Below are 60,259 nucleotides of genomic sequence, written 5' to 3' on the forward strand. Positions count from 1 at the left end.
CCAGGAAGTGTACTCCCCCGATGGTTCCCACTTTCAAGAAAGAGAATCCGGTTGATCAGTGGGTTGCTTCAAAGATCTCAGGATGGTCCGGAGGTTGAGGTACTCAAGAATAGCTTGCATTCATAGCACCCCAGAACAATTCGTTGAGTTTAATGACAAAAAGCGTGGACATTTATATCAACAACTAATATGCACACAATTGTGGTGAAAAGTTGGAAATAACAGTAAAGGTCACTTACTGTAGCAATGATCATCAGACACACAGTCTTTTATTATTATTATTATAAGGCTACAAAGCTAGAGAAGTATTAGTAGCAACAACATAAAAGAGTCCAGCAACAACACTAACACCAACAAACATGACAATTGAAAAATAAAAACAAGGAGATGCAACAAACTAAAGACAAACCACACGAATTTCAGACATTGTTGTCCCCCGGGACAGTTGCTTTGGAAGCATGTGTAGTCGTCGCCGTTTCTTCATCATCTTGAATTTCCAATGTGACTGCTCCTGCTTCCTCATCTTCAACATTTGATCTAACGGCCACACCTATGTTTCCCTCCTGAAACAATGGCACAACTGCTCCTTCCTCCTCTTGAATCTCGGTTCCTGAGAGCTCTCAGTTTCGGTACACGGTAGTTGTCTGCTGGCTACTCTTTCTACGTGACTCCTGAAATCTGATCTCTGCTGCCTCTCTGCCACGCTCTCCAAGCCCATGTACCACAAGAGGAGCCACACGTAGGAGAGGTACTCCCCTCCCTGGCCTAAGCTCTTGGCGTGCAAGTACCCTCTGCATCTGCTCGCGGAGAAGCACAACATCTCCACCCACACACCTTGCATCACCTTCCACCTCTTGTCGCCATCCATGGCCAACAACTGGCTCGCAAGCTTGGATGCACGGGGAATCAGTTCTTCGGTTGCAGCAGCGTCGACATTCGAGCTTTGGGCCCTTCTGTGTATCTCCCTTGTAAGGTCACTTTCATCAGACGGTGGCTTCTCATCCTCAAACATGCTACGAAGCTCCTTGCATGTATTGGAGAGGATGTTCGCTCTGGTGCCCGACATTAGTATATCCGGGTTAACCACCAACAGGTACAACATGTAGTTGGAGATCTCTCTGCATCGAGTGGCAGCCTTGAGATGATGATGATTAGCTGCAGGGGCACCCTCATAGAAGCATATGTCAGTTGCAATGTGCCAAACAATGATACTCTCATCGAATGGCACATCTAAGCTCTTGCACAGCTCTTCATCGCAAAGCTCATGCTGAATGGTTAGTTGGCCTCTGCGATCGTTGAACATCCAGTAGGTGGAGGTATCTTCTATGTAGTTCTTCCATCCGGCTTTAACCTGTTCAATTACAAGCTCTGTGATGGCGAAAGACGATGAGCATTGGTTGACATACCAGTGCTGGTCCACATAGTCCTTGCACCAAAAACAACTGGCCAACTTGAGCAACCTGGTGGGCGTTTGGTCCCGGGCGAAGAATCCTACGAGATTGTATTGGGCAACATTCTTACACCAGGTGAAAAATTTGTACTTGGGACCGAAAAGTGCGTACACCTCTAGAGCAGCGGTACACCATAGCAAGGTATATGTCACCTTGACATCACTATTATTGTAGCCTTGTTTATGGCTCTGGTGGAATAGTGCGACAGCTGAAATAGTCAGGCATACTGCTAAGAGCCTGTTCAGGTGGGAATAAGTAGATATGAGAGCATTCCTTTTATCTTTTGCCCAAAAATAACTGAGGAGCATGCTTTTCTTTGTGTAAAGACGAACAAAGGAACCACACAGTGCCGTCTGTAGCAGTGAATCCGCGCTCTTGTTGTCAAGAACCAAGAAGAAACGCAAGACTCTAAGACGATGACACAAGGTAGATGCGAGGTCTACGAATAACCAAAACGGCATAACCCGTAGGTCTTTGTTTTGGGCAGCTGCTACCAACTCAGTATAAACATCATTGATCTTTAGGTTGGAAAAATAACCCTTGGCTTCTTGTATGTAGGCTTCAAGTGATCTATTCTCGCCTTGGTCATTATTTTGTGACTTTTGGTCATGGAAAGGAGATGAGGTTACTAGGCCATATATGCTAGCGCTCTTGAGAGCCATTGGCTTATCAATGCATTTGAGGGTTCCAGCAATGAACAACAGAACAGCTGCTCTAAGAAGCTTGTTCTCACCCGACCAAGACTTGCAAAACACATAGAGGGATACTGTCACCTGGGAAATCACAGTCAGGACATGCCTCCTCCATAGCTCATTGTCCTCGATGTTGTAGGAAGTGATGGAGTCCGGGCCAGCGAGGTGGAGAAGTAGGACAGGAGCCCAGAAGACTTCAAGGCCAGTGTCATCGCCACCGCCCTTCCCCTGAGGGCTGACCAGGGTGGCGAGGACATGGCTGCCGCCTTGATTATCGGTCTTGTGCCGGTTGAATAGTGTGGCGAGAGCGTATATCGCTAGAGCATCGCTTCCAAGGTAAGCTAACCAAATAAAGAATCTCAAGGATGCTGGGATGGAGCGCCTACGGTGAACTGCAGCAAATGCAAGGAAGCACTGCAGGAAGAGGCTGCCGAGGACGAGGATACGGAGCTGCCACTCTTCCCACCATAGCACAACACTTGAAGATCCCATCTCCTTCCTTTAGAAAACTCTTCTCTGCTTGCTCACACTGACTCGCTTCACCCTCTGTAGGTGATATACAGGTTGGAGTATATAGTATGATTTACAGGTTGAGGCTGTCCTCGCCCATCATTTTTTATGACCAAGTGAAGTCCTCTTCATTATTAGTACAAGCAAAGGGACCCAAGGTCTCAGATCCTTGCACTGGCTATTGCTACTGCACAGCTACATCTGTGCACAGATACCACCCATGACTTAGCTAAGATAATTGAGTTGTCCTTTCCGTTGAGTAAGGCATTGAGGAAGTAGCTAGAGGAGAGCAAACAGGAGTGTCAGTGTGCTAACCAAATGCTCTACAAAGTACAAATGCGTGTGCCCGCTTCTTTTTGTTTTTATTTTCTGTGCGTAAAATAACAAAAAAAAATTATACTGGAAAAGACCCAATGTTGAATTTATTAAGAAAGAGGGTGAGTACGTTCAGCCAGATTTGAACGCAGGTCGCGAAGAGCACAACGTATGGCTGCAGTGCTGCACCATGCCATCTACGCTACACCGCAGTCTTAAAAGTATTTCCTATATTGATTTCATTTTGTGGCAGTGTTTCTTTAAACCGTATGCATTGATTTAATTTGATTTGTGCATGTGGTGAATTCCTCTATGCAATCGAAGGGACTAAATCAGATTCATACGTACATTGATTATCATTGTTTATGACGCAGTGAAGTCCTCATTATCAATCAAGTAGAGGTCCTCATTATGACTAACAAGTGGTATCTTCTTGCCTTTAATTTCTTTCAAAAAAAAAAAAGAAAAAGACAAACAAGTGGTATGCGCACTAGATACAATGACCATATTCCCTCCGGTTCCATTTTAATTGACGTTTTGGACAATGACACGGTATACAAGATGCATCTGTGATCTTTTTTTTTATTATAATATATATATAATAAATAAATGCATGTTGTTCTAGTTCCTTTAAACTAAATATTTTTAAAGTTATTGATGGTTAAAGTTATAAAAGTTTAACCTCAACCTTATCTAAAACGTCAATTAATATGGAAACGGATAGGGTATTCTTTATGACTCGGCGAAGTCTTCTTGCATCCATGATCCATCTTAATGGGATTCACATAGGTTGTCGTGTTAGGCCGTGTTTAGTTCAGAGCTAAAAATTTTTTTAACGTATACGGACACACATTTAAAGTATTAAACGTAGACTAATAGCAAAATAAATTATAGATTTGGACCGTAAACTACGAGACGAATCTTTTGAACCTAATTAATCTGTTATTAGCAAATATGGGTTACTGTAGCACTTATGATTAATCATGACGTAATTAGACTCAAAAGATTCGTCTCGCAATTTACATGCAAACTGTACATTTGGTTTTTTTTCTTCTACATTTAATGCTCCATGCATATGTCTAAATATTTGATGTGGTGGAAAAGTTGAAAGTTTGAAGAAAAAAAAGTTAAAATCTAAACATAGCCTTGCTAGTGGCTTTATTATGCGATCAGTCTGATTCAGTTAGCTAGATATATTATTGACTGACTCTCGTCCAAGTCCAGTTTCTTTAATGTTGCATGCAAGTTGACTAGTAGTAGTAGTAAATTTTTGTAGTAGAAGTAAAATTTGGGTATATTTTATAATCTACAAACATGAGTGTTTCCCTTAAATATGATCACCCTAATATCCATTTGAATGTAAATTCAAATATCAATCGAATAATAATATTTTCAGCAAATATAATTCAATCCATGTTATATTAAGGGCCTAGTTAGTTCGCGAAAAGGAAATTTTTGGGTGTCACATCGGATGTTTGACCGGATGTTGGAAGGGGTTTTCGGATACGAAATGAAAAAACTAATTTGATAACTCGCCTGAAAACCACGAGACAAATCTTTTGAGCCTAATTAATCTATCATTAGCACATGTGGGTTACTGTAACACTTATGGCTAATGACTAATTAGGCTCGAAAGATTCATCTCGCGATTTCCCCCCTAACTGTATAATTAGTTTTTAAATTTATCTATATTTAATACTCCATGCATATATCCAAAGATTCGATTTGATGTTTTTGAGAAAAAGTTTTTGGGAACTAAACAGGGCCTAATTCATCCACACCGATTGTTACAACTCCCGCTGCTACTCGCTTTCGCGCTTCTCCATTGACCTTGAAGATGGGTCGCTCTCTCGCTCCGCCTCGAGCCCATCGATGGCAACGAGTGCATACCAATCGGGTTCCCTTGCCCCATACCCACACCCGTGCGGGTAACGGGTATCCAACGGGTACCCATACCCATATAGTTAACTTGTAGCATTTATAGTTTTGTACTATAATTAGCCATATTAGAGTTGTAAACCATCAATATTTTCTCTAGCAACAATCTATTAACATTAGCGTTTAAAGGCAAGTAAAAAAATTATACAACCACATTACATAATCAAGAAATCGAATAATAATTTCATATAACTAGAATGTAACAATGCTTAAGATGTGAAAGGAGTTTCATACTGATTTAGTAGTCGTTGAGACTTATATTGCTTATAGTTTTAGGCTCAATCAACGGGTTTTTTCACTCACGGGTTGGTGGGTATGGGTGGGTAAAGAATAGATCCATACCCGCGTACCCAATGGGTAAGAGTTTTGCCCATTAGTAGACCCATGGGTATAAGAGTTAGAACACAATTAGCTTCTAATAGAGTAAAAACCCGTCGAGTCACGGGTTAGAGGTCCCCATTGCCATCTCCGTCCTATGTTGGGCCAATTCTGTTATGTGGACGTGCTGCGGATAGGAAGTAGGAACAGATGGCCAGAACTGAGGTTGGAGTACTATTGTTTATTTTTGTTGTATGAATTGTGATGTTAATGTCATGTGTTCAGTAAACTGGATAGAAACATTATTTGTTACTGCGGCTATGTCATCAAACGCTTCACTATTGTAGTAAATCAAACAGTTGCCAGTTCAAAAAAAAAAACAGTTGCAGAGAACTGTTGATGGAGTTTCGGCTCATGATGCACCATATGATAGTGCCTGTTCAGAACAAAAAAAATGTAGACGAAAGCTAATGAAATCTTCAAGAGTTACGAGCCATGCCAACTGTCACACCCCAATCCGGTACCGTCGTACAACGGCGCCTGACAGCAGCGTGTCGTAAGAAAAACGGCGTGAACCGCTTCCTACGAAACCGCGATCTCAGTACCAGTCCCAGGACATAGCGCTGGTACCAACAGTGACAAATATGAATCATTGCAATCCTTAAATTAAATAGAGTACTTATTTATCTTAACTTAGGTTGCAGCTCAGAACAGCCAGAGAATGCAACCGACGACGCGGACGAGGAAACACCAACAACAGCAGCAGCAGCGGAACCAACGGTCTAACACCCAACACCACAGGCGAAGGCTGGGAACTAGGACGAAACCCTAATCTTTGCTTCAACTTCATCTTCAGAGCTGGCAGAACTATGTATATATAGAGAGCAAGGGTGAGTACTTACGTACTCAGCAAGCCAAGGGAACTTAGGTGGTTAATGCAAGCTTCAAGGGAAGGCTGTTATTTTTCAATCAGTTTTATTTGCAAGCATTTTGACAATCTAAGTGTGTGCATTCCGCGACCAGAGCGAGACAAGTCTCAGCTCGGCCGGGGGTGAGGAGTGAACAATATTATTTTATCAAGATTTGCACAACTCCCAGAGTTGGCCTCAAAGCTGGTTTCCCAAACCAAACCAATTTTTCCAGACTTTCAGAGTTTTGGTTGTCTCCAAACAACCAGTCACTTTTAGGGACTCCCTGTTCCGCTGTCTCCCTGACAGCCACTTGCCTTCCAAATATCGGGTTTCCCAAACCTCATCACTTTTTCATAAAACAGGGTAAAAATGAAAACTACGCTAAGGAATCACCTCACATCCGCTCATGACCGTGGGCACGGCTGTTCGAACAGTTTGTTAACCTCTGCAGAGGGGGTACACTTTACCCACACGACATTACTAACCCGGATCACCCAGCTCGTGGGGATCAGCCACGTCGGGAGACCTCCAAGCTTTCATGACAAGGCATTTCCAAAGCCGACACAGGTTTACCATATGCTGACGAGAGGGGTCCCAGACCAACAACAGGTTAGGTCCCAGACCATACTGTGCCAGGAAGCCCAGGGGTCCTCCCCGACACCACCCCGGCGAATCCACTTGTCTCTCAGCATCAAGGCTCCCCTGATTAGCTAATTACTCAGCCAGGGGTGTCCCATTCCACCCATGTGGTTGCACTATCATATGCTTGGATATAATTCCGAAGGAATCGGTCCTTAAATGCGACCGCACAAGCATCCCGCCTAGGAATGGCCTTGTGTCACGAGTTTTATTTTTAAAGCTCATTTTCTTTCACAAGGCACCGACCCAGGCGTCTGGTTTTCCAATCGTTTTGTAAACCAAGTTTTACCCAAGATGTTTACCATATTTTAAGTTTGACGGCGACCGTCGATACTCGCACCGAGTGCAAGAATACTGAGGCGCGACCAGGTGGTTACAAGGAAACATGACATAACAATTTAACAACGGAAGGATCAAATGCAACAAGTTAGGTATGCCCACTAATATGCCTCGCAGACGGGGCAAACATATTATGTGCAATCCTATCAATGCATAATATTTTGCAAGTAATATAATTAAGTTCAATTATAGGCTCAAGATGTTCAAAGGTGGCTTGCCTTGCTCAGGGTCTTGATCTTCACGAATCTTCGAGAAATCCCTGATCGACGAAAATCCGCAACCGCAACTAGGCACAAACAATGAAAACCTAAACAAAAGACCAAATAAAAGATCCTATTTAGGCTAATTAATAGTGCCATTAGATAGATCACAATTTTACGGAATTATTGGAAGTGGAACGGAGTCAAACGGAGTTACGGATCGCGAGATATGAATTTTGGAAGTTTATTTGAATTAAGGGAAATATTTGTGGAACAAGGGAAATTGATTTATGAAATTTATAGAAATAATATTCTCAAGAATATTATTGACAATCACTTGACATGCGGGACCAAGGGAATGAATTATTGAAATCCTGGGATTAAGAGAAAGGATTTATGGAATTTGGAATATAGGAAATGATTTATGGAGCAAGGGGAAATGATTTTTTTGAACTTATGGAAAAGAATATTCCCGAGAATATTCTGTTTAGTCACTCATTGACGTGTGGAGCCAACAAGGGAGATAGGTGGACTTTTGTGTAAGGGAGCTGATTTGGTGGAGGGACGAAATATGAACTTTGATTCAAGAGTGTGTTCACTGGGCTCGGACGGAGGGAGTAAGAGTGGACTTTGTTCCTTTTGGCCGAGGAGGGGGGTTGGCCGATGGGCCTGGACCAAGAGCGGGGAGGAGAGAGGGGGAGACGGCTGACTGGGCAGGGGCGGGCCCGGTCAACGCCCACGTGGGCAGCCACGTCGGATGGGGAGAGAGGGGGGGCCGGAACCTCATCGGATGGCCGGCGACGCTCGGCGCGCTCCGGCGAACGGCGGCGAGCCAGAGGAAGTGGCTAGCACTGGCGGCGAGAGGAGGACAAGGGGAATGAATTCAACGGTTTGGATTTGAGAGAGGAGGTACGACGGCGGCCGGCGGCGGAGGCGAAGCTCGCCGGATGTCCGACGTGGTCGCGCGCGAGGAAAGCGAAGGGCGCGCGGGCTCGGGCTCGGCTGACGTGGAAAGGTATTGCGACGCACACGCCGTGGCGCAGAACCCAATGGTCGCCGGCGACGCGCGCGCGGCGGCGCTATGCGGCGGCGGAAGGGGCGGCACGGCGCGGGAGCGATTGGGGAGGCCGGCGGTCTGGGAAGGGCCAAGGGGGCTCCAGGAGGGCGGAGGCGAGAGGATACGGCGAGGGGATGGCCGACGGCGGCGCACATCCATGCGCTGCGGCTGCCAGTCGGGCGGCACGGCGCGAGAGCAAAAGGGGAGGTCGGCGGCCAGGGGAATGGATTGGGGAGGTCGAGGGGGCCCCGAGGAAGGTGATGGCGAGCGGGTTCGAAGAGAGGGAGACCGACGGCGGCGCACAGCCGGGTGCGGCATCGACGAAGCTCGCCGCGGCTGCTCGCGCGAGCAGCGCCAAGCGGCGGTGGCGAGAGCTACACGATGCGGAAAAGGAAAGGGGGTGCCAAGGGGAGGGAGGAGCCGAGGAGCTCACCGTCGAGCGGGGAACGGCGTCGCCGGACTTCGGTGATGGGAAGGGGAGGAAGGCCGATGGCGGCGCATGGACGAGCAGCGGCGCACGGCGACGAACACGACGCCGAGGTGGCATGGTGCCGCCGCGGGCGCGCCGGGGAAGGGGACGGAGGCGTGCGGGAACGGCGTCCTTGGTCGCGGCGGTGGCGTTCTTGGCCGTGACGACGAAGGAGGCGGCGGTGCTCTGGGTTGGCCGCGCGACGGCGACCGGGGTCGAGGGAGGAGGCGGCAGTACTCCGTTCCAAGGAGCACGGGGTGAAGGGGGAAAGGATTGTGGGCATGGGGTTGGGATTTTATAGGCGAAGAGGCGCTCGGCTGGCGACAGCGGCGGTTTCGTGGGCGGTGCGAAAGCGGCGACGGCGTGGATGCATTGGGCAGCGAAGGCGGTGGATCGTGCGGTGGGAATCGGACCGCGAGCGCGGGCTAGCGCGGTCAAGGTGGGGGCGGCGAGCTGGCATGGTCGCGGTGGTGGCGTGGGCGCGACAGGGCGCAAAGGCGGCGTCAGCGGCACCCTGTGTCCGCTCCCGCACCAGGACAAGGGAGAGAGCGAGGCGGCCTTGCCCGCAAGGGAAAAAGCGAAAGGAGGAGGAGGAAAGGGAGCCTTGCTCCTTCCGTTTTTGGGCGGCGAGGCTGGGGAGGCGCGTGGGATTGGCGTCGCCGCGTTGGCGGCTTGTGGCATGCGGAGGCGGGGCCATGGTGACGCAGCGGATGACAGCGAAAAGGGAGGAGGGCTGGTTTGGCGGCGAGCGCGGACCAAGGCGGTCGACGCGGCAGGGGTGACGGTGGCGCGGCCACAGCGGTCGGCCATGAGCGGCGCCGCGCGCGGGAGCGGCAATGGCGGTGACGAAATTCAAATCGCCGACGGGCGGCGGAAATCAAAAGCGGCGAGCGGAGAGCGAGACGGGGAGGCACGCGTGCGCGAGAGAGAAGAAAGGGGGCGGTGTCCTCGGTGCGTATCACGTGCGGCGCACGTGGAGGGTGTGAGCCGAAGGGAGTGTTGGGCTGGGGAGGGAGAAATCAGCCCAAAACCGCAAGGGGGGCGAGTAGACTTTCTCCAGGAAATTTCTTTAAGGAGTATTTTGAGAATTTGAGTTGGGATTTGAATTCAAATCGGATGTTTTGAACTCGGAAAAATATGGAGGGGTCGAGGAAAGGCTTCAAAGGCGGGAATTATATATTTCTGGAATATATCTGTATTAGGCGGCTCAAGAGTTATTTTAGAGGGATTCAAAAGGAACCTCGTATTCTTGGAGTTGGGACAATTGTTTGGGAAAGAGTTCAACGATAGATATGCAGACGGGCAGATCGATGGATAAGCTAGATTGATAGATAGGTGGACAGAGAGATAGGTCGATAGGTAGAGGGACGGATAGACAGATGGATTGACGGATGGATAGATAAACATATAGGTAGGTATAGTAGATAGATAAAAGGATCGATCGATAGATAGATAGATAGATAGATAGATAGATAGATCGCTAGGTAGATCAATGTAGAGAGAGGGACGAAATAAATAGGTAGATTTGATAGGTCTAGACTTTAGAGGGAGAGAGATATGGGCCGGAAGAGCAGGAAGAGGTGGACCTGGGAGGAAATGAAAGAAGGGAATCCACCACCATGGGCGGGTAAATTAGACTTTCACAGAGAGGTTTAATTGGAGAGGTTTAGAGTTGGAGTCTAGGTTTTAATGTCGAAGTTGATACTCGGACTCGGGAGAATAGGGAGGAGTCAAAGGAAGGAAACAATATTCGGAGACGAGTTAAAGGGAGATGGATAATTTAGAGGAAGAGAGTGTAACTTGGGAGTTTGAGTTTGACTACTCGACGAGATATGCAGGTAAGGATTTTGAAGAGAAATATGAATAGAAAGGTTCATACGAGATTATTTGGAACGGGTATTATCCCGAGGATAGATCTATACCTTGGGATTTGGAACAAATACTCGGAGATGATTTCAAAGGGTGATTGAGCGATAGGTAGGGAGATATTATAAATATAGGAGTTGAGATTGATTAATCGGAAAGAAACTTAGGGTAGGTAGACAGACATATAAGGAGGAGGAGGTAGATGAATCGAGGTTGAATTCGAATTTGAGAATTGTTTTTTGAAGGAACCCAAGGGAGAGTTTAGGATGCAGAGGTGAATCATTGGACTGAGTTAGGGTTTGAGCATTCGACGAAGTTCACGGATGGGGTTTTAGGAGGGAATTCTGAATAGAAGGAATCGAGCTTCGAGATTACATTGGGATGGAAATTTAAGGAGACGATTTTTGATAGCAGGAAGATGGACTAAAGGAGGGATTCAAATTGAGATCTTTGGCACAACTTAGACTCAGCACTCAAGGAATCAAAATTTTCGCAATTAGGGTTTTTTGTAAATTAGCTTTTAACGCCACGCAGAAATCGGGGCGTTACACCAACCAAATATAGTTAAGATTAGCATTTATTCTCTTCTGAAATTTTAACTCTTTCTTGTCACCACTCACCCCTTGGTACTACATATAAATAATTAGTATTTACCTATCGCTTTGAAAAATATGGACTGCATCAATCAAACGCATTGTCTTGAATAGAGGTGTTAATAGGAGAGTAGGAGGTACTCCCTCCGTCCCAAAAAAAAAAAGGCAAACCCTGGTTTCCGTGTCCAATTTTAACTGTCTGTCTTATATGAAATTTTTTTATAATTCGTATTTTCATTGTTGTTAGATGATAAAACATGATTAATATTTTATGCGTGACTTGTCTTTTTATTTTTTTTCATAATTTTTTCAAACAAGACGGACGGTCAAACATTGGGCATGGAAACCAGGATTTGTCTTTTTTTTTTTGGGACGGAGGGAATAGCAAAGAGACAAAGCTGCAAATGGACAAAGGAAAGGAAAGGGCCACGCACAGCACCCTTAGGGATTGCAAAATCCACCCAATCAACGAATTTTTTAAAAATAATATTATTTTAATAGAGAATTGTAAAAATAGAGGTTGATAGACTAAAATTGCAAGTTTAGTACACCATATAACCATATAACAGCCAAAATTCAACAGGGTACATATCGAACAACTGTAGTTTGACATGGTATTTTTTATCCCCTGTCGATACCCTGTCGAACTGTGGTTGTTCGATATGGGATAAAACATAATAAAAAAAAGAGAACAATCACTATGCACACTGTACACTATTGTGCAGCACTGTGCATGAAGGACCTATCGAACTCTGCATGCTATCAAACATTGTTCCATAGGCCCCCTGCTATGCTCTAGTTCGACAAGTATCTGTTGAACTGTGGTTGTTCGACAGAGTATTAAACTTGCAATTTAGCCGATCAGCTTTTATTTTTGTATTTTTCACTAAAATAATTATTTTTCTAAAAAAAATTCCCCAATCAACTTCTTCAATGTCACAGCTGCTATCAAATTAATTCCAATTAATTCCAGTGCCTATTCAGAGTTATTTAAGTAATTAATGTCAATAACAATTTTTATGTAAAAAAGCTTAAAGACGTCCAGCAGCTGCTTCGTTCGCTACTTTCCCTAGCCTTTTTTTCCCTTACCTATATGAAAATGTTAACCACTGAAAAAAAATCTTAAGCTCTCTTGAGATAGCTACAACTTAAAATATGATAGTGCAATTGAGATTGTACAGTTTGATTGGTGATGTTTGCTAAAAGTGTGCTTAAATAGAGATAAACAAAAAGTCAATTGACAACTAGAAAATATAGCACAGGATAGATAACTAAGTTTTTTTTTGTCTGTTACAAACTCAGTAGGACGTATAGAAACCCGTGGCGGCTACATGCCCACCCTTAAACAGAGTTCCATCTTTTGGGTGCTTAAGCCTATCGTCACAAGCATAGCAGTGATCGTTGTCGACAGGAGGATTCAGAAGATCTGGGCACCCTACAAATCCAACACCAAGAAGTCCTCCTGTTGTAATGACATAGGTAATTAGGATTGAAAAAAGAAATACTTCGGTAAAAGAACGGCTAAAACTAGCTAGTGGCAATGTTGCAGGACTAACCAATTCTGTTGTTTTCTTCCAAAGATACCATGCATGTTGGTACCAATCCATTGCTCTTGGGATCATAACAAACTTCAGCAAAAAAGAACTCTTCTTTTGAATCTGATGAAGATGCTACAAAGTTCACATGCCCATAGGATTCGTTGGTTTGGATAGCGCAACTTTTCAGGGCCTTGATGAACCTGTATTGAATCTAATACATTGCAGACAAAAAAAAGATATAAATAAATAAAATAGTTGATGAAACAATTAAGACATTTCAGTATAAAGTTAAATGAAAAGCATGTATACACCATCTAAAACCAGTATAGGGATTATATAATGCGTATTGCAGAACTTAAAAAAAGCATTAGCAGAACTTTACCTTGTTGTTTTCATCCTTGTTGTAGTGCTCCAAAGCAACTTTTGCATAGTTATTAGCCTGACGTCGTGCAGCTGCTGTGCAGTCGATATTCTGCTGTGGTGGACCTGTTTTTTCTGCTGCAGCGATGAAGGAATCCACTTCTTCATTTTTAGCCTGCACCACTTCTTCATCTTCCTTTTCTTTGTCTGATCCATGTGTTGCCCAGCTCTCAGATTGCCTGATTTAAACAAAAGTTTAAAGCGTTAGATATAAAAACAAATGCAAAAGTTGTAATAATCCATACTTAGTAAAACTATATTCACTCTAGAGGTGCAAAAAAGAAAGATAAGGAGAATTAGCCCCCAGCAACATCATTACTCGCAAAACATTCTAGGTAACATTTGACACAAAATAAGGCAAAAGACAGTCTAATTTTTCCAATGCAAAAAACAATTTACTATTACTGATTTAACTCTCTAAATCAAACACTTCTCCTTATCACAGTTCTACCATTGTATCTGGTGAGTCATGTCCATCCATACAGGTCTCTCTCTCTCCCGTCCCGTGTTGAGAAAAGATGAGTATTGTGGCTGGGACACATGGCTCAAGGAAGAAATGCAGTACTGTGACTGGAACACAGGGTTCAAGAAAAGAAACACAGAGGAGCACTAATGGTTCAATGCCAACCAATTCTGCACGAGTGCATTACCAGGGCACAAATCTCTGAGCCAAAAAGACCAACTGTGATCGGGAGGAACATACATTGCCACAAATATAAAGAAATCATTAACTTTATTTATTTTTGAAAACCTCTTGATTAATTGAATTAGGATGACTGAGTGCGAGATGCATGCATTTTTGGTCTAAGCACCATATCACGCAGGGAGTGTAAATTGCAAGGAGGAGAAGAAATCATACTCTTTGTTTTCCCTATTAGACCAATCAAATCACTATCCCTCTTATTAATCTACTCTTCTTATCCTAGTTCATCTGATGGCAAGAGAAGAGGGGACAGAGGTATGCTTTGGATACCTGTGGAGATGAGAGGAAGGCAGTCTTCCTGAATCCTGATCTTTGTGGGATATATCGGTCGCTGCTCCTGAGATATCAGCAGGGGTCGCAAGAACAGGGCCAGTACCACGGTCGATGGAATAATTTTCTAGTACCAGTAATTCGATTGGGATTACCCCCACAATCCATCGTCGTCGTCCCCACCGATCGGAACGCCGCCGCCGCCGCCGGAGCCAACAGCGCCTCTCCGCCCCACCGGAACGCCACCCTCCTCTCCATCGGGGGCGCGGAACTAGGGCTGGTTTGCCCCTTCCCCTCTCAACCTCTCCACTCTCGGTTCCCATCGGAACGCCGGCCGCCGCATTCCTCGCCGCCGGTGTCGGAGCCAAACACCGCCCCCACCCCAACGCCAACCCTCCTGCTGGCCGGCGCGCGCCACCGCGACAAGAACAAAAGAAGAAAGGAAATAGCGTCGCTGTTTTTTTTTTACCGTGTGCTCGTGGTTACCGCAGGTGAAGTCGGCGACGGCCGCATCCTTTTCTGTAGGTGATGACGACGACGACGACGGCTTGTGCATACCGGCCTCACAAGAGAGATCAGCTATTCGTGAATAAATAAATAAATAAATACACTAGTAACTCAACACATAAAACTATATATACGGGAGTGGATTCTAATCCCTCGAGGGATATCCCCTCGTATACCTTTTTCTTCCAAATTCGATGCAAATAGTTATGAAAATTTCTTTAAAAAAATCGACAATGTAGAGTATAATGATACATACTAGTCCACCAAAATTTGTGTTCAAATTCAATCTACACATCGAGAAAAAAAAGACAAATTTAGATATAAACAGTACATTACTATTCATACGCTGAATTTGTCTTTTTTATATCTCGACGTGTGAGTTGAGTTTGGATTTAAGATTTTGTGGAGTTGTATATATATGTTGTATGAATGTTGTCAAATTTTTCTAGAATTTTTCATAACCGTTAAGATGGTTTTTTAGCAAACGAGGAAACATTCCCTCGAGGAATTAAAATAGTTTTCCCTATATATATACGACTAAACGGGTATATATACGACATAAGTAATTATAAGTACATGAAATTAAAGATAATGAAGAATACGATACGAGTCGGTTGTTAACTAGCTACCGTATATTTGTGTTAGTTTCACTATATATCTACTAGTATTCGACTTCCTCGTGTTTTACGTTAGTTTTTACTTTCATTAAGAAAACAATCGGAACTCCAGTTTTTGTAGTTCACAGGGATGCGAATCCAATCTGACCCCATAATTGAGGGACACAAAGTGGACTTTGTCCTTAACAAAATGGGAGAAGAGTCTAGGGCCACGCGTGGGCCGCCTGATGCGTGGACGTGGCCCAGGAGTCCGAGCGACTAGTGGCCCACCGCATCCTGCCGTTGATTCTCGCCGCCGGCGACCTGCCACCAGCATCCGGCGTACGGATTCGTCGCCACCGCCGAGGACATATAGGGCATGAGGATATGTGTCCATATTTGATTTGCTTCCGTTATTATGGTTATAATTCTGTAGGTGGTCGATCAAGCTTCTGATGCATATGCATATTCAGGGATCAACGCCTGAATGCAGAGAACTCACATCATCAGATAAAGATCGCTGCACATCTGTCCATGGACTGTTGCATGTTCATACTCACTTTCTTCAAAATAAACAAATCTAATACGAAATATAATACATCCTAGATACGAATTTGAACAGGAGATAGGATATGTTATGTCGTATATTAAGTGTATGTTCACTTTAATGCCATTTTCAAATATATCATTTTTTAGTAAAGTTGTCAAAAAAAATATTTACATTTAGTTTGTTGTCAAATTTGGTCAATGCATAAGAAATCCTGCCAAAATTTTGACAATATTATCATCTTACCAAATTTTTGGTTTATTTTGGCTACAATCTAAACAGGCCCTAAGTTTGTTTATTTTAGAATGAAAATAGCACAGGCCATGATGGGGCATGTAAACGACGAGACTGTTGCTGAATGGTGAATAGTAGTAGCATTTTCAATGGCAAAGTTCAACACATGGTGCAAGCTTTGCCAAGCATCAATCTATACTACCACATGTCTGAATTATCATTCACCTGATTAAAGTGAACCAGGGGAATAGTCATCTGTCCTCAGTTACAGGGCTTTTTTGCTGACCCACTCCCATCCCTGAGATTGCAAGGTCAGAAGCAGTACCCATGTCACTCCTGTCAGTATCAGGCATTTACATTTGCACTTCAGCAAAGAAAGATTCAGCAACTGCTCGAACAGGGACAACCTAACTGAATCAAGAGTAAACAGAATGTTTAATAAGAAATTATACTGTTCTCTGATGAGGCCATTTTCTTATACTAGTTCCATTTTCGAAGTGGAGTATGTATGTAATCCCACTACAAATATTTATGGCGAACAAATGCAGGTGTGAGTCGGTGAGTATTGCCTACCCATCATTGAAAAATTCCTGGTCTTCTTGCTTGTGTATTTGCAATGGGCCATAAGACAGACAGCGGATTATTCTTTTACATTTGAAAATGATAGTGTGGAATCCATCGTGTTTATATAATTATGTGTCACTTTGTTAATGACAATTAGCAATGGATTTGGCTGGTTAATGACAGACGTGTGAATATATTCTATTATGCTATCAAGAGATGACTTGTCATTGTAGCATATTTCCTCCATTATTGTACCATTGCGTGGATCAAACAGGTTGACTGGTTGGATGTGATAGAGCAAATAAAATTGCCATATGTACATCACATTGAAGAAGATTGGAACATTAGTTTTGTCGTTTATGTCTCCATCATTAGGAAAAAAACAATGAGACTACTCAAGATATTTTATATGAGAGTTTGATATTTCATTATCTAATATTTCCCTATGTTTCCACCCCTTTTCCACGTTTTATATTATTATTATTCTAAAGTTTTTAAACACATACATAAGTCTGCCAGATTAGGTGATATATCACAAGGCATATATATGTCTTGCTTGGTCATTGAACTCACGAAACACTCTCCTATCTAATAAAGCATATGTTTCTTTCTATACTCGTGTGCTTTGGACTTTTTGATCATCTAACACCAGAGACTCGCTTTAATTTTTTTTTTTTGGCCTAACGACCCTGTTCCCCTTGTGATGAAATCCAAAAAGCTTAACCGCAGTTCACGGATATGATTGCAATCAGTGTAACAACTAAGCATAAGCTAATAAACATAGACAAAGTATATCAATGTAACAACAAATCAAGGGATAGACACGGACAAAAAGTGTCCTTGATGATGATGCCCACTTCATTGGCCTGCCTGCCCATTTTGTTTTGTCACTGTGTTAATTGATGCAAAAGTTGCAAACATAAATTTATTTTTTCAAGGATAGTGTGAGACCCTGTGAGTGCTTGAATAGATTCTTGGACCCTAGCTTCTTGTTCTTTTCTGGATAGAAGAATCAGAGGCTACTAATTAGTGTACCTTCTGGTTGAGTAGCATTTACAGTGCTAATTAAGTAGTGTTCAGCTCAACAAGAATTAGCTCCTGGTATTATAACAGGGGTTTTAGCTGGTAAAATTTAATGGAATGGTCCAGCTTGTGTCCATTTAGGGTTCAAGACTGTTGTGCCTGGTTTGATGCATGACAAAATTACCAGGGTGAAACAATCTATGAACAAACTGCCAACCAAGTATCTATCCTAGGTGACTAACATAGTCAATCAAACACACTTTGTTTTGTTCATGAGGAGGAGGGCCACTAAATTAGGGTAAACTAGTACTATATATATCCAGCAGAATTAGGCTGCGCTCATTACTCCACATTCCCAACACAGCTGCTGCGCACGGAAAACGGAGCTGTTCATTAGCATGTGATTAATTAAGTATTAGCTATTTGTTAAAAATAGATCAATATAATTTTTTTAAACAACTTTTGTATAGAAATTTTTTTTGCAAAAGATACACTGTTTAATAGTTTGAAAAACGTGCGCGCGGAAAAAGAAAGGGGGAGTTGGTAACTCCTGGTAACAACGTAGCCTTAGTTCACATTTTTATAATTTTAAACATTTAAGCTAAAAAATTTAGACGAAAAGACATCCCTTCAACATTCTTAGAAAGAAATCGTAAGTGTGTTGAAGATTGAACATCTCTGAGCAAGTACATCTCTAAGCATTTAAGCAGCTTTAAACCATGAGTACCAAACAATAATAAAATAAAGTTATTTTATCCAATCAGTTGTGCTTAGACATTTCCTCCAACTAATAATCTTGTTGATCCATCAATTTTTGTCTTAGCATAAAAAAGGAGTGGAGGAGGAGTTGCCCAACTCCTCTAACCAACCAAAGTCTGACCTGGCCAGCCAAACCCCTCCACGCGTCACATAAACCAACACATCTCCCTGGACACGGTCCATGAACCAGAACCCATCACAGCCGTCCGTTTCTCCCATAAAAGCTACTATAATCGCTCGAATCGACGGCTGGTAACGCACGCAAGGTGGGCCCAGGCAATCGTACCCAGGGGCGGCTATCGATGGACCCGTGCACCGGGTCCATGAACCCAGCACGTGCGCGCGGCACAGGTCAACCGCTTCGAGTCTATGGACCGGGTCCATGCACCGAGAGTGATAGAATCCTTTTCGTCTCGTCTCGTCTCCCTCGCGAGAGCTTCCCACCATTAAAGCCCATAGCGGCAGCAGCAGGAGCTTCCCTCTCTTTTTGGTCCAAAATCATCGCCCAAAATCCGAGGTAAATGAAATTCGAGATATTATCCAAATAGTTTGTTTGAATACTTATCGGTTTCCCAAATATCTTCGTTGAGGAAAAAAACAATTTTAAAAAAGTATTTTGCCATGCAATTTTATCGTTCGGAGATGATGGATTAGTTCCTTTTTCCCTTTCTTGGCATGATAGTTCTTGTGGATTTTTAGGTTGGAGCTTTTGCTCGGGCGATTGATTTTGGAATCGGAGGAGGGGATGTCAGGACCACTCGATCGATTTGCCAGGCCATGTGAGTACGAATTACTAGGAAATAGAGTATTTCTTTGCATTTAAGACCAGGATGAATCGATTTATTGGGCTTAAATTAGTGGGTTATCTTGTGATTACCTGTGTATGTGGTATTGTACGATTCAAATATATTCATATTTGAATTCTTGGATCAATTCTTAATGGAGGATATGGCAAAAGAGTTCGTGAGAGTATGCGATTGCACTGTTTATAGGATTTGGGGATTTCCCCATTCAGTTAACACCAACGGTTACCTATCAAAATCGAATGTTTGTAAAAAAAAAATCATGCAGAAGTCCATTCACTCTCCGTTTTTTAAGTTTCTTGCTCATCTTCGATTTTTTTTTCCTTTTGTTGGTCTCACTAGAGGGCATAATAGCTTATGCTTCAAGTTTTTTCAAAAAAAAAAAAATTACGGGGAAGCTGATGCTTCAAGCTAATTATGCATTCAAGAATAACCACAAAAAGGAAAGCTACAAACCAACACAAAGAATCAGCACATTTTGATGTTGATGTCACATGTATAAAGCATTAAATTCCATTTAATAATTCATGTGCTGTTGGTATTGCCTTGCACAAAGGCACTGGATTAATTGATCAAATGGGTCCTCTTTTTATAAAGTTTATCTTCTTAATCTTCAAATGAACACCTATACTCACATTACTGTTGGTTCTGAAACTAAGTTAATTTTACGTTCTAGGTTTAGTTCCCTGTAAAGCTCTATTATTTGTCATTCTCCCTAAGCGGCTAAGCCACCTATCAGTTGCCGGTAAGAAAAAAAGTTCATACCGTCATAACATGAGATGCTATTGCTGGTGCAGGTTTTGAAGGTTTTACGCATAATGATGAAAAGAAAGAGATCAGATCTGACGCAGACAACTCCGAAGGAGAGAAGAAGACTAAAATTGGTTCTTTCAAGAAAAAGGCGATTAATGCCGGGAACAAATTCAGGCATTCCCTGAGGAGAAGAAGCAAAAAGAAAAATGAACCTCGGGGTTCCATTGAGGACATAAGGGATGTTCAAGATCTTCAAGCTGTTGATGCATTTCGACAATGTTTAGTTGATGAGGACCTGTTGCCGCAACAGCATGATGATTATCACACAATGCTTAGGTACAAGCTTGGCTTCTCTCATATTTTACTTTTGGCCTTAGGCTGTGTGTATCTGTTTTGCCTCCTTCCCGGAAATGTGGCTTCACTATAAATCACCTATAGTTGGGAAATCCAGGATATGCCATTTCATTGAGGTGAATTCTAGATTTGCAACTTGATGTCTGTCTTGTGGGTCCTAAGGCCCCCATGCTAGCTAGATATCGAGTGGAAAAAATCTAGAGTGGCAATCTTTGGAGCAGCAAATCATTAAGAGGCTACCCTGAAGAAAATGATTGGCTGGTCGTGTGAAATTTTCATTTTATCTCCTTCACATATAGGTTCCTCAAAGCACGGAAATTTGATGTTGAGAAAGCAAAGAGTATGTGGTCAGATATGCTTAAATGGAGAAAGGAATTTGGGGCTGACAATATAGAGGTAAAAGGTTGCGTTGAAGAAACATATCTAATATAAATATGCCATTCTATCATGACACTTGTTTATCCTTTCTCTCAGGAGTTTGACTACACCGAGGCGGATGAGGTTATGAAATATTATCCACAATTTTACCATGGAGTGGATAAAGAAGGAAGGCCTATCTACATAGAGTTAATAGGAAAAGTTGATGCGAATAAGCTAATGCAAGTAACTACTATAGAGCGATATGTGAAATATCATGTGAAGGAGTTTGAGAGATGCTTCCAAATGAGATTTCCTGCCTGCTCGATTGCTGCAAAAAGGCCCATAGATTCATCTACTACTATTCTGGACGTGCAAGGCGTGGTATGTGTATTCATAACCAAATGTTTCTCTTAACACTGAGCACATAGTTATGACTCTGTGATTGACTTGTATTATATGAATATCAAGGGTTTAAAGAACTTCTCAAAAGCTGCAAGGGATCTAATCACACGACTGCAGAAGATCGACAATGACAACTACCCAGAGGTAGGTGATTCCCCCATGTACCTTATTTTCCAAAGTAGTGGCATAGTGCATGCCTTTTGCTTGTTGTCCCAACACTGAATTGCCTAATGCATCCTGAAACCTCTCACAGACGTTGCGCCGCATGTATATTATTAATGCCGGCCAAGGCTTCAAGATGTTATGGAGCACTGTAAAATCTTTCCTAGATCCTAAAACTGCTTCAAAGATTCATGTAAGTCAATTATATATTTTTTTTATTGTAGGATTATTGAGTAATCTGTTATATACTTAATCAAGATTTTTGACCGTTATATAGTTAGTAGTTAACGACTTTCATGTTCTATTTTTTTTTTCTCTTGAAGGTTCTAGGAAGCAAGTACCAAAATAAGTTACTTGAAATAATTGATGAGAAGTCAGTATCTACAATCTTGTCCATATATGTTTCATGTTCATGCCATCCTCCATCCTAATTTCTGTCCGCTCCATGTATTCAGTGAATTGCCAGAGTTTTTTGGTGGAAAATGCAAGTGCGAGGCATTTGGAGGTTGCAAAAAATCAGATAAAGGTCCTTGGAAGGATCCTAACATAATAAAGGTTATATCTTGAAACCAAATCACCAGTCCACCGCTTACTGAAAGGAAAATAGAAAGAGGGAGAAAAATAATAGATGCTTGCTGGTGTATTATTACATGCACACTATCTTTGCGTTGGTGTTGATATATCTAACATGATGGATTTTGAATTTGGCTTGTCCAGAGGGTCCTGAATGGCGAAGCAAATTATGGGAGGCAAATTGTGACCATATCAAGCACTGATGGAAAAATAATTCGTTATGCTGGGCCACAATACCCAACAGTAAGTCTACAAGCATGGTTAATGTGGAGATTTTTAGGAGCATTGTGTTCAAACTATTCTATTGAAATTTATTGTTATGTTGTCATGCCAATGCAGAGAAAAGGAAGTGATGGCTCAGCGGAGTCTGGGTCTGAAGTGGAAGATGGCGCGTCACCTATGGCATCAAGGAACCTGATAACAAATCCCCTTTTGACCCCTGTTCATGAGGAGGCAAGTTGCCATGCTGTATCACTGTGATCATATTGCAGTTTACCTTATAAAATAGGAGAAGTGCAAATATGATATTTGTCAGCATAACTGCATAATCTACACTGACTAAAAATTGAATAATAGCACCACATGGACTAAAAAATCATTGACCATCAAATTGAAACATTTTTTTTGTGAATAACATGTGGATTTTTATATTTCATTACATTACACCATTACATTGTTATACAAGCTTCTGTAAGTAGGCTATCCTTAATCCAAGGAACCATGGAAGGATCTTTGGGTTACTGCAGCATTCTTGTAATGATGCAGCATTTCTGACTATGTAGCTATTGCTAATAGGTAATCTCATTTTGCTATTTCAGTCAAAATTGGCAGCACATGGATTTACATCTGCTTCCCCTTCCATTATTGAAGAAAGCATTCCTGTTGTTGACAAGGTTGTGGATGATGGATGGGGCAGTCCTAGAGCTAGTATGGCAATTTCTTCCTCAGCTCTTTTACATTCTTAATTTGGTTGTTTCTCTTATCCATAATCTCGTTCAAAGTTGAAATTAATACTCAAATCGTTGTTGACCATTTTTATTGTTATACTGAATGAACCGATTGAGAAATATTCGCTAAACTGTTGAATAATTATTCGCTGAACTTTTCTTTTTGCTGAACCTGAACCTGAACTTTCACATGATTCACGCCAGGTTCATCACCCTCGAGAAGTTTGCCTATCACATTTGATGGCCTCTGGACACAAGTTATCACATGGCTGACTGTCTTGATCGTGAGCCTTTTTGCTATGGTTCGCTCTGTCCCAAGCAGGATGGCTAAAAGATTCTCAAGCCAATCCACTGACCATGATCACTCCTATGTGGAGTATCCTCAAGAAGCAGAGTACAAGGAAGAATTCCGGCCACCGTCTCCTGCTCCGTCTTATACTGAAAAGGATGTCCTCTCATCTATGGTAAGACGACTAGGCGAGTTGGAGGAGAAGGTGCAGGCGCTCGAAACGAAGCCATCCGAGATGCCATTTGAAAAGGAGGAATTGCTGAATGCAGCCGTCCGCCGTGTGGATGCATTAGAAGCCGAGTTAATCTCTACAAAGAAGGTAGGCTTGTTTTGCTCAAGATGGTACCTTTTTCAGCTTCATTCTGAGTGAATTGGCAGCTTGGCATAAACTATATTGGTTTAGGTATATGTAAAAATATTACTACCTTATAAAAAGAAGGTGATGAAGTACTTCAATTTTCATGAGCAGGCTCTCTATGAAGCCCTGATGCGGCAGGACGAGCTGCTTGCGTACATTGACAAGCAAGATATGATCAAGTTTCGTGTACGTTACAGCTTTCTTACACTCTTTTTCTTGCTATTGAGATAAGAGCAGCAGAGCCATCTAATTCTGTTCTTTTATATATGCCTTTGCAGAAAAAGAAATTCTGCTTCTAGCAGCTCAACGACGAGTTAATTCTCCATACACAGAGCTGTTCGTGTATATTTGGATCAATTAATCACCACGAATATGAATGAATGCAGCTAGTTTGGAGTGTAAAATTAAAAGTGTGCATATGGCAAATTGAGAATCCAACAATAACACCACGGTATCGGTATGTGAGTTACAAGGTGGACCTTGAGGTGTTGTTGGCTGGTCATTCAGAATCCAGACGATGCATCGTCTTGTGCTGGAGGGTCCTGGCTGCTGTAAATTAAGCCTGTAATTAATCTTGTGACTTGTAACATATATAGCACAAATGTGAGTTAAAATCGTTGTAAATGGACTTCACCTTGGAATCATGCATCTTCTCATCATCTTATCTGCGTTGAGTTCAGATATTCCCTGTATCCTAAAATATAAGGCACAACAACCACTAATCTAATAAAAAAAATATTACCCCTTCGTTTAGATCACCCTAATAAATATAATGCATACATCTAATTGGATTAAAGATCAAACAATGTTAATTTGCTGTCTATTGCGGTGGCGTGTTTTGGAGCTGTGGGACCGTGACGGTCCATGTTTTGAAGCTGCGGGACCGTCGTGGTGCGGCGTGACCGTCCCGCGGGACCGACCGTCCCGTGTTTTGGAGTTGCGGGACCGTAGCGGTCGCGCATTCTCATCCCGCAGGACGGGTGTATTTTTTAAATCCATCCCATGTAGTTATATAAACGTAAATTATTAAAAAAATAGGTATATTCGCAATTTTTTTTCATTCATCCATCGTTTTACATGAAAATTCTAAGTCATTATATAATAAATACGGATTTGTATTTTCAAAAGTGATCGAACTTAAGAACTGACTCATACACGAATAACATACTAAAGTACCAGAAAAAACATCTTCAGTTTTTATAATAATAGAGATTGAAGAAACAATCGACGCTAGGGACTACCCACGTACTATACTAATAATTTGACTTAGATTGTTTCTTGGTACTCCTATATTCGCTAAGAGAAAATTACTTCTACGCCCCTAAAATGTTAGTATACCTTCTAGGTGTTTGAGTTTTGTACACTCCTTTATGTGTCTTTGAATTTTGGGTTTAATCTCTTCTTCGTTAGTTGATTGTTAAATTGCTAAAAAAAGGTACATTTTGTCTTTTGGCATGAAAGAAATATGAAAATTTGTAGACGTGGAGTATATTACTAGAAGTCACTACAATGGTCTAGCCTTACTTGATGAGTCACTTTCATCAATAAATAGCGAAAGCTCGTCACAAACCATATTCTTTGACAATCTTGTGATGAAATGACACTGTCGTTGCAGAAGCCCCGTCTGAAATTACCATGTGCAACTTAAAAAAAAATACCAACAAATGGCTCTAACGATTTTCCGTCGTCACGAATTAGTGACGCACTGAACCATCATTAGGCAAACTAAAACAATAGAACCACCTGCTCCGGTGTCATCGCAGGACAACTTGACAACATGGATCCGACATGACATAATTTGTGATTTCTAGCACGTTGAACTAATGAGACCATTCCTGCTTAATTATTACATCATAAACAACAAGAAACAAGCATATGGTGGGTTGTGGCCCACCATTATGTGAGACCTCGATCATTAGGTGGGCCTAGGCCCAGCATAACCATGGGCCACGACCCCATCTTATGGTGGCTTGGTCTAATGAACTACAAGCAACGGCAAAGTATAAGTTTGTTATATAAGACTATTATGTATTTATATTTATGACTTTGTTTCACGAGATATAATAATAAAAGAAAAATAACATTTATTTATTTATTTATTAAGGAGTATATTTAGAAAATATATTATGGTAGTTCAATATATTTGTCACATGTTATATATTCTAGATCTCTGTTGGAGGTATGTCACAAGGGCCTTCGACCGGACCTGCCGAAACCACCAAATCCGCTAGACACTGACTAAGTCCAGAGGGTGTGCCCGGGGCAAAGTCATAGGGCGAAGCCGAACGATGAAGATCGAAGGGTTCGCCCCTAGGCTCACAACCCCAGGGCGAAGCGTTTTGGGCGAAGCCGAACGACGAAGAACGAAGGGTCCGCCCCCAAGCCCACCACTTGGCCAAGTCACCGCTAAGGGCGAAGGCCATAAGGCGAAGCAAGAGGCCTTCGCCTGGGTAGAAGGGGCCTTCGACCATAGGCCTGGGAGGCCTTGTGGCCCGTAGGTTCGGCCATCATTAATGGGCCGGCCCAACGAGACCGCCTAAGAGCCCATGAATACAAAAGACACTATGTACCCACACTAATATCCCTATCATAAGGGTATCCATGTAAATTCCCATGTACTAACTAAACCCTAGAGGGTATGAGCCCGTACTAAGACTATAAATAGGCCCATAGGGCCATGTAATGGGGGATCCCAACAAAATTTTACCAATTAATATATTTCTTTTATTATTTCATTAACTCACTGAGTGAACCACGCCCTTCGATGTGATGCAGTTGTATTTCGACAATAATCTCTATAAGAGAAATATGTTTATCATTTAAAAAAAATGCTACACATAGTTATTAAATTTATGTCAATCTATGTCTATGTATTCTATTCAAACAATACTCCCTCCATCCAAAAGTAAGGCATTTTTATCTAAAATTGAGGGTGGACTAACACCGACTTTGTTCTCACACCTGCATGTTCTTAGTACATATGTGCTTTATACTATATATATTTGTCCTTTTGTTGCACTACCTTCCTAGGGAGGAAAATCTCTTTGTTGTATTACCAGATGTCACGTTGTGGTCGTTAGCAATATAATACTATAATAAAATTAAAATATACACACTATAAGATACTATGGACTCAAGGTTTCAGAACTAACCAGTATTATTTTTCCCCTCCAGACAAACCATGCAATGTGGTATCATATCATATGTGTTACAGTCCCAATACACTTCAGCGAAAAATATTATAGCTTTGATTAAACTGTATTTAATCTGATATATTGCAAACAAAAAAACAAAATAGATAATTTTGATGTGGGCTTAAGTAGTTAAAAAAATATTACATCCGTTTCAGGTTATAAGACTTTCTAGCATTGTCCACATTCATTTAGATATTAATGAATCTAGGCACACATATATGAATATGGACAATGCTAAAAAGTCTTATAATATGAAATGGAGGAAGTACTAAACAACAGATTATATACTAGAAAAGCAGCACAATATAAACATAGTCCTATTATAAATCATTAGGTAGGTGGATAATTTGCTCTCGTCTAGATTATATACTCAATTCTAACTTTTTTTTTATAATTCCACATATATGAATATTGAATGGTAAAAAAAGATGTAAATATTTTAAATTATCGATGCATATGTTTTAATTATTTTTAAATATTAAACATAAATAAAAAAGTGAACACATTTTACCTAAAAAACACAAGCTAAACTATATTTTGTTCTTCTCATCATTGTTATAATTTTTCAGAGAGCTCTCTGCATATTCATTAGAAATACGCTGAAGAGCCTCCTCGAAGTCACCATCACTATCATCATCCGATTGATTTGGTTGGACTACATTTGTAGCAACATTGATGAACTTGTTTACCAAATAATTGAAGTACACATCATTGTCTTCTTCTGCATCAGACTCGCTCTCATGATACCTATATTTAAAAAGAATCTGAATAAGTTAGGCATACAAGTAGTTTAAGCATACATACCAGAGAAATTATAGAAGTGTAAAAGAAAATTATTGCACTCCTGTTGCTAGCAATATGAGTGGTAGTGTATGTGTATCAAGAGGTGGTGAAGACATGAAGATATTCATTCGATGTGATAGAGGTGGAGAATAAATCTAAATATGGCGGGGTGATGAAAAATAAGTGTTTTTATTAATCAAGTTGGTAAGTGTAACAGTGTCCATAGTAATGCAAACACCATCTTTTTATAACCGTGATGAACATGAATAATTACTAAGGGGGTGATACTAATACAGAATGATCAAACAAAGGATCTAAGCATCATAAAATCACACAATTAATATAACAAACAGTGTTATGAATTAATAGCACAACTAGACAGTAAAGAGAAGCTATTAGTCTACTACTGTCACAACACCATCACATACATGCATATACAGCAAGAGACCATAGCAAAGATTAATGGATAATCACATACATGCATATATGGCAGGAGAAGTCTATTGAATGAGATTATGCATGCATATATGGCGGCAGGAGAAGTGTATTGAATGAGAATATGCATGCATATACGGCAAGAGAAGGTATTTGTCTATTGAATGAGAATACGAGATGATGGGATATTGAGATTTATGAAAAATATATTTGATTTATTGGTGGATTCACAATGGAGAAGTTCTAACATTGCTTAATTACTTACAGTTCAGTTGACACTTGCCAAATGATGAGAGCACAAATCGATAAAAGAGGCTTCAACTATCTATAATTTGATCCTAATGATTTTTTTTGCCAATCCAGGACAACGAATACCACTAGAAAATTATGCAAGTATTTCTAACATGTTGGGTTTCAAATGTTTCAAGGTCCAAATAGTTTTCTCAACATTGCCATTGATTTGCCACTAATTTTACTACTTTGTATATACATGTGGCAGCTCACTTGACTTTTTGCTAAGACCTAAAAGAGTGAACTTGGTGCTGGCAAGGTACTCCTTTGTTTTGTTTTGTTTTGTTTTAGATCATGTAAACATTGAATTTGATTTGCAACTTTGTTTCAGTTTCAGGCTTAGCCTAGGCTTTGAGCCTATCCAATATCATTATCATGGATTCACCACGGCTAGGGATCATAAGATAGAAGATGTTACTTTGGTTCAGACATTAAATTATCATGGATTCACCACGGCTAGGGATCATAAGATAAAAGATGTTACTTTGGTTCAGACATTAATGCAACCAACGGTTTTTATGAACTAGTAGCACAACTAGACAGTGAAGAGAAGCTAATTACTACTGTCACAACGCCATCACATACATATACGACAAGAGGCTTGCCTTTGGAGATGAGGTGGAGGAAGTAGTATTGTGTACTCCATCCGTCCCAAAATAATTACAATTTTACATTGATCATGTTTAACGTTTGATCGTTCGTCTTATTTGAATATTTTTCATGATTAGTATTTTCATGATTACTAAATGATAAAATATGAACAATAATTTATATGTGACTATTTTTTTCAAATAAGATAGACGGTCGAACGTTGGACACAAATACCCACGGTTATACTTATTTTAAGATAGAGGTAGTAGCTTACTTTGACATTGGCCTTAGGGACACCTCGGGTATCTACTTTGACTTTGGCGGGTTTTCTACCACAATCAATCAATCATTTCAGGCTTGGTAGTGATAATGATGAAATGGAGAATTCAGATAAGATTTTTTTTCTTACGAACGACGATAGGGGAAGGGAGGAAGTTCCACTATCTTCCCAGTAATGGGATCGCTATAAATTAACGATGGGGAATTATGCCCTCCTGTCAAAGCCACGCTTGTGGCCGCTCCTCCCCCATCGGAACGACACCCTCGCCGCTGCCCTCCTGTCCGGAGTCGGGTTTGGTTACGGACTTACGTTGGCCAGGCCTCGTTTTTATGGGCCTCAATTCAGGCCCATCCATGTGTAATTTTACAAGCTTTGATGGGCCGGAGTTACAAAGAAGACCTTGTTGCTAGTCATCCGAAAAACACAGATGGGCACAATTTGAGTTTAATTTATTTGTTTTGTTACAACTTGTAAAAAAAAACAATGGCGTATTTGTGTTTTACCCCGTCGTTACTAGAGGTGAAGACAACGAAGGCCGCATCCTCTCGCTCTCGCTTTCTAGGTGAAGTTCCTGTGGTTTCGAATTTTGATACGGCCGGCCTGACAAGAGACATTGCTTAGCTATTCGTGAATAATAATAACTCAACTCAATATAAGGGACTGAACGTTCGATCCAAATACGACTTCAACTCCGACTCCTCACCACAAAACAATACTCTTAAGAATACGAGTACGACCGTTAAGTGTAGAAAACTAAAGATAAAAAGGAAGAATACGAGTCGGTTTTACCTATACCATATATGATATAATATGTCTCTCTCTATTCTCTCTTTCTATTAACTTTTATTATTTACTAGAATGACTAGAAAAAATGTCCGTGCGTTGCAACGGGTGAAGCTTATTTTAATCTTATTATTATTATACATTTTAGTTAAGGTAAAATTCACTATGAGAATTCGATTGGATTTATGTTTCTCTACAAAATCATGAGATGTAATTAGGAGTTCGATCATCTCAAGTTAGCATGCGAGTTTTTTAAAGAGATTTTTTATACGACTCATTCTGTATTTCCAAAAGCGAACTTAAAACCGACTCAAATATGGATCTGCATTTTCAAAAGCGAACGAACTTAAGAACTGACTCATACACGGATATGAATATGAATGTTTCTACCATTGACAAATTAACGATAATAGCATAGTGATCATTATTGTAATGTTTTTCTCATCATTGTTGTAATGCTTCATTGACAAACTTAATTTACGTTGTTTTTCTCATCATTGTTGTAATGTTTCAGAGCAGTCTCTACATATACATAAAAAATACACTGAAGAACCTCCTCAAAGTCACTATTACTATCATGATCCGATTGATTTGGTTGGACTAATTCTGTAGCAACATTCGTGAAACTGTCTACGACCAAATAGTTGGAATGCACAACATTATCTTCGTCTGTATCACACTCACTCTGAGAATACCTATATTTAAAAACAAATTTGAAAGCTATTGCACATAAAAACACAAGTAAGATCGTCAAGCGTTTCATACATCATACCAGTGAATTGTAAAAATATTAGAGACGAGAATTTTTGCATTGCCTTTGTAGCGGCGGAGAAGGGGGAAGCGGGTGAAGAGCAGCGTAAGTAGCATCGGCAGAATCGAGGTGATTTCTTATGTCTCCACTGTTGTCGCCGTCGTTGTCCATCACTAAACAAACCTACAGATCGCGTGGCGTTGGCTTACATGCAGGATTCGGTTTGGTTCCGCCGACTGTGCATCTGGAACGATCTAACAAGAAAGAAATAAAGAAAAAGAGTTTGGCCTTGTTTGTTTATATGGGACGCAATCTTGACCTATAAGCATATACGGAGTTCTGATTTATGTTCGAATTTCCGAGCATGTACACACATTAATTGGCTAAAATAATTAATTAGGCCCAACCCATCCAGAGAAGGAAGGAATGCCAGCGAGGTTGGATAAGCGCCCACTAATCAGGCCAAGCAAATAAGGGGGAGTGTCTTTCCAAATCCTTTTCAGTACCTGAATCTGAATTTTTCCATATGATTTTTTTTGACAGGGAATCCTATCTTATAATAAAATTAATGTCCACTAACTTCTAAAACTCAACATGCAAGTGTATCACATCATCATCCACTAGCAATTATTATCTAGAGTATTTTAAATCATATGCAAGTATACCAGATCATCACCCACTAGCAATTATTATCTAGAGTATTTTAAATATCATGCAAACATGACATATCATTTAAAATTTTATTGTATTTTTAGAACTCAATATGTAAGCAATGTCAACTCATTATCTCCACATCATTTTCACATTATTTAAACATACACATCTAACATTTCTATAATGTATAACATGCATTCATCCACATATTCCTCAGTAAAGCACGGGGTGTCAACTAGTTTTCCAGATGATTGATGTCAGGTGTTCATCTACCTGGAGAAGTTTACTATCATATGTTTGAGTGTTCACCCATGAGTAGATCGACACCGCACTACTGTTCCCCCTCATGTGAAGTTTCTTATCATGCATGTGATGACGCATATGCTGAACCCAGTGATTGTAGTTGACACCATCAAAAATATCCGGGCAATGAGAAACTGAAATTGTGCTTGACAAAGAAGACATCATCAAAGATCAATGGGTGACGGAGAAAGCGCAAAAATAAAGTGGCAGCAAGCAGAGGCAGGAAATGTCTTTCTTTCTATCTTTTCCTTTCTTTTTTTTTAAGTAACAAGCCTCGGTCAAGAAGAAGACCACGAGTCAGCAGTGGAGAAGACCGCACCGCATTACCGCAACTACGAGAGTCGCTCGTTTTTTTAGTGAATTGCACTTCGGGCCATGTTTTATTGCCAAAATATTACTTGGACCATCCTATACCTAATCTTTTCACATTAGACCAGATAACTTTACCTTTGTTGCATAATAGACCACCCTAACTCTATTTTCTAATCATGTCTAGTGTCTCCCTCGATAAAGGTATGACATGCATATAGGTATGAAAATTCGTCGACATGTCATTAACAATTTGCTCGAAGTCATTGAAGTGCTAAAGATGTGGCTTGGGGTGGTCACTTGTGCAACAAAGATAAAGTTATCTAGTCCAAAATAAAATGATTGGACAAATTATGGTCCAAACTGAAACTTTTGCAATAAAACATGACCCAAAGTAAATTTTTAACTTTTTTTTCACTCGGATCTGATCGGTCAAAAAGAATCCGACCAAAAAAGAAGTGACACGCGAACAAGCAAGCACGCGAAGACGAGAGACGACCAGCGAAGGGCGGCGCAGCCAAGAATGAGCGGCGGTCAGCAGGCAGTGGCCGGGGATGGGCGGCATCGGCGAACAGGTGGCAACCGACAATGATGGTGGTAGCCGGCAAAGAGGCAGCAATAACCAACTGCCACGGTAGTTATAGGCCCGTGACCACAACGTAAAACAAAAACTGAGGTACGAGATAGAAGAATTGATGCACGTAAGTGAAGACGTACGTAGAGAGAAAAAAATGATCATCTAGGGGAAGAAGAAGAGTCTAACCCTAGTTTTGCTCTCGATACCATGTTATAGATAGCACTTGTATTCGTCTAAGGGCAATAAGCCCAAATATATACAGGTACATGTGCATACAAATATGCAGAAAAAAAAACCTTTACAAATAAAGGAATATAAAGCCAAAATAAACATCTAACACCATGGTGGCTCTGCTGGTCATCGATGGATGATCCAGATGTGACTGACCTGTGGATCCCACCAACATGTAGACATCACCATGGCATATCATGTCAGCGCACAAAGTGGATTAGAGAACGTTTGGACTTATATGACACTTAGGACAAGTTCAGGGATCCGAAAATATATTTAAGAGTTGAAGGACCTAGACGATACGCATGCACAAGTTTAGAGATTGCTTGTACACTTCACTCAAAATTTAATGAACATTAAGGTTGACAAATATCAAATGATGATCTTCCTTCATGAAATACTAGTTACAACTCACACTGTTTGTTTACAAAGATTCCTCTCTTACAATAACTAATGTACTTAGTGTGTATATGTACTAATACAAATAAAAAACTGTGAACGAACAAAAGAATGGACAATCATCAATACTCTTCAAGATGTATATCAGCAATTCAGTAGGCACCATCCGTGTGGTTGTGGAGGCATTAGTATCTGACTCTATCCACCAAAGTTCATCCACAAATATGGTTGTGTGCATTGCTAATTGGTCTAGAGGCCAGAAGTTATACTTCCATTATCTTAAAAAAGAAAAGAAATTTACTAAGCATAAGAGAAAAACAAGATTCTTACCCAGTAGCTCATTCTAAAAATGACAAGTAATTTCACATGGGTTGTTGCTTTCACTGCTATTTCTTTGGAACCTAGTTAGTTGGATGGTTGTATTTCTTGAACACTCTCTCTTGGTTTTCCCTCCACCATTCCTCAGCCTGCTGCTCAGCAAACCTCCTCTTGCTAAACAAAAAAAAAAGATTGTAGAAGAATGAACCATAAATAAATGATCACCTGGAGTTGTTGCTTCAAACAAAAACATAGAAAGAACTATGCTTTCAGTGCACATCTTGAACTGAACACACTTCAATTGTAAACAAAAGCTTCGAAGTTTTTCCTTCAAAAGTGTGGATGGTGCAAGTGTTGTTTTTTGAAAGATGGACTATTGATAGATTAATCAAGTTGGAAGATATATTTTACATCCAAGAAGGATTTGAGGATGGAATACCTGAACCTGACACGCTTGAATACTTTGGTGCCATCCCTCAGCTGGATAAGCGTCACATACACTCCTGGCTCAAACTGCTCAATCAACTGCACTTCTCCATGAGTACCATACTTTGGTGCGAAGTCACCTGGAGCCTTCAAGTTGTTTTCCATGATACGGTGACATGGAGAGTCACTAGCCATGGCAATGGAAGAGCCACTAGCATTTCCAGAACTGCCATCTTGAGACACTGGCAGGCTACCCGTGCTACTTGACCTATGGTGTCCGATATCATGTCCAGTAAGGCCAGTAATCTCCACTAGATTACTACTTTGTCCTGCAAGAAATCTCTCCGACTGGCTTTGCAAAGTTTTTAAGTTGTCAGCAACATCACCGGGCACCCTGTCTGCAATAACCTTGAGCTGAAGAATGGAGGGTTGTGATATCATGAGTATATCCTCTAATAATGATAAATAAACATGAACTTTGAAGCAATTATGATCATACAAGACACTAGGATAACATGATAAACATGATTTTATATCGTGCGCCCTTTATTGTATTTTGATTGAGCTATAGAAACGTGTCAGTAATATAAATGGAACACAATAGAGCTACTATACTCCAAACTATACAGTAGAACAAATACGTACACTATCATGGAAAGTATAATAATAGATGAAGAGTTGCACAGTAATAGTAGTTTAATGTACCTCACTGTCAAGATGCTTAACAAAATCCAAGACAGTATTGCGCCTAGCAGATTCTTCTGAAGCCATAGAGGCAGCCTGTTTAGCTTTTCTTTCTGCTTTCTGTAGTTGCTCATCTTGAGTTTCACATTTCTGTTTCAACTTATTAACCTGTCAACATAAAAAATGGTTTTAACAAATTCAGCTAATCACATTGAAGAAATAGAACAATCTAGAGTGTTCTTTCATACCTGAGATTGCAACTTGGAAATGTCTTGATTCAGCAACTCGTTAGTCTTCTTCAAGCCATCATTGTCCACTTTACCGATCAGAGGACTTGCGGTCGCTGGAGGTGGACTTGGCTTCTTTGACGGTGGCGATGGTGAAAACATTGGCATGCCCATTTGCATTTGACCTCCCATTGTCATAGATTTTACGGTAGTTGGAACTGTACCAAATGTTCCTGCAAAAGCCATATCTTTGAACTGCAACATGGCAGGAACTTGTGATGCTTTCATCATGGACATAGGATCGGCTGGTTTTGTCTCATTTCTAACATTTTTTGTTTCTTGATACTTGACTGGCTCTGCTGGTGATGTCGTTGCAAGTCTGGAAGGCCTTATTTCTGGTCTCTCTAACTTATCTTTGATATCAATGGATCGCCTGGTGATGACATTCCTTTTGTTATATGAACTGATAACGCCGGTATCCGCGGCTTTCAGTTTCATGAAACATGAATCACATACACGGTGTGGCTTGCCAGGAGTTGGTGCCAAAGCAGCCTTGAGCACTTTCCTAGAACTGCATGCATGACAATGGACAAGTCCACAGTTGTAGCAATTGTGCCTCTTTCTTGTGAAACCAAATGGCTGCCTGCATCCAGAGCAAACAGACTGATCTGCACCTGAAACCCACTTATGTATGCAAATGCATGTAGTGAAATTTGAACCACATGAAATGCTCTTAACATGACGATCTTTCAATGCGTCAACAAGAGTTGGCTTCTTTTTGTCTTCAACACTACCATGTCCCAACCTTCCATTGGCTCCCATGCCCCATGTATATACTTCACTTCTTGAAGTCAAGGCTGCTACATGGTTAGAGCCACATGAGATCTCTTCAACCAACTCATTACCCAACTTATCTTGCACCATACATGGTTGTTTACCATCAGCTTTTGGATTCCCAAGCTGGCCATTGTTAGAGCTACCCATTGTGAAAACATGGCCAGATGTGGCAAGAGCAACAGTCATGCTATGTCCACAGGCCACCTGATGGAAATTATGGTCAACGAGTGCTTGAACACATGTTGGAACTAGCTTCGCTTCTTTATCGCCATGGCCCAAGCGATTCTTATCTCCATCTCCCCATGTAAACAGCTTTCTTGACATTGCATTTGTGCTTGCCTGACCACTGATTTCCACAATTGCTGCAGAATGCCATACTCCACATGCAACTTTCATTGCTCTGAATCCACTCAAAGCTTCTACCTCCTTTGGATATGCAACGCTTTCACGGTCTCCATGACCAAGAGAACCAAATGTGCCATCACCAAATGTGAAAAGTTTTCCACTTGACATGGTCAGTGCTGAATGCCATGAGCCACATGCAACAGAGAGTACCTGAAGCCCTTCTAGAGGCCCTGAAACTCTTTTCGGAAGCCAATGGCTAACTCCAGTTCCGTGCCCAAGTAATCCAGCATTGTATGATCCATCACCCCAATCATACAGATCACCAGATGCAGTTACAACACAAGTATGAAACTCCCCACACGCAATGTATTCCACATTGGACACTGCCAAGGATTCGACAAGTTTGGGACGACAGATATCAGTATCAGTACCATGGCCTAGCCGTCCACCAAGTTCTTCACCCCAAGTGAATACTTCTCCTTGCCGAGTAGTAAGGCCAATGTGCCTAGAGCCACATGCTATTTGCTGAACATCCAAAACAACATCTGATTCTAGAGGTTTTGGAATTAAAAAATCTGTTTTGCTGCACAAATAGTTGGAGGATCCTTCAGAGGGTAGCACCTCAGTCCACACCTCACCCCATACATAAACATCGCCGAGGGATTCGATGTCATCTAGTCCAGAACTTTGACTGGAAGAACTAGGGGCACTGGAAATACTAACTCGGCTATTGTCTCCTGTACTTGCTCTTAGCATATTTACGCGGTCTGATCCAACATCTGCTCTAATAGAATTCAATGAATTCGGTGTGCTATAACCAGCTGAGTTAAAACTACGTGTAATACTTGAGGCGATATCTAGCGTTGTATCATAGGAAGTGCTATCTTGATAGATTGTTACGTCCTGAAAAAAGAAACATTTGTTAAACAAGAACAGTAAGGTGATGATATTCTAGCTAAGTCAAACAACTATTACAGAATTAGTCGGTGTCATAATGACAGAAGTGATTTACTAGGTATATTAATTCTCTATAATTGTTTAACAATAATGATTTTGTATGCTCAAATATGGTTTTTGTGCATCCTATATTTTTATTAGCTCATCGGAATCTCAAGGAAGCTGAAACCTCCAACAGTCCAATCAAATCCTTAAAAGGGATGGCCACATTTGTACAAGGATTGGATTATAAATTGTTGTAGAAAATGAAGGTGAATTTTTGTTTGTACTCGACTTTAATATAAATTAAAATAATGTAAATGGGGAAAGGAGAATAACTCACTTCAGAAAATGATACTCTATCAGTTTGACCATCATTCAGAAAATTTAGACGGCATGAAGTAATCAGTGACTCAAGTGTCGAAAACCACACTTCTACTTCAGCTTGATCCTTGCAAACCTGTAAGAAAATTATTGTGTTCCATAAACTATAGCACCTAGGGGTAAAATCATTTAACCCCAGTTAATGAAAACGAGTACAAAGAATTTATATTTTACCAGATCAAGGGAACGTTGGCCGTTCTTGTATATAAGGGAAAATGATAGGTAATCCTTCTCAGGGCGTAAAAACCTCCTAAAAACAGCCTGTTAAAAATTGAAAATCCATAAGATCACAACTTAAAACGTAAAAGTTCTTTGGCTCGAAAAAAAATGTAAAAATTCATTAAAATGAAACAATTTACTCTCGGAGTATCACCAACAAGATATATTTTTCTTGCTGCATGTTTAAAATGAAACAGTTTACTCTTGGAGTATCACCAACAACATATATTTTTCTTGCTTCATGTTTACCAGCAAATTAACCACCAACAGTTAACTGTCCGGTGGCAATTCAACTTACAGTTCTCTGTCCAGGTATAACTTTAGACACAGAAGACAGTCTGAGGCACTTTTCCTTGTTGTGGGAGTACCAAACTAATGTATTTTCGTCCTGCGATAAAAAAAAATATCGTTACTTTCATCCTGTAGCAAAGAGCTGACATTGATTGCAAACGAACATACATATGAACTTACACTAGAAAGTCTGAACTCACGAATCTTGGGTTTTCCCTTCCGGCTATACTTGATAAGCTTGCTGCCTTTCTTTAAAGTAATAAGGGCCTTCAGATTTCAGAGAATGTGAAAAATAGCCAGGATCAACACTAAAAAAATCTTTAGCGGACAAATTTGTGTTGAGGCAAAATAGAGGGAAATGAAACAGGAAAGCATTGTGTAGAAGCTCACATTATCATCTGGTGTCATCTAAACAGCAACAGGTCAACATTCTATTTGCAACTCTTGATCACCTGAAACTATGCAGATAAACTAACACTGAGTTATCAGAGAGACAATAATGGATTTTGTTTTCAATGACATATATGAGAGAGTTGATGTGGTTTTTGTGCCCAGGGAGACAGAGATCCTTCATCCCGTTTGCTAGAAGAGCATTTCAGACAGCAACAAAACGAAAAACACTGCAAGCGATGTATATGTACACAACCTTCACAATCTCGATATCAAATGACAAGTAGCGGCCGGTTTGCTTCATATTATTAGTGCTGGATAAAATGCTCGTCCTGTTTTGGGATTTTTTTTGTTTTTTTAATGTGAAAAATTTCAAACTTATGATATGTATTTCGTTGGGTTGCTTGAAATTTGAACGATACATATTTTTCACCAAGAACACGTCGCCACAGATACACAAAACGAAATGTAAATGCTGAATCTACTGCAGATGGGATGGACATGAGGGGCAGCGTACTGTTCCTTACCAACAAAGAAGAGAACGATCCGAGCCGGCGGCGCCTAGGAGAGGAGGATACTCCGGCGGAGGAAGGCCGCGTGGGTTCCCGTGTCCGGTCGCCGGCGGTGAGGTCGCCGATCGATGATTGCGCATCACCGGATTCCCGTTGAGAGGAGGACGACGAAAAAAGAGGAGCAGAAGGAAGTCGTAGCCAACAAATGAAAGAAACCAAAGCAATCCAGCAGGAGGGAAGAGAGAGAGGAGAGGAGGGTTCAGCGGCGCCGGACGCGGGAGACGCATCATGCATTCACGCATGGATGGATGGATGGAGGAGAGGAGGGCGTGTGAGTGTGACCGTTGGTTGGGTTCATCTCCAACTCCAACACCAACAGGGCGCTAGATTTCTTTCGAGCATTAATACACGTACTATTTTTTTTTTGGAAGTGACTGCGGATCGGGCGTCCGATTTTAGCTTCCACCCACGCATCAATTGAGATTTCCTACCGTACTGCAGACGACCTGCATCCCCCACGCATGCAGACGCACCAGGTGCAGCCCACTACATGCATCGGAAGCCATGCATCCATACTAGAAAAACAATAATTAGGTTGGTTTAAGTTTATTCGAGCAAAGTTTAAACTATTTTTTCTCTTATATTACTTCTCCAATTCACGATTCGATTGTAGCATGACACATCAGTAAGAATTTAGTAAGAAAATGCTAGGACGTATAGCCTTCTCCATTTCTTTTTGCCTTTGGATTGATCATGGATGGCTGACAACAGTCCGAAACTCTGGATACTTTAGGACATCTCCATCCTAAAATATTACTCCCTTTTATTTTATATTATAAGTTGTTTGACTTTTTAATAATCAAACTTAATATTTTCTATACAAAATAAATATATTATCAAAATATATTCAATGTTAAATTTAATGAAACTAATTTGGTATTATAAATGTTGCTAATTTTTTCTATAAACTTAGCCATAAAAAATGACTAATAAAAAAGTAAAACAACTTATAATATGAAACGGAGGGAGTACAACTACAATCTAGTATATCCTGATTCGTTGTCCTAAGATGAATCAAATCTCATCATAGGTTCAATATTTTGGGACAAAGGAAGTATTGTTTTGCTATACATTCGCCGACAACTTTTTCCTTAAAATTTGTCAAATATAAATAGTATAATTATGTTGTAATTTGCATGTACTTTCATATAATTTGGTTTGAACTCTTCAAGATTTGTGCAAGCAGAGAAGGAAAAAAATCACATAGCACAGGCACGGATGAGGGGATTTGGTCCCCAACCTACGCCATTGCAGAAATAGCGTTTTATGATGGGATTTTTAAAAGTTACATCCAAGCTATATTGCAGTTGCAGGTTACAATGTAATTGCAATGTGATTGTCCTATATTTACATCTCACAATTTTCTGAGAGAAATATTATCAACAAATATCTAGGTAATCCCATGACAGTTTACTCCAACTGAAAATCATTAAATTTTAAACCAGCATGGTTCATGCATGTATGATGTGCCCTATAAGCACATGTACCTCCAATAGATTGAACCGGTATATATTTTGAGATTGACTAAGCCATCACATTGCTTTATTGTGATGATCTTCCGAGAACCAATCCTCCTTTTATGAATCAACAACAATGGGTTGCTCTTACACGGTTTTTGTTTTGTTTGCACGTGCACACAGAACATTCAGTGTTTCTAAGAAGATGCTGATGGAGCACCATAATCTATATAGAGCTAGCATAGACCCTGTTTGAAAAGTTTAAGATTTTAAAAATCAATTGTTTGGCAATCAACTTTTAGGAATCCAGAAGAAAAGCTTGGTTTCTCAGCCTTTGTTTTCTAATTAATTTTCTAGATTGTTAGCTACAGATTATCAAAAGTTGGGTGAGAATCTAAATTGTTTGGAGAGCCAAAGTTCAGACGACTGGAAGCTGCAGCTGCTATAATCTCATGGACTGTGTGTATATCAGGTGACTCTGTTGCACAAAAGTTAGATAAACTTTTGGATACTCGTGGCACGCTTTTCAAACTGCTAAACAGTGTGTTTTGTGTGAAAACTTTATATATGAAAGTTGTTCTAAAATATTAGATTAATCCATTTTTCAAGTTTGTAATAATTAAAACTTAATTAATCGCACGTTATTACCACCTCATTTTGCGTGAAACACTTAATCTTTATCTTCATCTTCATCTTGAGAAGATTCAAACACCACCAATGTTGGCTATTGCTATTGGAGCAGTACCATTTCCGCAGCAGAGCTTACAATTGGATTTTCACAGGCTTAAACTTTCAGCCCTCCCTGAGAAACTGGAGGTGAGAAGAGAACCACGCACATTGCTCCATAATCTGAACCACTATTGCCCGCATGTTTATATTTCAGAACCTTGGTTTGCACATTTTCCTTCAATAATTTCTCTGTGATCCAGTGCTGGAGGAAACGCGAACTGAAACTTAATGGGCCATTTTGACATCAGGCTGACGTAAGTTTTAATCCAAGAGAAATCTTGTTTGTTTTATGGCACATCTGTTACTCTTTTTAAAAAAATGATCTGGAAGCTATGATCAGGAATATTCTAAGAGTTATCGTCAACTCGTACAAAAGCCTCATCTTTACTTATCAGCCAAAAATTAAATTTTCAACCTTAAATTTAGAGTAGATTTTGGAATTATTTTTTTTCATCATAGTTCATTTTCAGCTTTTGCTTTTAATTCGTTAAGAACACATATATAAAAGTCTCATTCACAAAATACTTTTAGAGAAAAGGCAGACGCCCAGCTTTTCATAAAGCATAACAGAGAGTACAGAATGCTGGGGTTTCCAGCTTTACAAGAAGCAACACAGTTCAAAATAAAAGGAGGACTAGTGCTGCTGGCATAGCCAAACAAGCTAGAGATAAAGCAAAGAAAACAAGTCCACAAAGGAAGCAGCTTTAAGATCAGAACGTCAAATCTTCTATTTTTGCCTAAGCCTAGCTGATCAAATTGTGAATATACACAAAATACTTTCCATTTGTAAATATACTGTTTCACTTTTTCATCTTTATCAGCGGTTTCGCTTTCTCATCTTTATCAGCCAAACGATGAGGCTGAATGTCTCCGGTCAATGCCAATGAGAACTAAATGTGAGCTCGCGCGAGGGCGCTTCGCCGAGTCGACGAGCCCGTGTTGCCTCCGTCGCCGGCCACCAAAACGGCACGCAGCCCCGCACTTGGCATTTGACTCACTCGGGTCGCCGTTTTTTGAGCTTTCCCCTGCGCTCACCAACTGCTAACTGAAGCTCGCCTGCAGCTTCCACTTGCTAATTTGCTATCGTGTAAAAAGTTTCGAGCTTCCGTAGACGAGAACATGGCACAGATCCATGGTCTATTACTATTAAGCACGAGCTTACAACATTAATATAATCTTTCTAGTAGCTTGACTCCGTTTGGTTCTTTGGATATGTTCATATGTACTTTGCTGAACAGTAGTGCTGTACAGTTTAAATAGACTATAGAAAGATCTCACTTCTGTGCAAGTTGTGCTGACTTGGAATTGCGTTTGTCGAAATATGTTCTTTGTTTTTTGTTTTTTTTTCCTTTATCCACTTGCGAGTATGAGTCAATTCAGTTCATCATTTTATTACCGCTGGTGCACCACTGCGTGGATCGGAGGAGGCGGCTTTGTCTGAATTTCTGAAGCCTCCACCAGAGAATAATACTGCTACTGCTATTGTTACCTTCCAAGAATGACTTGGAAAGTTCTGAAACGGGAGGGGCTGACTTGGAAAATTCTGAAAGGAAGAAGAAGAAGATGATGATACACCTGACCTGCAGGTGGTAGCTGCAGTGCGTCACAGCCGTCGTCAACGACGAAGCCTGCCCTGCGTGCAATCGAATTAAGCGCTGACGCACCACGCAGCTTCGTGCCAAAACATCTAGTTGTTCGAGAAGCCTGAATCTTCTCTCGAGAGACCTGGAATTCGAATTGTTGTCTTCAGAACTCTCTCTGAAAACTGGAGTCTTTGGCATGCAGACTTCCACCAGTCCAGAACTTATTCAGATAAATTAATTGTGGAAACTCAACTAACTTCTAGAAGTCAAATTTAGGGTGATAGTTTTCGTCAAATAGAAGATCTCATTATCCATTTTCTTTTTCTGCAGCAGGATGCTGACTTTAAAATGGATCATGGAGGTAACCCAGCGAATACAGTTTAGTTAGGTGTTCCTGCCTCTGGGCTCTGTGGCATACTGGCAACTTGTACACCTGGATATCTCTCTAGAATTATGCAGCTGGCATGGCCACTACTATAACTCCTATCTCCCTTGCTCTTCAAGAAACATGGAGAAAGTTCATGCCAAGTAGTACTACAACTACAAGGTTGTTCATAGCATCAAGGTATAAGTGACAATGACACATGGCGATGCTTTTGACAGTTTTTATCAGATGTTGAGCTGGCAACCGAATTACTGAATCTACTACTACTCTCAGATGTAGTAGAAGTGTAGATGCAGTGATGCCCTTATTTTTCTTGAGAGGCACTCTGTAATAATTATGTAATGGAACATAAAAAAAAAAGTTTGACCAGTACATGTATGAACACATGTTCTACCATTACAGCTGAAAATTATTGCAGCTGAAAATTTTAGCTAGTCAAGTGGTGTTCTTAAGAACTGTACCACTAGTACTAAACTACTAATTCTGTAGTAATTCATGCACAAGATCATAGAGAAATATATATGATTAATTTGGTGCCAAGTAAAAAAAATGTTGTGGTAGTTCAAGTACTCCACAAACAATTGTAGGGATCTAGAAACAAGAGCAAACACTCCACTCCAAGACGGTAGGCAGCTAGGGAAATCTATCTATCCATCCAGTGTACACCTGTCCGGGGTGAGGTAATCCAGAGATTTTGGCCAAGTGTCACCCCTGATCTGCATCATCTTCATCTCCCCAGCTTTCCTGCAGCCACCACCAACCTGCCAGCAAACGTGCACACTACCACCACATCGTCGCCGGAGCAACAGCATTGCAGCAGAAGCACTTCTCCTCGGCCGCCGCCGCCGCCACTTGTACCGACGGCAGCAGCAGGAGGAGACAGTGATGTTGCTGCAGAGACGGTGAATTGGATTCATGTCTAGATTGAGTTCAGTTGGTTGCCACATTTGGCGGCAATTGGATGAAAAAGGTTGCCATTGGAATGGGATTATGCAGCTTTTGTTGCTGTTGCTTTGAGTTTGAGATTGTTGTGTATACGGGTAGTAGATGAGGAGATGTGGTTGAACGAATTGGTTTTGTGGTGAGTTGTCATAAAGGGGGGTCACGGCTACAGAGGCTGTCATTTTCATGAGTTCCAACGAACACGTCTCAGTTCCAGCAGTAACTGAAATGGTTATCACTGGTTCTGAAAATTCAGAGGTTTAGGTCTACGTTCCATCGTTCTGAAGAATTAATGCTGATGCCGCTGCCCTCGATTTCACATTTTTGGAGGTTTGAAGTTTCAGATTTGTAGTTTGAGTTTGTAGTGTTATCAGATTTGAGTGAATAAAATCGAAAAAAGAAAGAGAAGGGGAGGAACAGAGGCAGTCAGGAATTGGAGGCAATAATTTTACTTTTCTTTCATCAGAAACATCAACATGAAGTACAATTGGGTCACTAGTAGTAAAATCTAAATAAATATCTTGGCGGAGCTGTTCATCCACAAAGGTATCAACAGTTCGTACATTGTGCACGAGCTCATCATCGTCATCGTCCACGTCAGCATCCATTACAGCTTCCGATCTTTCATCCCAAGCACTCGCGTAGCTCGTCGTCTCCAAAGCCGGCGAAGCCACCGGCGATTCAGAAACTTCGCTGCGCGTCTGCTCGGCCGGCGTTTCAGCCGCCGCGATGGGAAGTTCGGATTGGCTGCTCATGACGTCGATCCAGCCATCGTCTGATTCCCAATCCGGCACGGCAGAGCAGGGGACGGCCAGCGCCATGATCCTCTCGGCCCAGCTCTCCGGCATGTCGTCGTCCTCGTCGTCGGCGTCCGACTCCCAAAATGCGGCATCCAGCGTGCTCTTGGGAGAGACCCACTTGGGCTTCGTCTCCTCGGCGGCCACGGCGCGGCATCCGGCGAGCGCCAAGAACGGATGCTCCAGCAGCTGCGCGGCTGTCCACCGCTCGCCGGCGCGGCGCCTGAGGCACTTGTCCAGGAAGTCGTTCGCCTCCGGCGACAGCCACTCGGGGGGCTCCGGCACGGCGTCGGTGAACCCGATCAGGCGCACGGCGGCGACCACGTCGTCCACGCCGCTCCAGGGGGCGCGGCCGGTGGCCATCTCGATGACGGTGCAGCCCAGCGCCCAGACGTCGGCCGCCGGCCCCTGCTCCTCCCCGCGCGCCACCTCCGGCGCCATGAACGCCGGCGTGCCGCCGATCGGCCCAGCCGAGTCGGCGCGCCTCGCGCACCCGAAGTCCGCGAGCTTGGCGCGCCCGTTGGCGCCGATCACCACGTTCCTCCCCTTCACATCCCCATGCACCATGCCCACCCCATGGAGGTACGCGAGCCCGCTCGCGACATCCGCCGCGTAAGCCCGGACATCGTCCTCCTCGAGGCGGCCCCCATTCCTCGCAACCTCGTCGGCGAGCGACCCACCGGGGGCGAACTCGAGAAGCAGCCCGTACTCCCCGCCGGCGACGGCGCCGAACCCGAAGCAGGGGAGCACGTGCGGCGAGCAGAGCGAGGCGAGGATGCCCGCCTCCCGCCGCAGCTGCGCCGCCCCCGCCGGCCCCGCCGCCGACTTCACGGCGAGCAGCTCGTCGTCCCCCGCCGCGAACAGCGACACCACGGCCCCCGACGCCCCGCGCCCGAGCGTCCTCACCCTCGTCAGCCTCCGCCGCCCGCCGCCGCCGATGATCATCCCCGCCGCATCCATGCCCACTATCGATTGATTTCCTCCTCTGGCTATGTATGTCTCGGAATTTTTTTTTGTTTTTTGCCTGGCCATGGCCGCAGCCGAGCGCGCGCTACTTATACGCGAGTTCGGCGCGAGTTGTGGCGCGCCGGACGCATGGGCGCGGGAAAAGCACGTGAGCGAAGCCTCGTGCGGGGTAGAGACACTGGCGTGTGGGGCCATCCTGATCGCGGGGGGGCCACGTGGTGGTGGCTTTGGGTGGAACGGAACGTGGGATTTGCGCGCGAGGCAAGTGGAAAACGAGGGAGAATTGCAGCACGAGGAGGGATTCGGCGTGTCGGTTTGGGGTTTTTTCGCCCAAAAACTCTGGTGGATTGGGGGAAACGTGTTGCTTGCATTGACGGATCGGGGCTCTTTACTATGGACAGATGTTACTACTACTACACAAATCTTGGGTATCTGGGTTTGGCAATTGGATTAGCATGACAGCAACTAACAAAAAAATCGGATGTTGGGTGCAACTATGCAACGGTGGCTGTGTACTGGAGAATATACGAAGAATCAGCAAGGAAATGATAGTCGAAACTCGAAATATGAAATTGATTTCATTAGAAAAAATAAACAAACATGGAACTGTGTAATTTTTTAAAAAAATGTTGGGTGTGAGGGTTGCGGACTGGCGGTGTACTCTAGAAGGAGAAGAATGAGCCGGGAAATGCCAGTTGAAAGTGGAAGGATCCATGCAGTTTTGGTGATTGGGTGAAGAAGTATATACCCTTGTGTACAGAGAAATTGCATGCAGTTTTGCTTGAAGATAGATATACTGCGTGGAGACTATCTAAAAGGCAAATATAGTATCGCAAAAGTTATCTCCTCTTTGGAATGTTATAAACAATCAATTTAGTTAAAGAATTCTATATAAGATTTTTATTTATTTATTTTCACCTTGATAGGTGTGTTCGGATGCACGTTTTGCAGCCGCTACCACACAGCCACACAACTGCTTGTAGTGACACAAAGTAGTGTGCAATATTGCTATGTCACAGCTGAAGTAGTGCAGCCAAACATACCTAATTTTGGTATAAGGATCATGAAGTTACGTGGAGGTGCGAAAAAATATTGACACCTAGTCATAAATTTCTTGGCAAGTATACGAAACATGAAAGTATAGAGCTAACATGTAGGTCATAATGTGTATATGTGGTGTATTAGAAATTTACAATTTCATTGGCCATAATGTGTATACGTGGAGACGCCCCAAATCCTCAATAATCATATGAGTTTCGATGCTCTAAGTTAATCCTTTTACATAAAATGAGAAATTTAATCCTTCAATTGAATTGACGGGATTGTGTGATTTTATTCGAGGTGGGACTGTCAAATGATACTACTCTATTAATGGTTGAATTTAAAATCTTGAAATAACAGTGCTTAATTTATCCTACCCAATGCTTTTAACAACGAAGTAAATGCTTTGTTCATTTTATTGTTATTTTCAATGTTACTAATATTTAGCACGTTTTGGTGTTACTAAATTTTGGTATCAACGTTTAGTTTAAAGTCTTACCAAATATTGATTGAGGTTTTGAGAGTAAGAGCTTCTGGGTTTTCTAATTTTGGCATGGTAGCAATGGCAAAAATGTGTTTGATTTGTTGCCTTACTAAAATTTAGTAATGTCAAAATTGATAGAGTTAAAAATGGTAGCGAAGTGAACAAACTTAAAATGATAAAATCATGTTCATTGCATTACCCACTAAAATTGAGTTGCTTTTCGGATCTGCTTCCATCAAATGGTATACAACTCTTGTCAATTTTCTCAGATTATGCAAGTATGCACCAGCGTAGTTGATCCAACCTCGCTACCGCCCCAGCTATATCTCTTTTGTTTTCTGGACCGATCACTTGGCTGCATTTCTGCCATCTGGCTCACGTTCCTTCGGTTCCCATCTAACTCTCTCTCTCTCTGTCTCTCTCTCTCTCTCTCTTCTTGAACGTGGCACCTGTGCCTGTACGCGGGCAAAGTGCAGGTTGGTAGGTTCATCAGTTCACGGATCTTCTTGCTGGGGTCCTGACAAGTGTGAAGAAGCTGCAGCGATTGTTTGTTGCTGCTCACTGTTTTCCTTTCTCATATACCGTGTGTTTTGGTGGTGTGCCAATTTTTTTAAAGTATATGGACCCATATTTAAAATATTAAACATAAACTAATAGTAAAATAAATTATAGATTCCGTCTGTAAACTGCGAGACGAATCTATTAAGGCTAATTAATCCGTCATTAGCAAATGTTTACCGTAGAATCACATTGTCAAATCATGACGTAATTAGGTTCAAAAGATTCGTCTCATGATTTACATATAAACTGTGCAATTGATTTTTTTTCGTCTACATTTAATACTCTATGTATGTGTTAAAACATTTGATGTGACGGAAAAATTTAAAGTTTAAAGAAAATATTTTAAATCTAAACAGGCCATAGTAGTAGACTAGTATAATTCACATTTGTCCTTCGCATCATCCTCGTGGAAAATATTAGGCATTGCAAGAAATGAATAGCAACATCCTGCAATTATCATGCCGGAAGCACGCGAGGTAGGAGGTAGTACGACTGGAAGATCAGAAACGCGAAGCTGTGGGCTTCAAAGAGAACGCATAAGATCATTGACCAACACAGTACACACAGTAAGAATAGTTTATAGGAGTGCTTCTGAGAAGTAGTAGCACATGTCCTAAACACTTTGTGTCTTTGTCGGTGTATCTCCTCTGACCTACGATCGATGGTCTCTCGTTTTAAAAACAATAACGAATTTGATTTTTGACCAGCGAGTAATCAAATTCCCCCGGCTAATTAAACAATGGGAGCCAGCCAGCCAGCCAGGGTCGCCAGTGTGAAGTCAGCCCAGCCGAGTCAAGTCCTTAGCAAAATCTCGCTCGATCGGTTGGTTTCTGCCCGAACAGCTGCAACGGAGAGCAATAATGACCATCTGGCTGGCTGAGACGAGACGAAACGAGACGGTGCGATACACGTAGCCAATGCCTATCCAGTTGGCACGCCGGCACCGCGCGCGCCGGTGGCCTAACGATCGCGCACGCGAGAGCGAGACGGTGGGGACAAACGGCAAATCCTACGGAGAAACGGCAAAAAAATTCCAGATGAAAAACGCGCGGTTTTGGTGGGTTGCACAAGCGATCGACCGCGCACACATGGCGCGGCCCGGTTCGCCGCCTCATGATTGGCCGTTTGGCTTTGGCTCGTCGCGTGAGTATACTACTAGTAGTACCACTATTATATTGCTGATCTATGTTGGCTGCCATATTTTGACGCCACCGAACTTAATTAGGCTGAGCTGGTGATTATTTTGGTTAATTAGTTCGGTGGTATCATGGGGTCTAATGATTGGAAGGCCTGTATTGGGACATCAATTTGGGGTTTGGATATTTGTATCTAGCTCGATCAATTACCGGTCAAGTTAGAATATTACAACGTAATTTTTGACTTGGGTTTGTTCAGATAACTACACACCAAGCAAGCTTAACTAACTAGTGCCAACCGGCTGCCAACCAAACCCATCCCAGTCCGACTGTGCGTGCCCAACAATTGTCACCACCGTTTTGCCGCATACCTAACTCATCTTGCACAAGAGATAGTATAAATCACAACTGTCATTTGCCCCAATCATGTTTAAGCTAAGGGAATATTCTATCAGATGCACTACCACTACAGGTCTAGTACTAGTAGTAGTACTTGGTTTTGCTTGGCTCCCAAGAAGATTTTGGCTACAGCCTGGAACAATAAAATATCTGTGGTGATGATCCTGTCATGTCATGTGAGATAACCCCTCCGCGTAAAAGAGCTCTCTCTCTCTCTCTAATCAGTCATTATTACGCCAATTCCATGAGCTGGTTTTAATTGCGCAGCCAGGACAGCGATCGATATGCACATCCGATGGTCCGGAAGATCTCTCCGGACCTTTAAGATTCCTTCACTCGATCGATCGATCGATCGGGCGGCCCCGTTGCTTGAAAGGGAGGAGAATGGCGGCGAAAGCAACAGAAAAGCACAAAGCGTCCAGAAAGCGGCACCCGCACACCCTCCCGGAGGAAAAGAAAAACGAAAAAAATAATAAATAAATCAGCAACCGAAAGCCCGGGCCGCGCCTCGCATCGCACTGCGCTGCTCGGGTTGGCGGCTCGGCATCTCGTCCGTCTCGGCAACCGGATGAGAACGAGATGATGAGCACGCACGGCGAGGAGGCGCGGTGGTGGTGGCGGTGAGATGCGCAACGCCACGCCGCGCCGCGCGCTCGGCTGCGCGTGGACTCCACACGCACGTACGTACTCCGTCGTGGCGCCGCGGTGCCGGTGCGGGGGAAGTGGCACTGTGGCCCAGGCGCCCAGCTCGATGGCGTGATGGCGTCCACAGCTTTCAGGGTTGTACGGCTCGCGGTGGCGACCGGGATTGTGTTGACGCGCTTGCGGAGACGCCGACCAAATCCAAACCGGGCGATTTCGATCGACGTATGCGTTATGCGTGGATGACGCTGGCTCTTACGTTTGCATTGCGGGTGGTTAATTAACGAGAGGGGCAATCTATCAAACGTCTGATATGCAACTACCTCTCTGTAGTTAAATGTATCGCCTGGGAGTACTATATAATCATCAGCTGGTAAGCACCATGACACCTTATGTTAATTTGATTTAGAATCTGCGATTTAACAATCTTATCTGTAATTACTTGTAAGTCGTAAGAAGTACTCTCCTTGATTTTTAATGCACGGTAACATTTACTTTAGAAATATGTTTAACCATTCATCATATCAAAAATTACATAATTATCATATATTTGTTTTGTTGTGATTTATTTTATCACTAAAAAAATTTTAAGCATTATTTTTTTATTTTACATATAATTTTTTTAATAAAATGTTTGGTTAAATATAAATGCAAAAGTCAACATCACTACAAATTAAAAAACCAGAGGGAGAGTGTTGCATCGTTGATTTCAATTGCTGACGGCGGTCCAGGCACGATGAGCATGTGTAATGTTCATCCATGCTCTCATGCTAATCCAATCGATCACTGTTCTACTTCTACCCGCCAAAAATGACGGGCATAGGACTTCCGCTCAAATCGCTCGCTTTTGTGATAAAACGGGCGGCGGCGTCCCGTACGCGTCGTGTCATCGCGTCGACTAATAATAAAATCTACACGGAGCCTTTTCGCAGTCTTGCAAACATCGGAAAAGCTAAAAGCATATGGGCGTCAACCGTTAAACCCACCGGAACACCGACTCCGCCTCATCCCGCACCCGACACGTACGCCATCCAGAAGCGCACGACGGGATCGAGGAGGAGTCCGCGCCGCGGTGAATTGCACGTAGAGAGAGAGAGGAAAAAAACAACGGGGGGACGAATCACGAATCGGACCGTGACACCGTCACACCGAAGTTGGCAGTAGTAGCATATCCCGTTCCCATGCCGGATCCCCACCGGTGGAAGCAACCGCAACGACGCACGCACGCACGCTCGCTCGCAGTAGTAGGACGCGACGCTTACTTGTAAAATGGGCACCTTTTGTTAACTCCTTTTCTTCGGTTCTTCCCCTTGTGCGCCTTTCACCGTCGGCTCGCTCTCTCTCGCCTTTGCTGAATGGACACGGGCCCATATGCTGCTGTCTGTGCTGCCGCGGCGCCACGAGAGGCCGAAGGCTATTGACCGCGCGCGCGCGCGGCCCCCTTTCTGCGTCCGCCCTGACGCTGCGCTGCTGCGATGCGCTTTCCGTGTCGACTCGACTCGATCCCTTTCGCGTCGGAAGCGAAGCTTCGGGCGTGTGTATGTGCCGTGGTGGGGAAGCTGAACTGCTGAAGCTGATCGATTTCTCATTCCTACTACGCGGGCGCAGTGTTGCACTTGCAGAGCAAGCAAGCTGCCGCGCAGTTTCACTCCCGCACGTATTGGTCACCGCAGTTAATTTTGGCCGGTAAATTCGCGGACACGTGGCGCGATAGGAGGAGGGCAGAGACTAAGGGTGAGGAGCGTATGAACAGAGCAGCGAAAGGGGGAGAAAAACATTTGTGAGGAGAAAACATGGTATGAATTCAATTGCAATGTGTTTGTTACAAAATGGTGTTTTACATAGTACTTGATCGAAAACTAAATTCGAAGGGGAAATAATGTGCTGAGCATTGGCTTCTCCCACATTGTGGGTGGTGTTGCCATTGCCGCTGTCCACGTCAATGTGGGGAAGCTCGAATTCTGCGGTTCTGATGTCGCCGTTGAGGTCAGTCGTCGTCTCCTCGTCGGCCGGCGAGGTGGTGGTCTCGCAGGATTCTTCGGTAGGGGTGGAGATCACATCGATCCAGCCGTCGTCGGAGTCCCAATCCGGCAGCGACGAGGCGGCGCAGGCCAGTGAACCGATCCTCTCGGCCGTGCTCTGCGACAGCTCGTCGTCTTCCTCCTCGTCGGTGTCGGACTCCCACAATGCGGCGTCCAGGGTGCTCTTGGGGGACACCCATTTGGACTTCGCGGCCTCCGGCTTGCCGTCGCCGGCGGCGGAGGCGACGAACGGGTGTTCTAGCAGCTGCGCCGCCGTGCTCCGGTCAATGGGGCGCCGTTGCAAGCACCTGGCCAAGAAGTCCTTCGCGTCGGCGGACAGCCAACCGGGGACCTCGGGGACGGCCTCCGTGTAGCCAATCCGGTGCACCGCCGCGAGCACGTCGTCCATGTCGCTCCACGGCGCGCGGCCGGTGGCCATCTCGATGACCGTGCAGCCGAGCGCCCAGACGTCGGCGGCTGGGCTCTGCTCCTCCCCGCGCGCGACCTCGGGCGCCATGAACGCCGGCGTGCCGCCGATCGGCCGGCCCGAATCCGCCCACCTCGCGCACCCGAAGTCCGCGAGCTTCGCCCGGCCGTCGCCGCCGATCACGACATTCCTCGCCTTGACGTCCCCGTGCACCAGCCCCATCCCGTGGAGGTACGCGAGCCCCCTGGCCACGTCCACCGCGTACTCCCCGACGGCGCACTCCTCCATCCGCCCGCCGCACCTCGCCGCCACGTCGGCGAGCGACCCGCCGGGGGCGAACTCGAGGAACATCTGGTACGACCCGTCGCGCCCCACGCGTCCGCCGATGCAGGGGACGACGTGCGGCGAGCTCAGCCCGGCCATCACCCCCTGCTCCCGCCTCAGCGCCGCCGCGCCCGCCGCGCCCACGGACTTGACGGCGAACAGCTCCCCCGACGCGTCGTCCGCCGCCAGGAACACCTCCGCCCCGGACGCCCCGCGCCCCAGCGTCCGCACCCTCGTCCATTGCCTGCTCACCGCCGCCGCCGCCGCCACCGCCACCGCCATCTCTCCGGTGATGTGTCGCGCCGCCGCCGCCGTGGTGGTTTCTGTTGGTTCCCTCTTTGTCTCGAGCTTGAGCTAACTTGTGGCGAGTTGTTTACCTGTTTTGTGGCGGGTGAGAGTTATATATAGGGAGAGGGGGAGAAATATAGGGCAGGGGAGACTTGTGCTTGTGGATTTATTTGGGAAGCTTTGGAAGTTTGGAACATGGGGGAAATTCGTTTTGGCGTGTGTAAAAAGTGAGGGGGATTATGGGAAAATACGGAAGAAGGAAAAGAAAGCGTGGGAAGCAAGGGGGATTTTTTCGCGCACGCGGTTGCTCGCGGTGTGGATGGATGGATGGACGAGCGTCGACTCCGTTGTGCCGTGGGAACGCGCGGCTTCTTCCGTCCGTCTCCCTCCGCGTCAATCTCACCTCCTCCTCCGTCTCGCTACTGGTTCAAGTGTTCTGAAATTTTCTTTGGCGTTTTTTTAGGTCACTGGGAATTTACTTGTCAAAGTCCTGGGTCGTTCGTTCGAATACAGGTTTTTTTTTTGGTGAAATGCAATTGGTGATTTGGGATGGGAAGCGGAGACCTACGGGTATAAACGAATTTTGATGGTCGAAGTCAGCGGGTGCACCTGAAAGGCGCGGCGCTGTGGGTGTTGGATGCAGGATGCTCTTCGGGGGGGCCACGGTGGGTGGCTTGACACTGTGGCCTGTTGCGAGTCCACCACAGGATTGTTTTTTTTATGGTCTAGCGCCACCAACACCAGGTTTCTTCCAACCTCCATCCAAATTCCAACAGCTTGTTCGTATCTAGAAACCGTTTTTTTGCAAAGACTTGGAAGATGAAATTCGTTTCCACAAAAAAAGGTAAACGCACCGAGATACATCAGCTAGATATACGTACTCCGTGTCTTGTTCCAGAATCAAGGACACGGTTGTGAAGGAGTACTGTGACAGTTACCAGTATTCAATACTACAGTACGTTCATTAAATTCACCCGTAAAAAGCTTCTCACGTCGGCGGCTCCTCGACCGGAGTAGTAGTATAATATTCATATTTTTAACTCCTGATCATCGGATGAGTAATAAATTCCCCTGCTTCTCCTCGGCGGCATGTGCGCCGCGCGCACACATGCATATTCCCGCACCCGTTCGCTGCATATGCAGTTTATGCACGATGCACAAGCTATCCATCCACCAGCCGCGGCATGCATGTTCACTGCACCAACGTAACGCAGAGCATGTTTGGATTAGGGCAAGTACAAAAATAGAGATCGATATGGACTACGTTAATTAGAGGCTATCACGTTACAATAGTTAGGACAATACGGTCTCTAACCATTAATATACCAAAATACTTTCTTACTAGTCATCTTTCCTTTATTAGACTCAACGCAACAAAAAAATTTCCTAATAAATATTAAGACTCGACTCTACGCCGTTGTCATGCGTAGCAACCATCTTTCTCTTTCCTTCTTCCTCTCTTTTTCACGTCACCAAATATTCTTGCATGACAATAAAGAGAGACCGCTAACAAAAACCATTGTACATAACCTTAGTGCCAATTTGTGCCATGTCAAAATATGGTAGTTTCAAATAGTCACTTTGATATTATTTGGATTGTGATCAATTTTTGGCTGTGTTTAGTTCGTGTGCCAAATTTTTTTTAAAGTATACGGACACACATTTGATGTATTAAACGTAAACTAATAACAAAATAAATTACAGATTCTGCATGTAAACTGCGAGACGAATTTATTAAGCATAATTAATTCGTCATTAGCAAATGTTTATTGTAGCATCACATTGTCAAATTATGACGTAATTAGGCTTAAAAGATTCGTCTCCGATTTACATGCAAACAGTGTAATTGGTTTTTTTCCACATTTAATGCTCTATGCATTGTGCAAACATTTGATGTGACGGAAAAGTTAGAAGTTTGAAGAAAAAATTTTGAATCTAAATACAGTCTTTGCCTACTCCCTCCGTCCCATAATATAATAATCTAGGATTGGATGAGACATTTACTAGTACTACGAATCTAGACATGCGCTAACTTTTTCCATCATATTAACCTGTCCTACACACGTAAACTTTCAATCATATCGTTCCAACTTTCAACCAAACTTCCAACTTCGGCGTGAATTAAACACAGCCTTGGTAGTGCACTAACACGCCACGGCGCGCGCACGCAGGCAGGAATTCCGCTGCGACGAGCCGACGACGCCGAGGCGGGGCCGGACAGGGACAGACGACGACGTCGTCGACGTGTACTCGCGCTGGCTCGGTGTCGCTGGCCACGTCGAGCGCAGGGCCGGGACAAGTGGCGCTTCGAGCGAGCGAGCGAGCGTGTGTGTGTGTGTGTGGGGGGGGGGGGGGGGGGGGCGCCGGGGCGTGGCCCATGCCCTGCGCCTGCGCGCCGACCGAAAGTGGTGCGAGCGAGAGCGCGGCGCTTTGCGGCGCGGGGCGGCCAAGCGGATGGATGGGGTGGACGGCTCGTCGTCGCGTGTGAGGAGTCAGATGCGTTTGCTTGCTTGTCCAGCGTGAGATCACCAGCGCGCGTGCTTGTCCTCCCTTGCCGCCGCCTGCCTTGCGTCGATCGGTGGCCCGGTCCCTCCCCTTTTCGCCGCGGTCGGTTGATTCCCTCTCACTCCACTCCACTTCACCGCCGAGCCAAGCAAAAGCAAGAATCCAACCCCTTTAATTTTGCCGTCGTTCACGATACAGATTGCCGAAAATTCTACCGTTTTCGGTGGATTCTACAAACCACCATGCCATGGCACACCGTTTGTTCCCAAGAGAGGAAAAAAAAATACAGCCGCGGCTATGTAGCTACTGTTCACGGATCATGTCGTGCCGGGAACTGAAAATCTATATATGTTTTTTTTTCTCTTTTACAAGACAAAGACGCTGATCGGGATATCCTGATTCTGATTCAGGCTTGCATGATCAGTGAGTATATAGCACACAGATTATACGATGAGTAGGATGCAGCTAGCGCCGGTGCTGGCAGCGGCAGCTGCTCGAAGCCTTTGCAGAGCTGCAAGCGCGTCAGATCTCACGGTGTGAAAAAAGCTAGCGGCGTTGTTCAGACGGCTCGTGCCCATGAAAACTGAACATTTTGGGATCCAAAAAAACCTGCCTTTGCTTCGCCGAAGTCAAACAGCAAGGATGGCAATACTCTCCTGGATTTTTCACATTTTGGTCCTTTTAAAAAAATTATTTCGTAAATAGACCCCAAGAAAAACTTCTTCTAAAAATGGTCCTTTTTGGGCGCCAGAGTGGCTGGCGCCGTCGTTCAACAGGATGGTGCCAGCCTCTTTGACGCCGTCCCCCTGCCGACGTGGCGGGGCGATGCTGAGGTGGCTAGGGGGAGTGCGTCAGAGTGGCTGGCGCCACCCCCCGAAATTTTTTATTCTTGTTTTATTTGTTTGATATTTTTTTCACGCTTAGGGACACACAAAAACCAACCATAGAAAAATTGAACTCAAATGAACGTAATATGTGACATGTAGAATTTTTCCTCTCCTCTCCTCTCCTCTCTCTCCGAACTAGTGCAGAGGAGAGAGATGTGCAACTTTTTTATTTTTATTTTATTTTTTGATATTTTTTTCACACTTAGGAACTCACAGGAACCAACCATATAAAAAATAAACTCAAACGGACGAAATATATAACATGTGGAATTTTCCAAAGCTCTACCGAAAAACTTCTCTCCTCGAAAATACAATCTTGCAAGCGGAATTTGGAGGTTTTAATATCGCCGAACCCGGCGAAGCAGGGAGAATCGGATGTAACTTTTTCTGTAGATGTCCGTGCATATATTACTTGCCTGATTCCGAGTCCGTATGAGAAAGTTACGCCTATTTTAATAGATGACATATTTTGTCCGTTTCGGTAGAGTTTTGGAAAATTCTACATGTCACATATTTTGTCCGTTTGAGTTTATTTTTTATACGGTTGGTTCCTATGTTCTCCTAAGTATAAAAAAAATATCAAAAAAATAAAATAAAAATAAAAAATTGCATCTCTATGTACTGTTTAACTTATATATGTCATTTCATGTGGTTATATTTTGAATTAGATTAAGTAATTTCATATAGTGGTAGAGTGCATTATGTTTAACATGCTGATCAAAGGGTTTTATTAAAAGAGTTATGGTCTAATTTTAGTGAAGGTGCAAAGTAGATTAAGTGGTATGCTAGATATTTTCAGACTAAGTGGTAGTTCGAGTTTAAATTTTTTTTGTGGTTTGTTGTATCGTGATCCTGAGTGTGAAAAAACATCCGAAAAAATAAAATAAAAATGACACCGTTGCAACTCCATACAGAGAAACAGGAATGGAGGCGGCGGCGCCAGCCATGCTGGCGCCCTCCTCCCTGGGGCGGCGCCAGCATGGCTGGCGCCCTCCTCCTGCCACGTCGGTTCGCGTGCGCCACGGTGGCAGGAGGACGACGCCAGAGAGGCTGGCGCCGTCCCGCTCTGGCGCCCCAAAAAGGACCATTTCTGGGATAAGTTTTTTCAGGGGTCTATTTGCGAAATAAGTTTTTTAAAAGCACCAAAATGTGAAAAATCCAGCAATACTCTCACCACTACAGGTCAACCTTTCATTACAGTTTCTTGTTTCTTAGAGCAAGTTTAATAGTATAGCCCACTACTAGCTCCAATTTATCTATAGCCGATCTAATAGCCAATTCATACAATAGTTGCTTACTACACTATTAACATATGATCTCACATGTCATATACACATTGCGTCTTGGAGTCCTTCCTACAGCTGGCTACAGATCTGTAGCCCGCTACTCTTCTCTCTCATCTTTTATCTCATTAAAATATCTCATCTTTTATCTTATTAAAATATGTTTATAGCTGGCTAATAGCCTTGCTATTGTACCTGCTCTTACGGTACAGGACATCAAGGCTCATCAACCAATGATTGCATCGAAGTATTTTCTTGTAGAAAAATTCCTTCCAGTCCCAGTGCAATTCCATTGGGCATTCCACTTGTTTAATCCACTATTGCGCCTGTTACAATCATGCCAAAAGTTGAAGGGCCCCTTTTCGTTACACCGGCTCCAGCTCTGTAGCAGGTCAACCGCTCTGAAAGAAGAACTCGTTTCAACTGGTCTTATCCAAGTGCACAAGAACTCAGTTTGCCATTTGACCAAAAGCAGATGTGCAGGCATGAACGCGAAAACTTTGCAGTTGACGAGTGATGGATCGGACAGGGATACGAGAGATCGGCCATTGTGCGTCCGGTTTGATCTGCGAGATCGGTAGGGATGAGCAGATAAGAAAGTGATGGACACGAGCTCTGAAAGTAGTATGAACCGTGTGTACGGACAAGTGACACCAATGCCAGCAGAGTGCCACTTTGGACGATCTGTTCCATCCTTTTTGCCGTTTAGCACTGCATTTCACCGATCATTGGTGATCACTCTCTGAATTGTGCTGTGGTTTCAGCTTCGTTTTCAGCTCGGATTTTCGACCGTGAATTCTTGGTTTATTTCTTGTGGCTCGCAAGAGCAGAAGGTACATATGCTGTGTACTTGTGTTATGCCTCACTCTGATCTCTGACGAAGGTGAGCTGAAAGATTATGCTTTTGAGGGATTTGTCAACATCTGTTGCTTGACAACGATGCGCAGTCGACGAAAAATGTCTGCGTGCTTTACTTGGTGTTTCAGATACTGGCAGAGTCAACGTCCGAGTTATTCTTATTCTGAAATAAAGGGGGTCAACAGCCGTCCCAAAAAGAGGAGGTACAGGGAAAAGGGCACCTCGAACTTCAGTCTTTAGGCAATGGATGTTGACTTTTGATGAGGCTGCAGATATAGTTTATTCGATGAAGAAGTTGACCAAAGTGAAAAGATGCCATTTGATATTGTATATCTACGTTCTTTAGGGGAATAATTGTATCAGCATCAATGTGATTGTGGGTGATCATTTGATTGACGAAACAGGAATGCAGTAGAGAAGCGTATACATGGGCTTTTGGCCAACTCCACCAAAATCTTTCATCCAATCGTAATTCTGAATTGATTCCGGCCAGTCGCACTGGCATTAAACCGTTGTCACATTGGGATGTTGGATAAGGCAGTTGGCTAACCACTCACACTCAGCGTCTCTACCTCTGAAGATCAAGTGTTTTTCTCTTCTTGAGATGAGTAATCAAGTAACTGATTTTGTCAGATTGGTGGTGCTAAGCACTGTATCTTGTTCGGTGGAAGCAGTTATTGCCTTACACTGAAGGTCAATAGTCGATAGAAAGTTCGCATAACAAGTGGGCGTATAGGATTAGGGGTGAAATCGAGCCGAGCCGAGCCAAACCGAGCCGAGCCAGACTTGGCTCGGCTCGTGAAAGCTTGACAAAGAATAGGCTCGGCTTGATTAATGAAACGAGCTAAAATAGCGGCTCGGCTCGGCTCGTTTCAAAGCTCGAGCTAGCTTGGTTCAGATACAGGCAGCGAGGCGATGGATGGCATCGACACCGTAGGGGAGGGAGGCGGTGGACCGGTGGCGCTGGGGATGGAGGCGGTAGACCGGCGGTGTTGGCCGCTGGGGATGGAGGCGACGCCGTTGGGGAGCAAGGCCGCGGCGCAGCCACACAGGGGAGGGAGATGGTGGGCTGTCGGCGCTGGGATGGAGGCGGCGCCATAGGGGAGGGAGGCAGCAGACCGGCGGTGTAGCGGAGGGAAGAGGCGCCGCAGGGGAGGCAGGAGACGACACAGCGCAGTGCCTCGATGTCCTCACTCCCTCAGTTCCTCATGCAGTCGCGGCGCGACTTCGTGTTGAAGGAGGCGGGCGGACTCGTTGAAAGGCTTCAGTGGCGGACTCGCTGTCTCGCGTGGTGGGAAGGGGAGAAGAACGGCTGCCTATGCGTGGGGTGGGTGGGAGATTGGGGGAATAGGTTAGGGACTTAGGATTTTTGATGGGCCTTGGGCCACACCAGCGACAATAATGGGCTAGGCCATTTTTATGCAAAAGCTTGACGAGCTGAACGAGCGGCTTGCAAGCTAGCTTGGGCGCGGCTTGATTTAGAAACGAGCTGCGCAGGCGGCTTGAGCTCGGCTTGTTTAGGTTTCAAGCCGAGCCGAGCTTTTGCGAGCTCGAGCCAAGCCCGAGCCTGCTCACGAGCCCAAGCTTTTTTGTCCACCCCTATATAGGATAGTAGGATGAACTTTTGACTGTGGAATGCTGGAGATATCATGATCTTTTTCCCTTTTTTACCAAGGATATTTCACAAGAACAGTCCGTGCTTAAACAAGTGGAACATTGTCTCTTAGTAGTCCATAATTTGACAATTACAGTATAAACTGATTTCATTATATTTAACACAAGATGTAGACTCAATAATCCATATTGAATTTTGACTGTTTTGAAAAAAAAATTCTTATGAAGTCCCCACGTTCCAAAGTCCAAAAAGAACAGCG

The 60,259-nt window shown here is 43.2% G+C and overlaps 6 protein-coding genes across 10 annotated transcripts; 1 reads left to right on the top strand and 5 right to left on the bottom strand.

The window, feature by feature from the left end:
* Positions 1-247: 247 nt before the first annotated feature.
* LOC112938959 (uncharacterized) lies at positions 248-5,288 on the bottom strand. The gene has a single exon (XM_026025335.2). The coding sequence runs from the start codon at positions 2,633-2,635 to the stop codon at positions 551-553; it is 2,085 nt and encodes a 694-aa protein (XP_025881120.1). The 5' UTR covers positions 2,636-5,288; the 3' UTR covers positions 248-550.
* A 7,148-nt stretch (positions 5,289-12,436) lies between these two features.
* Positions 12,437-14,796, bottom strand: LOC9268208 (uncharacterized). 2 transcript variants are annotated; one of them, XR_010741270.1, is made up of 4 exons: positions 14,230-14,796; positions 13,219-13,435; positions 12,855-13,047; positions 12,437-12,760 (listed from the first exon to the last, which is right to left on the bottom strand). XR_010741270.1 is itself a non-coding variant. In XM_015782805.3 (4 exons), exons 1-4 carry the CDS (start codon positions 14,740-14,742, stop codon positions 12,597-12,599), a joined length of 618 nt encoding a protein of 205 aa, XP_015638291.1. In that variant the 5' UTR covers positions 14,743-14,796; the 3' UTR covers positions 12,437-12,596. The 2 variants fall into 2 exon arrangements, 1 of the variants encoding a protein (XP_015638291.1); XM_015782805.3 differs by having other exon boundaries at positions 14,699-14,796.
* A 4,105-nt stretch (positions 14,797-18,901) lies between these two features.
* On the top strand, positions 18,902-24,119 carry LOC4339494 (phosphatidylinositol/phosphatidylcholine transfer protein SFH8). Its single transcript, XM_015784707.3, has 15 exons — positions 18,902-18,976; positions 19,159-19,238; positions 20,060-20,351; positions 20,669-20,765; positions 20,844-21,110; positions 21,198-21,275; positions 21,385-21,486; positions 21,617-21,666; positions 21,749-21,848; positions 22,011-22,109; positions 22,206-22,319; positions 22,685-22,793; positions 23,018-23,421; positions 23,572-23,646; positions 23,739-24,119. The coding sequence occupies exons 2-15, from the start codon at positions 19,205-19,207 to the stop codon at positions 23,757-23,759; spliced, it is 1,842 nt and encodes a 613-aa protein (XP_015640193.3). The 5' UTR covers positions 18,902-18,976; positions 19,159-19,204; the 3' UTR covers positions 23,760-24,119.
* An 8,837-nt stretch (positions 24,120-32,956) lies between these two features.
* Positions 32,957-38,811, bottom strand: LOC4339495 (PH, RCC1 and FYVE domains-containing protein 1). 4 transcript variants are annotated; one of them, XR_010741271.1, is made up of 11 exons: positions 38,626-38,811; positions 38,099-38,166; positions 37,889-37,975; positions 37,716-37,805; positions 37,373-37,459; positions 37,158-37,274; positions 34,718-36,781; positions 34,491-34,637; positions 33,799-34,199; positions 33,372-33,533; positions 32,957-33,290 (listed from the first exon to the last, which is right to left on the bottom strand). XR_010741271.1 is itself a non-coding variant. In XM_015783359.3 (10 exons), exons 2-10 carry the CDS (start codon positions 38,114-38,116, stop codon positions 33,443-33,445), a joined length of 3,102 nt encoding a protein of 1,033 aa, XP_015638845.1. In that variant the 5' UTR covers positions 38,117-38,166; positions 38,626-38,798; the 3' UTR covers positions 32,957-33,442. The 4 variants fall into 4 exon arrangements, 2 of the variants coding, with proteins under 2 accessions (XP_015638845.1, XP_015638846.1); XR_010741272.1 differs by having other exon boundaries at positions 38,099-38,160; positions 38,626-38,789; XM_015783359.3 differs by having other exon boundaries at positions 32,957-33,533; positions 38,626-38,798.
* Positions 38,812-43,522: 4,711 nt separating this feature from the next.
* On the bottom strand, positions 43,523-45,589 carry LOC4339496 (mitogen-activated protein kinase kinase kinase 17). Its single transcript, XM_015783191.3, has one exon. It carries the CDS (start codon positions 45,521-45,523, stop codon positions 44,033-44,035), a length of 1,491 nt encoding a protein of 496 aa, XP_015638677.1. The 5' UTR covers positions 45,524-45,589; the 3' UTR covers positions 43,523-44,032.
* Positions 45,590-51,505: 5,916 nt separating this feature from the next.
* Positions 51,506-52,939, bottom strand: LOC4339497 (mitogen-activated protein kinase kinase kinase 18). The gene has a single exon (XM_015783192.3). It carries the CDS (start codon positions 52,844-52,846, stop codon positions 51,521-51,523), a length of 1,326 nt encoding a protein of 441 aa, XP_015638678.1. The 5' UTR covers positions 52,847-52,939; the 3' UTR covers positions 51,506-51,520.
* Positions 52,940-60,259: the final 7,320 nt, after the last annotated feature.

This window comes from Oryza sativa, chromosome 5, assembly GCF_034140825.1.
Source record: "Oryza sativa Japonica Group chromosome 5, ASM3414082v1".
Taxonomy (NCBI): domain Eukaryota; kingdom Viridiplantae; phylum Streptophyta; class Magnoliopsida; order Poales; family Poaceae; genus Oryza; species Oryza sativa.

Coding starts and splice junctions, on each gene's coding strand:
- LOC112938959 (XM_026025335.2), bottom strand. CDS start 2,635: ATGGGATCTTCAAGTGTTGTGCTATGGTGGGAAGAGTGGCAGCTCCGT.
- LOC9268208 (XM_015782805.3), bottom strand. CDS start 14,742: ATGCGGCCGTCGCCGACTTCACCTGCGGTAACCACGAGCACACG. Junction 13,436..14,698: donor GCGGTAACCACGAGCACACG/GTAAAAAAAAAA, acceptor TGTTTAAATCAG/GCAATCTGAGAGCTGGGCAA. Junction 13,048..13,218: donor ACAAGGATGAAAACAACAAG/GTAAAGTTCTGC, acceptor GCAATGTATTAG/ATTCAATACAGGTTCATCAA.
- LOC4339494 (XM_015784707.3), top strand. CDS start 19,205: ATGTCAGGACCACTCGATCGATTTGCCAGGCCAT. Junction 19,239..20,059: donor CGATCGATTTGCCAGGCCAT/GTGAGTACGAAT, acceptor TTGCTGGTGCAG/GTTTTGAAGGTTTTACGCAT. Junction 21,849..22,010: donor AGGATCCTAACATAATAAAG/GTTATATCTTGA, acceptor TGGCTTGTCCAG/AGGGTCCTGAATGGCGAAGC.
- LOC4339495 (XM_015783359.3), bottom strand. Junction 37,275..37,372: donor GCCAACGTTCCCTTGATCTG/GTAAAATATAAA, acceptor ATTTTCTTACAG/GTTTGCAAGGATCAAGCTGA. Junction 36,782..37,157: donor ATAGAGTATCATTTTCTGAA/GTGAGTTATTCT, acceptor TTCTTTTTTCAG/GACGTAACAATCTATCAAGA.
- LOC4339496 (XM_015783191.3), bottom strand. CDS start 45,523: ATGGATGCGGCGGGGATGATCATCGGCGGCGGCGGGCGGCGGAGGCTG.
- LOC4339497 (XM_015783192.3), bottom strand. CDS start 52,846: ATGGCGGTGGCGGTGGCGGCGGCGGCGGCGGTGAGCAGGCAATGGACG.